This window comes from Emydura macquarii, unplaced genomic scaffold, assembly GCF_026122565.2.
Source record: "Emydura macquarii macquarii isolate MOO-44397 ecotype Brisbane River unplaced genomic scaffold, CSIRO-AGI_Emac_v2 contig_3348, whole genome shotgun sequence".
NCBI classification, from domain to species: Eukaryota; Metazoa; Chordata; order Testudines; family Chelidae; genus Emydura; species Emydura macquarii.
Window position 1 is genome coordinate 6,682,098 of NW_027133485.1, and position 64,520 is coordinate 6,746,617.

The 64,520-nt window shown below is 48.2% G+C and overlaps 3 protein-coding genes and 3 non-coding genes across 9 annotated transcripts; all 6 read right to left on the reverse strand.

The window, feature by feature from the left end:
- Positions 1-2,203: 2,203 nt before the first annotated feature.
- PPIE (peptidylprolyl isomerase E) lies at positions 2,204-12,257 on the reverse strand. The gene is made up of 10 exons (XM_067533761.1): positions 12,115-12,257; positions 9,690-9,788; positions 8,469-8,512; positions 7,879-7,905; positions 6,996-7,077; positions 4,967-5,067; positions 4,321-4,444; positions 4,008-4,193; positions 2,756-2,898; positions 2,204-2,658 (listed from the first exon to the last, which is right to left on the reverse strand). The coding sequence occupies exons 1-10, from the start codon at positions 12,143-12,145 to the stop codon at positions 2,590-2,592; spliced, it is 906 nt and encodes a 301-aa protein (XP_067389862.1). The 5' UTR covers positions 12,146-12,257; the 3' UTR covers positions 2,204-2,589.
- Positions 12,258-14,870: 2,613 nt separating this feature from the next.
- On the reverse strand, positions 14,871-33,865 carry PABPC4 (poly(A) binding protein cytoplasmic 4). 3 transcript variants are annotated; one of them, XM_067533988.1, is made up of 15 exons: positions 32,226-33,861; positions 24,959-25,152; positions 23,972-24,087; positions 23,434-23,573; positions 23,063-23,157; positions 22,299-22,436; positions 21,566-21,661; positions 20,575-20,847; positions 20,197-20,284; positions 19,518-19,637; positions 18,378-18,505; positions 17,521-17,614; positions 16,766-16,896; positions 16,577-16,676; positions 14,871-15,562 (listed from the first exon to the last, which is right to left on the reverse strand). In XM_067533988.1, exons 1-14 carry the CDS (start codon positions 32,416-32,418, stop codon positions 16,590-16,592), a joined length of 1,893 nt encoding a protein of 630 aa, XP_067390089.1. In that variant the 5' UTR covers positions 32,419-33,861; the 3' UTR covers positions 14,871-15,562; positions 16,577-16,589. The 3 variants fall into 3 exon arrangements, with proteins under 3 accessions (XP_067390089.1, XP_067390090.1, XP_067390091.1); XM_067533989.1 differs by lacking the exon at positions 24,959-25,152 and having other exon boundaries at positions 14,877-15,562; positions 32,226-32,344; XM_067533990.1 differs by lacking the exons at positions 14,871-15,562; positions 16,577-16,676; positions 16,766-16,896; ... (4 more) ...; positions 20,575-20,847; positions 23,063-23,157 and having other exon boundaries at positions 21,563-21,661; positions 32,226-33,865.
- Positions 19,224-19,357, reverse strand: LOC137143922 (small nucleolar RNA SNORA55). Its single transcript, XR_010917299.1, has one exon. It is a non-coding gene; the product is annotated as a small nucleolar RNA SNORA55 (small nucleolar RNA).
- On the reverse strand, positions 21,121-21,256 carry LOC137143923 (small nucleolar RNA SNORA55). Its single transcript, XR_010917300.1, has one exon. It is a non-coding gene; the product is annotated as a small nucleolar RNA SNORA55 (small nucleolar RNA).
- LOC137143924 (small nucleolar RNA SNORA55) lies at positions 21,789-21,923 on the reverse strand. The gene has a single exon (XR_010917301.1). It is a non-coding gene; the product is annotated as a small nucleolar RNA SNORA55 (small nucleolar RNA).
- Positions 33,866-37,812: 3,947 nt separating the features above from the next.
- HEYL (hes related family bHLH transcription factor with YRPW motif like) lies at positions 37,813-48,625 on the reverse strand. 2 transcript variants are annotated; one of them, XM_067533819.1, is made up of 5 exons: positions 48,521-48,625; positions 44,424-44,490; positions 43,509-43,592; positions 42,969-43,050; positions 37,813-41,439 (listed from the first exon to the last, which is right to left on the reverse strand). In XM_067533819.1, exons 1-5 carry the CDS (start codon positions 48,598-48,600, stop codon positions 40,763-40,765), a joined length of 990 nt encoding a protein of 329 aa, XP_067389920.1. In that variant the 5' UTR covers positions 48,601-48,625; the 3' UTR covers positions 37,813-40,762. The 2 variants fall into 2 exon arrangements, with proteins under 2 accessions (XP_067389920.1, XP_067389919.1); XM_067533818.1 differs by lacking the exon at positions 48,521-48,625 and having other exon boundaries at positions 44,424-44,653.
- Between the last annotated feature and the right edge of the window lie 15,895 nt (positions 48,626-64,520).

Consider the following 64,520-nt stretch of genomic DNA (forward strand, 5'->3'; position numbering starts at 1 on the left):
GTTACCTAGGGAGGTGGTGGAATCTCCATCCTTACAGGTTTTTAAGCTGAGGCTTGACAAAGCCCTGGTTGGGATGATATAGCTGAGGTTAGTCCTGCTTTGAGCAGGGGGTTGGACTAGATACCTCCTGAGGTCCCTTCCAACTCTAATATTCTAATATTCTATGATTCTATGAAACTAGGAATCCCCACAGCTGAAATTGACCACCATAGCTATATTGGAATAACTGTTCTGCATAACAAACTCCCACAGGTCGAGTTATTGTGGAAGAGTTATAGCAGACTAGTTATTCCAGAAAAACTACATTACTCTGTAGACAAGCCCTGAGACACAAATAAGAAACAATAAAGGATTCTTCAGTTGTTACTAGTAGCTCAGAGAAATCACCTGTAGAGAAATCTCACAGATGGCTGATGATCTAAAAAGTCATTCCCATGACAGACCGGGGAGACTTGCAGTGAAAAATAGCATGAGACATCACAGATGCATTCCAGAAGGATGTAACCCAGCCTTTGACAAACCAAACTCACCTTTCAGGCATGCAACTGGGAAAGTCCACAGCCAAGATCAACTGTGGCTTCCCATCTGCTGCCCCGGCCCAATTTCCTAAAATAATTCAGAATTAAACACCTGCAAACTCTTGAAACTAGCACATACTTGAATTGCAAACACAGCTCTGGGAAAAAGCAAGTGGGATCAACCTTCATTGTTCCTTTTCCATCTCCATTGGTGACTGAAGATGCCTGACTTTTACTAGCATTATTAATGTGAAACTGAACGAGCAAACTGCATGCCTGGATTATGAAAAGTAGTTTTCCTTCTGGGTAAATAGCTGTATTGTACCTGCTTTCATCACCTCTCCAGCAACCTGGGTTTAGACTTTCAATAAAACACTTTTCAATAAGGTTTTCCAACTGCAAATGCAATAACAGAGAGCAACCTGTTTTCTTTTCTACATGCAGCCACCATAAAACTGCCTTCTAAACTCCTGATCCTGCAAACACAACCGTGTAACTTTACATGTTGAAGTCAGTGGGACTAATCACATGAGAAGTTCCGTGTGCAGTTAGGGGTTGGACAGCAATGCTGCAGTTATGAGTCCAAGCTCTCAGAAGTGATGAAACAGAGAAGTAGTAGGGTAAGCGTGACGTGCTGATCTAGGGTTTAATCCTGCTCCCGGTCAGGTCAATGTGAACATTGACACTGGTTTCAATGGAGGCAGGATCAGGCCGCAAATGAAAAACTTGTACAGAGATAACGGGAGTATAAATATGGAAAACCCAGAAGTGATTTTTTTCCAGATCAGAACACTTCATCTTAAGTAGGCAAACATACGCGTATGCTAGGATAGCTAATGTTGATGCAAAGAAACATTTCACATAGTTAAAGTCTTGAACTGCCGCATTCACAGCTAGTGCTTCCTATTTTCCTTTCCACTCTTTTCTGTATTCCACGTGTCCATGTCAAGTTCATCAGAGCCTGGGTTAGCTTGTTTGCTGGGTCTCTTCAGCATCATATCCACTAAAAGTCACTTGAGACAGAAGTCTTCTTGCATGCACATCAGGAAACAGACAATCAGCTGTCCTGCAAGGATGGCAAGCTGCATGCATCTTCATCTTGGGTCAAGCAACAGAGTGGAAGCAGCAAGCCTCATGAGCTCCCACATTTCTGACGTCACAGTGCCACTCTAATGGGTGCTCTAGGTCAGAAAACAAGGTGGTTTATGGAGAAGAACTCTATGCTCCCACACCCAGTACCTGCACCTTCACATGCTTTCTGCACTGCAGATTAGACCCAATCACATTCACTTTTAGGAATGGTCCCTTTGCCCCTGAATTTATTTGACCCAAAACTAGTCTGGTTAAATTCCACTGAGACTGTAAGGGGTGGATGGGGCAAAATGTTCCCTCCAATCACTATCAAGGCTGTTAAACACATTCACTCACTGGTGCATAAAAGAGTAGATAAACCCCAAGCAGCTGGCTGACCTGTAGAGGGGCCGCATTTAACTCCATAAAAGGCAAGGCAGATTTCTGCTTCTTCAAACCTTACCCAGCAACCCTTTTTAAGACTGTAAGCTCTTTGGGGCAGTGACTGTTGTGTGCACAACACCCTGACTTTGTTGACCGCTAGATGTTCCCATGATGTGTGTGTGAAACAAACAACACTGTCAGAATTCCAAGACAAGGGAACACGTTCTGGGTATTTTATCAAAGCGATGATTTATTTTAAACAAATAAAAATTCTATACAGAAAACGCCTGCAGCACTGGCAATGTCCCGGAGAGGAGGCACACATGATCCACTCTGGATTGCACAAATATTTGTATGCTTTTTTAAAGGGAGCATCCTGTGGTCCCCCTCATGGGAAAGCACCCGCTGATGAGCCCCATGCTGTCTGCTAATCCGGCTGTCCATTCTAAGTCAGCATGGTAGTTTCTAAAGAAACTATAAAGCAACTGGGACTTGTGCAGTAACAAGGCAACTTTTCTCCCTGGCAGTCTCCAGTTCTTTTTTTCCACATCCAGAACAATTTCCAGCCTTCACAACACATCTGGTCACCCCATCCAGACTCCTCACCGACAGGGGCTCACACATACTCCCCGCAGTCCGAGATGATCACTTTCTCCTTGGGTTTCCCATCTTTGCTGCCTTGAGCCTTAAGAAAAATGAAACAAGTAGTAAAGACAAATCTCCAAGTCAGACCAAAGAAACAACTTAGAAAATATCCCCTTGTCTGCTCCCCGGGCTCCAACCTCAATCTGCCGCACCAAATCCATCCCGTCTATCACTTCTCCAAAGACCACGTGCTTCCCGTCCAGCCAGTCCGTTTTATCACAAGTGATGAAGAATTGGGAGCCGTTTGTGTTTGGGCCAGAGTTTGCCATCGATAACAACCCTGGGGACAAAATGTTATCGTTTACTGAGGGCCAGTCCTGAAGCAGGACCCCATTCGCTGGGTGCTGCACAGACAGAGACAAAAGGATGGTCCCCGCCTCAAACCGCTGACAATTACCATGAACGATCAGTGTGCCATTGATCATAGATCAGCTCAGAGCATCACTGCATCTGAACATCAGCTGCCTCAACGAACACTCCTTCGGCAGCCCCCTCATCACAGGACAGCCACCAGGCTCAAGAGAGAGACACTCTGTTTGCTGGTGGGTTTTCAGGTTCATAATAAAGTGCTGCCCGCTGCTTCCTTTGCTCGCCTGTCTCAGGCTTCATCAGGGCCATTCACAGAATCATAGAAGATTAGGACTGGAAGGGACCTCAGGAGGTCACCTAGTCCAACCCGCTGCTCAAAGCTTATTCATGATCAGCCCATTTACACGCTGCCCCACACAGGGGTCGCTACCATCATGTACCCTCCCACCGTGCGCCCCAAAACCACACGTGTTACAAGGAGAACAGCTAGGTCCAGTCTGGCTGCAAGCTTAGATTTTGTAAGACAGGTTTTGCTGAGTCAATCGAAACATTCCCATGGACTATTACCCCTCCCTTCCCGCCAAACAGAAATAAAAAACCCAAATCAACATTCCCGACAGTGTCAGTGGGGGGAGCGGTACTAAATTTGGAAGAGCTTTGCTCTTTGGCAATATCTATAGGACACACCGCTGGCAGTGGCGCATAGGGCATGCGTCCACCTTGCCGTGCACAGCTACACATGGCAGCAGGAGGCAACAGGACAGCACCCTGCTAAAAAGAGCAGTGCAGACGTGGGAGACATGGCGTGGGCATGTACAGCATATACCCGAAGGTTCGGGCATGTCTCGTCTCTACATGGCTAAACAGCAGCTCAGCACCTACGCTGCTATTTATCCCCGTGTGAAGGGGTGTGTCGCACACGTACACTACACGCCATTGTATGTCTACGCAGTGCAGACGCGCCTTAGCTGGCTGAGAATCCCACCCCGTTTACCAGCAATGAACTCACAGTCGCACCCCAAAAGTTCCAAGTTCCAGCAATCTGCCCCAGTAAGGCAGCCTGCTTCCACGTGGCCTTACCTGGCCCCGTGTGCTTCAGAATAAAGTTTTCATCGTCAAACTTCTTCCCGTAGATGGATTTGCCGCCAGTGCCGTTGTGGTTGGTGAAATCTCCAGCCTGACACATGAACTGGGGGATGACGCGGTGGAAGCTGCTTCCCTTGAAGCCAAAGCCCTTTTCGTGAGTGCATAAGCAGCGGAAATTCTCTGTTTTAGGAGGGTAAAGGGGCAGGGGAGGAAAGAAAGCAAAATCCAAGTTCAAAATGCCAGCAATGGAGCGATACGCAAAAGCTCATCTTCGAAAGTGCCTTTTAGAAGCGGAGATCCCTCTCACCCGCTGTCATGGGCACAACGTCCGAGCGCAGGAGAATCTGGAGTCGGCCAGCAGGCTTATTTCCAATCTTGATGTCCATGTAAACCTGAGGACTGACCCTGGACTTCTTCGCAGGAGGCTCACCCTGGAGAAGAAAAACAATGTGAGGTTCCCATACGTTCTTACAGAGACATGCAGCCCTGAGTTCTCAGCCTTCAGTGGCGCATTGCTCCAGGGGAGCAGACAGGACAGCAGGCTGTGACAATGCCAGCCCTCACACAGAGAGCGGCTGCACTGCCATCGCCGTGCTGGAGCTAGCTCCAACTAGCTGGAGTAACGGTAGCAGCGTCGGTGATCTGGGGGAGCTGCTTGTGAACATACGTCGGTCCCGGGCATACTCAGGAGTCTACCCCATGCCGCCGTACACGGTTATTGTTATTCAAGTTCGCTTTGAACTAGCCATTTTCAATGCCTCTCAAAGGAATTCCGGAAGCCGCCAGGGCTGCGGCGCTACCACCCGTCTGCCACGCTGCAACTCAGAGATGTTTAAATCGACGACCACCCAAACCCGGCCCGTTTTCAACTCATCCTTTTGATCGACGTAAGAGGGACAATTCAAATCCGCCACTTCCTTCCCCGTACAGAAGGCCTCAGTCCTGCCGCTTACCTCCTGCGTCTCCGCTTTGGAAGGCTCTGCTCCCTCTTCCTCTGCATTCTCCTCAAGCGTCTTCCCCGAGAATTTCTTCAGCCAGTCGTCATCCGACCAGACTGCGACAGAGAGAAGAAGGGCTCAGAACAGGGTTTAACCAAACAAGACCTTGTGTTCTTCTGCAGCGCTAGTGTGTTCTAGCCAGCTTTAAGGTATTGAAGGAGCAGAAGAACTCAGCCCACAGCAGGGGAACCCTAAGGACGCAGTCATCTGTGTAACGAGTTCGTAATTCTCTCTCATGTGTGCTCCAAGAAAATGCTCATCACCGAGCCTAGCTAGAGTTCTCTCTTAAAACCACCAGCAGGACCAGCTCGCCCCGTCTTCCCTAATGGCTACTCTGCATAGCTAACATTTCCCAAAGGGCCTACGTGACGCAGGAGCCTGCCTTCTATTTTCAGAAGTGATGGAGCAGCTTAGAAGCCAAAGTCTCACTGAAAAAAAAAATCCAGACTCAGAGCAGGTCTACACCCCCCCCAAACACTCCTGTGGCAGCGAGTGTCAGAGCCTAGGTCTACAGAGTCAGGCTTGTGGGGCTAGAAACAGCCATGTAGATGTTTCAGCCTGGGCTCTGAAGCATATCTCTGTCCTCAGAGCATCTGCACAGGTGTTTTTAAATGCCTGAGTCCCGCAAGCCTGAGTGTGTCGGCCAGGGCGCAGCCTTGCTGCTGCTGGGGTGTTTTGGGGTTACATTGGTTTTTTGTTATGCAGTGTAGACATACCTACCCATAGGCTCCTAAGTCACTTCAACGCTTTTGAAAATTCCCCTCCAGCTAACATCTCATTAGGTAACGTGGCACCGTGGGAGCCTCCTGGGAGAGCAGCTGATTTCTCACAAGCCCTCCACGCTTCCGTGGGTTACGTGTGGGAAAGTTCTGACAGCCCTTTCATTGAAATACAACCTTTTCGTCGGGGAGGGTTGGTTTCGACAACTTTTGTCAGGAAGGTCTCTCAGGTGCAGGATGGAATTTGTGGTCGAAAAGCAGGTACGTGTCTCCTGTAGAAGAGTCCCGGGGCTGGGGTACTCACCTTGGCTCTGGGACAGCCACACGTTCAAGTCCTTGGTCTGCCTGATTCTGAATCAACCACTTAAGCGGGCAACAGAATCAGTCTCTCTTTCCGGCCCAACGAATATTTAATCACTGATGCAAAGTGAAACTGCTCCCACAGGAGACACACAGAGATCCAGCCGATGCTAAGCAGTAGCCCAGTGCAGGTGGGAGACCCAGGTTCTGAAATCGCAGGGGAGTGCCCGAACCACTGGGCTACTGGATGTTCTGGCTGGATCTCTCCCCCTCTCGGCTTTGTTGCAAGACATTTCAACAGCTCTCAGCTTTGTCCAGATGCGGAACAAGAAAGCGTTTGAAATCTCAAAAACCTGCACAGGAGGCGAAAGCCATTTCCCACCCAGCTTCAGAGCGTGTGTGTGGAGCACGCAGCCGGGGAGGAAATATTTTCAAAATGCAAGAGGTGGCACCTTGTCTATTGTGATTCCTTCATCACGTGGGCTTGAGACCTGTGGAAGCATCCCCCATGGGTCACTGAGGGGGAACTGCTTTACTTCTGCTCTTGATTCGGTTATAACGCGTCGCTTCTCGTGGAACAACTCGATTCCCCCACCCCTTGGAGACCCGGCCCTTTGCACCCTCCACTGTATATCTCCAAAAGGACAGATGGGTTCAGCACATGCATGCTGCACCCGGGTGATGGCAGCGAACGCACAGGCAGCCGCTGGGAAAGGCAGGGCCACGAGGGTTTCCCTCACTCAGGAACTAGTGGACAGTGTCTGCTCCTAGGATCCTGGTCAAATCGCTAGTGGTGAGAATCGGTGAGTGATAGTGGTGAGCAACGAGAGCTGGGAGCAAGGGCCTCAGCAAAGCAACGGAGAAGGCAGAAACCCAGCGCGCAAACAAAACCCCCAACGCGCAGGATAGCCAAGAGGAATTGGCAGCGGGACATTAAGACGCTCCCCAGTCGATCACTGACTCACCGGGCCTGGAAGAGCCTTCCTTAATCCGCATTGGTTTGGCCAAATTGACACGAATCGTCCTGCCAAAAAGCTCAGATTCGTTCTAAGGAGAATGAAAGAGAAAAAGTGGAGAAATTCCCACTTTCTCCCAACCCCTGCAGGGCTGAGAGAGAGTCAAGAGACGCACAGAACTTCCTTCCTCCCCAACCCCCGGCTGTGATTACTGATTATTTGTATTACCATAGCACCTAGGAACCCCAGCCATGGACCTGGACCACACTGTGCTAGGCGATGGACAAAGCCGGAACAAAAAGACAGCCCTGCCCCAAAGAGCTTACAAAGCATAAGACGAGAGAAAAAGATGGAGACAGAGGGGGGAGTACAAGGAAACAAGGAGACACTGTTGGTAAGCGTGAGAGGCAGTGGGTCTCGGCACATCAGCAGCCTGGCTGTTGTCTGCGGTATGCAAACAAAGGCCCTTCTTCAAGCATAGGCCAAAGCAGCCACTGCCCCCGGTTTAGCTGGCAATCCCCTTGACGCTCTAAGAACCTGCAGCCCACACGAAAAATTGCTGGGATTCCTTTCTGCCTTGTGTCCGTTCCAGACAGCTGTTACCTGGGGACAGTTCAGGACCGAGTTACCAAACAAATACCCACCCGAATGGCAAAGGGATGGAGGATGTCAAATCCATCTTTCCCGTCCTTGGCCTAGGAGCTATGATCAGCTGTGAAGGGGACAGGGGTCATTAGATATCAGGGATTAACAGAAACCTCCAGACAGTGCAGACATTCTGCTGTGTCCCATGGTACCGGGTGCAGAGCAACGCCAAATGACGCACAGACTAGAGAAAGGGCCACACTTCCCCCAAGAACGTGTAGTGCGTGAAGAGGAATGAAATCCATACCATGTTGTCAATAGCAGCTGCAGCATCCTAAGGCAAGAGCAAAAGAAAAGATGTTATTGCTAAGTCAGCCATTACGCCTCTGTTCATGTAAAAAAAAAAAAAAAAACCACCACCCCCCACACTAGGTGCGTAGCCTGCTGTTAGGATTTCATATCATGGCAGAGCCTGGGCTTGGCACAATTTTCTATGCTGATTTTTATTTTTTAAGCCTGAGACAAGATCATTGGGCCAAAAACTAGTGACAGCCTGGGGTATCCAGGGAGCTAAAACAATCTCTGGCATCACGGACTGTTTGCCCTGGTCAAGATTTGGGACCGTGAAGAAGTTCCAAGTTGGATGCGTTTCTGCACAACCATCCAAAGACAGCAGAAAAAGCAGAGATGGCACAACTGGACCCAGAGAAGTGGGACAGTGATGCCAGTAGGGGGAGAATCATATGTAACCGTAACTGTTGATGCTGAAGGCGTCAGTAATATATGATGCGATCCTATTCCCCCTTAAGTCAACTGCAAAACTACCAATGACATCAGTGGGAACAGGACTGGGTCAAAAATGATTTCAAACTCTATTAAAATTTACTCCTTTCTCACCTCTGCCAATTCAAATTCAATGAAAGCAAATCCCCGGTGCTTTTCTGTGGAGAGACAATGAACAATTACAGCCGCTGGGAAAGGCAAAGAACAATTGATTTGACAACAAGTCACTTGTGCTTCTAAAGGAAATGAACTTCTCTGCTGCTGTCTCCCCAATTGAGAATTCAGACTGTTTCAGGCACACTTGTGTTTTTAGCAGCTGGTGCGAAGACCTGATAACATCAGGGGTTACAAAGTGGCCCTTTTAAAAATTACTTCAAGTTCTACAGAAACATTAAACGGTTCTTTATTGCTCTGATGTTAACAATGCTAAATCTCCATCAAGGTATTCTCAAGTAATGAATCTAAACAATTTGTTATACAGAAAGACGCTAACTCTAGGCCTTAATCCTGAAATACGCTCCTGGGCACCTGGATCCATGCAGAGCCTTACTGAAGTCAAGTCAAGTCTGCATGCACAGAAATCATTGCAGGATCGGAGTCTTAGTTTACACCCAGGATAGAGAAAAGGCATGCAGTACCATGTAATGATAGGGAAGCCCTTTTGCTAAGTACTGACGATGCTAATTAGGAAATAAATGAACAAACATGATTTAAAGAAAAGACATCGCAAAATGCACTTTGTTAATCTATTTTGAAAACTGTAGTTTAGCGTTAATTGTTCATGCAAATATTAGAGTCCTAGCAAATGCACTGGAGAACATGTGGTCAGATAATGGACTTTTAGTAGTAACAGCTCTGACTGCACCTGCTCCTGAATCTTTGCGAAGAAGCAGAGAGAGGACACCGCTTTGTAGGTGATTATAAAGGGTCGAGTATTTTAAATTTATTTCTGTGCTGCCATGGTTCAGATGCTGCTAAGAAACTTCTGAAACTGATCAAGTTCATTGGAAAACTCTAGCCGCTAAAGTTTTTCCCATTCCAAAGACAGCACGTTACCCAACGCATCCAGCAAATTCAGACTGCTATGAACCACAATGGCCCTGTGCATTAGGAAAACGCTGCACCCAGCTGATGTCACAGAAGCATAAACCTCTATAGTTACTATTATGCAGGGTTCTCTCTTCAGGCCATGGTTTCTTGGGAAGCAGCAAACCCCATGGACAGAGCCGCTGAAGAAGGCAACTTTATACTTCTCTCAAATTCTTGGACGTGATTCCTGACACAGAGATCCACACGTAGCAAGAAACAAACAAGCCAAAGCAACAACCGACTCACCAGTTTCATAGTCTAGGGGTATTTGAATATCCGTGATATCTCCAAAGGGAATAAAGGCAGCGTGAAGAACTTTCTCGTCCACCTCTTCTGCCAGTCCACCTGCAAGTCACACAAAGTGTTCTCTAGCCGTGCAGCCTGTTTGCCCACTAAGGCTTCCCACTACAGAAACACAGATGCCGAGTGGCATCAGTGCAGAGGAAATAATGCCCTGCTGACTAAAGGCAGCTTGTACACCACAACTAGTGCAGAATGCAGCAGCCTTTTTATTCAGCAGGGCTTCCCACGAGTAGCATATTAAATCCGTGCCCTAGAGACCACATGCTGCAGGTGCTATTCAGAATGTTGGTTTTGATCTACCCAGTGGTTTATGGCTTGAGTCCTATCTTTGTCCCTGGGGATAGCCACATACTTAAAATTAAGCATGTGGGGCTGTTATTGCAGGATGGGGAAAGATCTGAAGTTTCTCCAAGGCTTCCACACCGTTTTAAAACCCTTTAGTGGCCGCAGAGAAAGAAAACCCCTTTTGTATAAGACACCACCCTTCCCATCAGCAAATAAGGACCCTGCAAGGGGGGGGGAGAAATCGATTCCAACCCTCTAACTTTTTAAAAATCTATTTGGAAGAATGCAGGAACCCCCTGAATTCACAAGCAATTTCAGCTTCTTCTGTTTGCTAATCTAAAATCTGGTTTTCACCTAATACTCACACAACCCCCCCATAAATGGCTAATCCCATTTTAGTACCAGATTCTCTAGTACACAGTCAGCTCCCCAAATGACAACAGGCAGGCGCACGGGTAAGAACAGGCATTCTCAGACCTACTAGAAGAACTGAGCCAAAGGCGCTGAGCAAAGGGAAGGTTTCAGGCACTGCATAGCACAGTCTGATCAGCAAAACTTGAATCAGCCATGCTGCACCTCATCCCTGACCTTACGCACAGCAACACCATCTTGGCGTAAAATCCTAGGGGGCAGCGTGAACTCACCTATTAGCTCAGGAATAGATCCAGATATATTAATATGGAGACTTGGCTGGAAACTAAAATGTAGGCAGATTTCCACGGTAAAAGGGGAATCTCTGCACAAGCTGACAAGCCACATACGAGGCAGTGGAGCAGAACCATCGCATTGCCTGTATCGGCTGGCAGGTCAGACCTACTGACCGTCGCAAGCTGCATCTGCCTTGCCCTGCCCACAAACCAGCAGTTACACCAACACCCGTTGCCTGGCACAAACCAGCAGATCAGACATAAGTAAGTGGAGCAGAACCATCGCATTGCTCAAGTCTCAGTCCCCCAGCCTGTGAACAGGACCTACCCAGGGGCAGGGAACACAAGCGGTTTACAACCAGCACTCAGGCCAAAAGGTTTGAACGCAGGTGCCAGGAATCAGGGCACGGAAACAAAAGAGGCCCGATCGTCACACGTCAGAGCAGCTGCTCTCAGGACCCCGACAAACAGGCCACAGGGATTTAAGCACCTAATTTAGGCACCAGAGTTTAAACATTATGACCTAAGTGGCCATTTATTCCAGTCAGTTCACGCCTGGGCTGGGCACCCGCCTCACATTTCACCGGCTAACCTCAGCATCTTGCCCAGCAAGGAGAGGGAGGCGCTCTTTTAAAGTGCCTTTTTGTTTTCATCCCAGCTTAGCGCTACCAACCCTGGCAATGGGATTTGGCATCTCCCCTTTTCTGTGCTATGCCTGTCGCCCCAGCTCTGGGAGTCAAATGATTCTGAGAATCAGCCTCTTCAAAAATAATAATAAATAAAAATAATAATAATAATAATAATTTAAAAAACCGTGCGAAGTCAGGTTCTCGCCCTGCAGTGACACCCCTGGGAATATCTTCGGCCCTTTGCTGATCACCACAGTCCCAGCACGTTTCAGCCAATGCCATGACTTCGGCCAGGGATCTGCACTTCTCCCCAGGCGCTACCTAAACCAAACCAGTCCGGAGGCTGCGCCGCTAACTGGGCTGGGCCGGGCCGGGCCGGGCCGGGCCGGTTGGGGGGGGGGGGGGGGAATCAGAGCTGGGACAAGCCTACAGGAGACCCTGGAAAAATCCTTCCATCGCGAGAGGGGGAAGAAAGAAAACCAGCCCCAAATGCGGGCGGGCCCGGGGGATGCCAGTCCCCAGCGCCTCTTCGGAGGACTCCAGGGGATCAGCTGATTGCAAGGGGCCCACGTGGGGAGTCTGACCCCCAGCACAGCTGTGAAACCCCCCCGGGGATCAGCTGATTGCAAGGGGCCCACGTGGGGAGTCTGACCCCCAGCACAGGGAGCTGTGAAACCCCCCCCCCGGGGATCAGCTGATTGCAAGGGGCCCACGTGGGGAGTCTTACCCGCAGCCTAGGGAGCTGTGAGATTCCCCCCAGCCCCCCCACGGATGGACACCCCCTCCACCCCCCATGTCGCTACTCACCCACATACAGCACCCGCTTGGTGGCAGCCATCTTCCGGCCCCAAATCCTCCCCTCTCCCCGCCCCGGAACCGCCTGACCCTGGGGCGGGACTCAGCTCGGCTGGCCCCGTCCCCGCCCCGGCTGCTCTCAGACGCGCGTGGGCGGTGCAGCCGCTGGCCGCAGTCCGGACCCGGGAGCAGGCACTAGCCGGGCTGGCCACGCCGCTGCGTGATTCGTTGCGGGGCGTTGAAAATCGCTCCCCCCCTGCCCCCAGGCTCAGCCGGGTCATGTCACTCAGCCGCCCGGCCGGGCTGTCTCCGGCTCCGCCAGCCCCAAGCGAGTGGCGCTGCTTGCGGGGTCCAAGACCCTTTAAAATATAGCAGGGGACCCAGCGTGATGCACTGCGGGGTAGGGGCCCAGGGCTCCGTTAACAGCAGCCAGAGACCCCAGGGGTGTAACAAGCGGGGAGCTGCTGGCGCTATGTAAATACCTGCTGGGGGAGACACACACGGAATACCGGGCCCCTCAGGCTGGCAGAGAAAGGGGCTACGGTGAGCTAAGAGCTGGAAGGGAGCTCAGCAAATTCAAAGCGGAAATAAGGTGGCAGAGTAATTAACCATTGAAACAACATACCCAGGCTTATGGTCAATTCTCCACAACTGTCAAATCAAGAGATGTTGTTTTTCTAATAGATCCACTCTAGGAATGATTGTGCGGAGTTCTCAGGCCCGTGCTGGACAGTAGGTCAATCTGGATTATCAGAGTGGTCACTTCCAGCCTTACAATGAATTAGTAACACCAGGAAGAATGGAGTTTTTCTTAGGGAAGAGGGGGATTATACCTACGACCTAATGATTGAGGATTAGCAACTCCCCTCCACAGAACACATTTCTTAAACCTTCTCCATTAGAATGGGATTAGGGGGTCAAGATTATTAAAGCAACCTCTTCGTTTGGGGCTCTTTTCAACTATAGTATCAGCTAGTTGCTGTGGAGCCTGCGCATGCGGGAGACTGCGGAATCAGTCGGTACTACACCCAGCTCATGCGGCACCTCATGGTGTCAGTCACCATCAGATGGTCCAGGGACATCTACACGGAGCACATCACCGGACACCAGCAGTACCAAGAACAGGCCTGAGAGCCATCGTGAATCGGTGACGAGATGGGAATCGAAAGCCTTTCTCTGATACAGCATATGTACTGAAGGATTATCTATACCATAATTCTCACTCACTGAGGGTCAACCTGCTTTCATTACTGTATCTACTTCCTACAAACCACACTTAGACATAACTTTTGTATGAACAACGTACCCTCTTATTCGACCGCTTGTGTTTTAAACTGTCAAACCTATTACCCTCCATCTGGGATACCGCAGATTATGCTTTCCTTGTACTCTCCAAATTCCAACCAAACTCTGTACCCACTGATAATCTGTACATTATGCCCAGATGTCCAGAAACTCTCGTTTAAACTCCGTACCTGATCATTTCTTTAAACATTATCAGCTAGTTGCTATTGCAAACCAGGATGGTAATGTCAGGTTTGTGAGGATTTTCTGTGGCTCCAGCTAACATCACAGCCAATCATTCAACAGTTTATATACATATGATTTAGATGTAGGAGTTCATACAAACTGACAGAGGCTAGATTACTACAGTGAAGTCCTGATCCTGAATGGCAGCGTGTTCAATGATCACAACTTAAAGGTGCTTGTAAGAGCTGTTTGACTCTGAATGCAGTGCCAACTGACTGCACCTAATATGAGTTTCACAGGGCTCTGCCCTGACTGTCTGAGATGCTCAGTAAGGTACAGCTGCATTTCCAAATAATCAGTAAGTTATTAGGCTAAATGTCAGACCACAAGATTGCAAAATAACCATTTTCCTGCTTTATGAACTGTGGTACTGTGGCTGGGAAGCAGAAACTGAATTATTAAAGTGGTCAGCTATCTTTAACTATCTTTAAAGAGGTACCAGAATTTTCAGGATATCTATTACAATAAATATATTGTTCAATTCCCCATGCAAAGGATTCAGTATTAGTAGAATCCAAATTCTCAGCTTTCTGACTTCTCTCAGAGATGAAGGGCATTGCATTTCTTCACTTTTGCTCTGCCAGCTTCTATTCTTGGGTTTGGGTACAGAGTGTTATAGACCAGAGTCCAAATTTCAGAAGCAGGGTCTTGTATATTTTCAATAACTTGGCCTGCTCACAAAAATAGCAGACTGGCAAAGTGGAAAATCATGGTGGCATTTATATCTACAAACCAAGAAAGCACTTTGTACTTTCCTAGCACCTTTTTCCAAGGATCTAAAAATGTGTTTCAACTCTATTAAGCCCCGGTGAAGTAGGCATTATTTTCATTTTGCAGAGAAGCTCAAGTGTGCTTTCCAGTGAGGCGGTTTTCCTTTAGTAGAGATTCTCTTAAATCCTTTGATAGCGCTAACCCTATCTTGTTGTGCTCCCCCCCGTAGTCATTCATACAGTACCTTCCTTTTCAAAGAATGCTCCCAAACCCCTTTACGTAGCACACATCAATAGCACCGCCACTGAGATGCAGCCACCTCTAAGGTTCAGAATAGTTTTACTTGCACAACGCAACGCTATACACCTCTTAAAAGGAAGTGAAATGAAATATCCAATTGAAAATGCAGGAGGAACTGAGATACATAGTATGTAGTCACCCAGTGTGAAGAATGGCCAGGTCTTTTCCACTCTTGCAGAGTGCCTTGGAATTTTTAAATGGAAAGTGATCAGAACCCCTTCTCTATCCATCTGAAAACATGTCTCCCAACACCATTTCAGAGGACAGAGTCCCACCTATGAAATCAACACCACTTCCAATACCTTAGGCTTTCCTTACAAGTCTGCCATTCAAATACCAACCAGGCCCAACACTGCATAGTTTGAAGTCAAAATGCCAAGTGGTATTTTAGCATGACTGCTTGATAGCAGTGATTGTTATGTTGAGAGAGAGAGAGAGTGTCATTAAATCACAACTTTTAAGTTTTTAATCATGTGACAATTGCTTAACAGTTTACTTCTAACAAGTAAAATCAATTTGGTGTGGTCTGGCACAAGATGCTGGTCAAAAGACCCATTTAATGAAATGTTTTATTCCTTTATTGATAAACACTTTTCAGACTTTGCAAACTGGATTGTTCTGTTAAAAACCAAAATCACAAAAAACTTTCAATCAGAAATCCTCCATGTCCTGCTTAGAAAAGATGAAGGTTAGCTCTGTCCTGGCCACAAAGGAAAAGCTTGCAAACTTAATCCTGGTCTTGGAAACCTAAAGTTTCATGGAATTGACTTTTTAAATAATATTTTTTAAAAGATTAATTTACAAAATGCAGTATGAGTTGTGATACGTTGCATGGTGTTGAGATTTGCAGGACAGCGAAGAGTATCTACAAACATCTTGAGCTGATGTCTATGAAGGGGCTATTTGGCTTCTTTGCATCCTATAGAGGGGAGGGGAAAAAAGTTAAGAAAATACTAAATTCTCCAAAAGCAATTTAGTTCAATCCAGACCTGCTTGCCAATAGCCAAAATTACTAATCCATTAAAAAAACCCAAAATAGGGGGCAAATTTACTATCTAATCCACATACTATTACATTTGTCCTTTAAAATGAATTGCAAAATTGGCTGTTGTCATTTTCAAGCGACAGTGCCTCCCAGAATGGAAGACTTCCTATAATTCTTTAATGCCAGAAGTGGTGATACCCTGACATAACAGCCTCATAGAAAGTGCCTTTATGTTCAGTAGTATTGTAGCTGTGCTGGTCCTAAAATATGAGACACACAAGGTAGGCGAGGTAGTATCTTTTATTGGACCACAGTAATTCCAGACTAATCCACATTTGGGAATTTATGAGGGAAACTGCTATGGAAAGGAATGTGAAAATCTAGATGTAGTTTAAGACACCAGGGGTATTCAGAGAAATTGAAAGCCTTACTTAGCAGCTAATTGACAAGAATGACTGGTAACAGTCAGAACTAAAAACACAGTAGGTAATTTTAATTAAAGGTACTTGTCAACTTGAATAAACCTGGGCATTTAGGTGTGATCTACCCCAATTTTGCCTTGGCCAAAAATGACAAGTGTCTTGTGGCTTTGTTTTTATTTTGATGGATTCTATTTTTTTACATGGATTAATAATTTAATGGTCTTCAGAAATCTCATTTCAGTATATTTTTATCCTTCCTTGACATGCTAGCTGCTGGAGATACTTCAGGAACTCAAGGAACCTGTTTGAAGATTAAACGTGGAGGGATCTCTAAAAGAAAAGTTCTAAAGCTTCTATCCTCAGGAATTTCTGTATGCAAAACTGCACTGATCTGCAAGGAGTGGACTGAAATCTTCTGCCTGTGTGCTGGAGCACTTCTAGGCAGGCTGCACGCCCTACAAACAATATTCTAGTTACTCCAATACTGAAAGCTTCCGATTGAAGATGAGAGCAGGGATACACTCACCAGTCTTCCTGGTTTAAGAGGTAGCAGCAACCATGCCCACCTTCTGGGCAGCTTCTTTCTTAGCTTGGTGAGCCTGCAACACTGCAACAGCCTCCTCCACCTGGGGTAGACAAGTTATCAAATAAGATCCATTATTACTCTCCAGTCAAGTCTGTGAATTCAGCTGCCATGAAGGACATGGGAATTTACCTTTGACCGGAGGGATTCTGGAGACTCCAGCATGTGCAGAAGCTCTGAATTGTCAATCTCTAGCAACATTCCTGTGATCTTCCCCGCAAGGCTGGGGTGCATAGCTTGGATCAGGGGGAACAAACGTTCTCCTAGGAAAGCAAAGTTCAAACAGATTGTCTTTATAGAGTGCTCTGAGGTGCTTTGCAGCAATTATGACTAAGAGGGAAGGTAAATCACCAGCATCTTCTAGTTTTGAGTCAGAGCATTAACTTTCCATTTCTGTAGCACCTTGTCCCCCAAAGTTTACAAAGTATACACATGCAATGCCACTGTGGGATGCAGCCAAATTCAGGGTGAAGGGCAGCCACCAGGTAGAGAGCAGTGAAGGCAGTGGAAAATTTTGGCTCAGAAGTGCCATATGAACCTTTAATGTCCACGCAGAGCAGACAAGACACTGGAAAGATCTCCATGTAAATAAACTGAATGCAGTTCAACACAACTGAGCCAACACTACTGGAATTGGAAGCTATGGTTCCAATGAAACCTACACTCCCTACTTTAAACCATTATCCGTACACACACTACAGAAGGGATTTAAGCTACAAAAGTGTCCAGTGGCTTTCACAAAAGTGACTGGAGACTCCTGATTTGTGAAAGAATGATGCTTTCCAACTCCCGTGAAGTGCCCTGAATTAGAATATGATCACAGGAAATGTGTTTCTGCTTTATAGCACCGGAGGCACTTCTTCCCCAAGAACTATATGGTCACTTACCCAGCATCTGCTTCTGCTCCTGGGGAGGGGCAGCAGCTAGCATGGAAGCCGTTAAAGGCTCCTGTCCCTGTACGTGTACTGCAGGCTGAGGTGCCTGTAATAGAGCAACAGGAGAATTGAGTAGTGCAGTGTAGACGGGAAGGGTTGGGTTTTTTGTTTAGAGACAGCAAGAGAATACAAAGCTCCTCCCCGAGGACAGGTCTGAGTCTGTGGCAGAACCTATGCAGCTGGGAAGGCCTATGACAAGGACGGCTTCAATGCAGGACTGACAGGGTGCACATAGCTGACAATCAAGACTCAAAAAGGAATCCTGGAACTTGGAGGCACGGTGCTTGTGAACATCCTGCGTATGTATAGCTTTAAAGCGGTGAGGTACAGGACTGCTTGATGGGGTAAAGTAATGCTGGGACACCAGCAGCACTCAGATTTGCTGTTCACACAATGCAGCAATGTGCCTCATGACCTCTGTAGAGAGGTCTAGCTGCATCTTCAAGGATCCCTTGACAAAGGCTGTGTGTACCCAGCTTGGCTAAGAGAAGATGAGGTGCAGCTGAGGCCAGAAACAAAGCTGGGGGCAAGGACCCAAGAAGAGCATCCCTGCAAAAAAAGAAGGGGCAAATAAAGGGCCTGTCAGGCTATAAAGGATGACTGGATCGAGCTGCAACAAGCAGAGCTGAATAAGAGGAGTACAACAGCCAGCTTCCCAAATTCTGCCTTGTCTGTCTCTTATCAAAGCAATCTGGCCTTTCTATGAAACATCCACTTTACAGTCAAGTTTAGGAGCTGTAAAACCTGCTCCTGTAGCTACTCTGGTCTAACTTCATCACTGCTAGCTGCAACACAGACTCTTGTGTTACCTGTAAAGGCTGTACTGCTGGGTGTGGGCTGCGGACACTTGAGGCGTATTTATAAGGGGGAACTGCTCTGGGAGCCGGGGCAGTTACAGGCGGACGAGGAGCTAAATTCTGAGCTGCAGTGGCGACACCTGCAAAGGAAGAATAGGACACATATTACACCCATGCACAGATGTGGGTGACACACCAGTCTAAACCCCATTTTGCTTCTAGCTTGATGCTAACAGTGTGGAATTTGTGAACAACCCCCGCCTTCCAGCAGAAGAGTTTATTCAATTCTGAGCCACATATTGGTACCCAACCTGTCTCTTTCAGTGACGGGGAGGCAGTGGTACCAAGCTAGAGTTCAGTCCTGGACCAAGTTCTGTTTTGCACAATGCATCCTCTTAATCATAGACTTGGAACTAAAATTCTGTGAGGCGCTGCACTAGTGCAACACAACTGGCCGCTGAAGAGGCTCCTTACCTGCTGAATTATCCCGAGCTGTGTAATATTCAGTTTGTCGTGTCAGACAGAGTTGGAAAAGAGGTTAATTATCCTAACATCTCCACCTCTTCTCCCAAATCAGTTTTATGCCTTTCATCTTGGAGCTACTAACATGGGGTCCCAGTCACAGAGATGAGCTCCTTTTGCACGACAGTGGAAAAGAACCATTGTCACCTCTCTAAAGTTATACCCCAGAAAGCACTCGGCCACCTCACGAAGGGGCTTTTCTCCATAACCCTAAACCTAAACAGATGCTGCTTAAGAGACATTTTCTGCTTACATCCCCTCCAACAGAGTGAGCTGGACATTTAACTCTGGAGAAACATTCATAATCCTACAGAGCCGCTCGATACAGAGAGTAGTAAGTGTTGCAGAGTTGTAGAGACAAGTCCCAGTTAAAGTGCAAAGCAACCTGTCTGGATTTCCTCTGCTGTGTTATAGCACCAGCTGTCCCCAGACCGGCACTGCACCGCAAGGAATGGGAAAGATTTAGGTGCTCTTTACCCTAATTTATGCAACCCTAATGTGGGGCCCTAGTACAACTGTGCACTCCATGCCACCTCTTGCCATCCACATCTGGCATGAGTCTTCAGAATCACAAGATAGCCCCTGCTGCTCCGCTCAGACTTGAAGGAAAGTAAGAGCTGGACTGCTTACCAACTCTCTGGGCAGCAGCAGGGAGGCCACGAGAGACCTGAGTATTGCCAGCAGGAGTCAGATGGCGCAGTGCTGGGCGCGGTCCGGACTGGCGCATGGCATTCGGGATTCCTTGGAAGCCTGATGAGAGAGAGAGAAGGACAATGACAGGAAATTCTCAAAATACAAAATGATTAGCAATTCCCGGACCACCAGCTGGGAGAAGTGTGTGCGCCTGTGCCTGGAAGGGTGTTCAGTGGAGAAGTCTTCATTGTTGCTCTCAACCTTGCCCACTTTGCAGAGTGAGGGAATTCTGGCTCTAGACACCCCAGCAGGCTACACTAATATGAACACACTGGAAACTACAGAGCATGCCCTGGTAAGGCAGCTGGCAGTTCTCTCAGGGACTGGCATGGCAGAGCCCAGGTCAACAACAGATATGACCAGGTGTGTGGATATTGCCTAGCAGGGATTTCAATCACCAACAAAAGTGGGTGCACCTCACCACCTGGCATCCCAGTCAGAACCAAGAATGATGTCCAGTCTGTTCTTTGCAGGAGAACAGCAATTGCGTTTTTCTTCCCATATCCAGTGGCACAAAAGGGCGTCAGACACAGGATCAACAGGTAGAGTGGAGGATAATGGGCGAGTAAGACAAACAGGTGTCTTAAAGCCATGGCGCTGTTTCCAGCACACTCACCTTGAGGTCTCCCCCCTTGCTGCCAGCGTGGGTTAGGTCTCATCTGTGTCATCTGACTGGGTGCATAGTAAGTGGGTCTGTTCTGAGCCTGAGAGGAGGACAGAAAAAACACTGAAGGAGCCGTACCTAAGCCAGTGATAGAAAATGTTGTTTACAACAGGATTTGGCACCCTTCCTAAGTCCAGTGCGCTGTGCCCCAGAGTCACATGACAACAGCAGGCAGCTGGGATGAATCCCACTGACTTGGTATCTCACATTAGGAGCTGCAGCCTGGTGAAAGGCACAGCAGCATGACTCAGTGGAGTCCTTGTAGTGGCAGAGATGCAAGCCAGGCGATGCTGAGAATAAAGCCATGCTGACTGACTTAGCTGGGCTTACCTGGGGCATAGCAGGCATGAAGTACCCCCCAGCAGCTGGCTGAAACTGGTTAATGATTGTGTTGGCAGGCAGGGCTCTCATTCCAGCAATGCGCTGCATGTACTGATTAGTGAGGTGGGCCTTTCGCTCCTCTTTCCTCTGTGCTAGCGCAACATACAATGGCTTGGAGCCCACGATACGCCCATTCATCTCAGTCACAGCTTTGGTAGCTTCTTCTGGAGAGGAAAAGCAGACGAAGCCAAACCCTTTGCTTCGTCCATCCTCCAGCATCACCTAAAATGAAGATTGACAGAGTGGCAACGTTGTGAAGGCAGGTCCATGTCACGAGGGCTTGGCTGGAGTCATAGCAAGCTATTCACAAGTCAGGGGACTCAAGCGATCAGTGATTTTTCATATGTTTCACATGGGGCTGTCGTCTATAGGGAGCGGGTCTGCATCAATTGTTGCTACTTCCAGTGCAATCTCTACTTCCTTCCTATTGCCTGCCAATAAAGAGAAGCTGTATGTTTTACCCTAGGGAATCTCCATGACCTCCTGCCAGAGGATAACTGTTGCAGAGTTGTAGAGACAAGTCCTCAATGAAAGAGGAAAACCACCTGTCTGGATTTACTCTGCTTTGCTGTTAGCACCATGTGTCCCCAGGCCCACACTGCACTGCAAGGAATGGGAAAGATTCAGGTGCACCGTTTAAACTGCATGACTCAACACTGCATTCCTGGGGATCTCATATGTCAGGAGTCACTTGAAACATAAGTGAATTTGCCATTTCCCGCCTCCTCGCCTCATTAGAGATGAAGCAAGGTTTTCATGATAATTCTCAAGTAAAAACACATTCTATTCCCACTGAAAACCACATCTCAACTGGTCAAGATGTTTTCAGTGCTTAAGAGAACCCAGATATAAGAATCGCCCTCAACCCCAGGCCCAGATTAAATAATGGCTTCTCCCATTGAGGCCCTGAAATCTAAGAATCTATAAACCCCGACAATACCTTGGCACTTGTGATAGACCCAAAAGGCGAAAACTCCTTCCTCAGTTTTTCATCATCAATAGTGTCATCCAGGTTCTTAATGTACAGATTAACACCCTAAAAGAGAGAATACTAATACATGAGGCTAACAGCATGGAAGACATCCAGATCAATGAAGAAATTGCACATTTAGGGACTACTGAGCAACCACATCTATCTGCCACACCCATTAACTAAGGGCAGGAAATGTTGCAGAGTTGTAGAGACAAGTTCCAGTGCAAATGGAAAGGAGCCTGTCAGGATCTCCTCTGCTTTGCTCTAGCATCATGCGTCCCCAGTCCTGCACTGCACTGCAAGGGAGCAGGAAAGATTCAGATGCAAACTATATCCTGACCTAGCTTTACTATAACTAAAACCACAGAGGGTGGCATGGTCTCTGCTACCTTTTGTCATCCATGTAAGGTGTCAGTCTTCATAAATGCAGGGGAGACTACATGCTTGAGACTTTATGTTGACAGACCTTACAAAACCCAGACTTTATTCTTGCATGCTACTAAAAATTACTAAAAATCCAGCCATAGCTCTGATCCCTGGAATGCTCTCTGCTGATATTAGGAGATTGCCTTTAACTCTAGAGGTCAGTATTGCAAGAGGACAATTAAATAAGACTAGGCGTGTTCCCTTTAAATCCACCTGTACACTTCTGCCTGAAGATAGGTGCCCACATCCAGAACAGGCACACACATTGTCTTACCTGGTACCGGCTGATTCTCTCTTGCTTCAGCTGCTCAAACTTCCGTTTCAGCTCTGCCTGGCGCTCTACTTTCTTCTGTGCCCGGCCTACAAATACCATTTTTCCATTGATATCCTTTCCATTCATTTCTTCCACTGCCTGGACAGGGGCGCAAACAGAAAATTCCTGTCGAATGGTGAAGCAAAGCAGCAGCTGCTCCTATTGCTACCAGCTTGAGTGCCAGCAATCCATCCCCCTCTCCTGTAACATTACATTTGTGTTGCATCTAAATAATGGCCTGATAAAATACAAACTGTAGTTATCAGCAGGAATCATCCTGACACAGCTCAGTCTAAATTCCTGACTAACAGCAGAAATATGTGGACTTACAGACATTATTCAACCCCGACTACAGGGCCAAATCTTGTCAGACTTACTCTGAGGGAAGAGTCTCTCTCAGTATCATACCAGCTCCAGGGACTCCTCTCCCCTCCCCCCACCCCCCAAAGTCCTCTCACATTGTCTCCCGGTGTAATATTCCCTGATCAGATAAAATTCCTGCTATTTATCCAACAGGATACAATGCAGATCTAGTATCTTGGAGGAATATGGGCTTTAATCTTGAATAACCACCTTGGTGAAGTGCAGAAGCCATTCAAACCAACTCTAGACACCCTCAACTCTAAGCTTTCCTGAGGATCAGTGTTCCCCATCCCTACACTAGACAACGCTTCCCACGCTTATTTCCGTATAAACACTTGACTAGAACGAAAGGGGTTTCGTACCTTGTTGGCATCTTCATGTTTTTCGAAGCTCACAAAGCCAAAGCCTTTGGACTTCCCAGTGGGATCTGTCATCACCTTAACGCTCAGAGTCTTGCCTGTTGCCAAGCGACAGAGTTAGCAGGGCATTAGCTACACTACGGTTTCCAGGAGACGCTTTCAGAATCAAAACTAAAGCCTCACATGACACCTGGCCGTCTTTCATTCACTTTGTGTCCCAGCCTCTGCCTCCTGTCTGACATAATTGCCCCCTCTCAGGATTTATCCTACTTCTCTGTCCTCAGAGTGACTCAGGAGTAGCAACACTGTTGGTAGCACTCATGTGAATTACTAGGGGGTTACAAGGTTTGCAGCTGCAGAGAGAGTGTATTTACCATATTTGCTGAAGAGTTCCTTTAGTCTCTCGTCATCCATGTCATCCCCAAAATTTTTAATATAAACATTGGTGAACTCCTTTGCTTTGGCTCCCAGCTCAGCCTCCCGCTCTTTACGGGACTTGAATCTCCCAACAAATCTGAAAGGAAAGAGCGAGAGTCACTATGAGAAAAACTCCTTTTCAAGGATGGAAGTATGATTTGCAGTGGGATAATAATGAGTGTCTAGTAGGAGCTGGGGGAAAATGTTGCAGGCCAGAAACTAAGCAGAAGAATCAACTGTCCTATGGTGGAGAGGTAGCAGGCCAAAGATGCCCACCCAGCTCTGCAGTGGAGAGTAGGGCAAGAATACCCACCCAGCCCATTAGTGGAGAGGGAGCAGGCCATGGCTTGGGCAGGGAAACTCACCAGCCCTGTAGTGGAGAGGTAGCAGGCCAAGGCTTGGGCCAGGAGAACCAGCAGCCTTGTGTGTTCCCTGTTAATACTGAGATGCATCACAGTTCATGCGATCGTTGCTGCTTCTGGCTGTGACACTCACACTTTGCGGTCGTTTAGCAGCATGCCGTTCATCTTCTCGATGGCTCTGTCTGCAGCATCCTGGGTCTCAAAGTGCACAAATGCGTAGCCCTTAGAGCCATTCTCATCACACACCACCTACAAGTGACAGAATAAATCAGATCATCAGCTCTGCATTAAGACAGACAAAACTGGCTACATGGATAACAACAGCAGAGACGTCCTATTTTCTTGATTTACACAGAAGGTGTGAATAAGATGTAAATGGGGTCCTGTTTTTTGACTAAGACTCCTAGGAGTTATACAAATAAATAACAAAAACTAAACACTGGAGAGCAGCATGGTCCTGTGGATAGGGAATTAGGCTGGGAGTCAAGACACCTAGGTTCTGGTCCACAATGCGCCACCTACCTGTTGTATGACAGCTTTCTGTTCCATGAAAAGTGGCTGATACTTACCCCCCTTTGTGAAGCACTCAGATCTGTGAATGAAGCGCTCTACAGAACTATAAGCCTGACTTAGTACTGCTAAGGTACTACATACAAAAGCCAGACTTAAAAGCACGACAGCTACAACCCAAACATTAACCCCCTCCCCCTTTCATAACCTGAAACTTGTATTCTTGCTAGTATCTTCCACTGCAGAGAACAGAAGCTTTTCCATTTGTTGTAATCGCACAAGTGGCGTTTTAAGAAGAGGAAGCAAGCCTTGCCCAGGGACAGAGTCAACAAGGCATTACCTACTCTGCATTTTAAGGAGAGGCTCTCAAAGCTGTGCACAGCTCTGTGCCTTGATTACTAAGATCAGGTCTAACTTGAATGATCCTCCCTCTTTTGCTCAGCTGTGTTCTTTTCTGTTCTGCTTTTGGAGATTCCCTTGCCCAGGCACGGTGGACACCCGTTTTCCCTCCCTTGTTATGTGTGTTTGGTTAGGTCAAATCAGCACTATGGAAGGTGGATTCTTACACAAAGGTGGGGTTTCAGGGTTTAGGGAAGATACCAAGTCTCACCTTGCAGGACAAGATATTTCCAAATGCTGAGAATGTGTCATAAAGTGCCTTGTTGTCTATGGATTTGTCCAGATTCTTGATGAAGACATTCCCAACCCCCGACTTCCTCAGAGAGGGGTCCCGCTGAGACCACATAATGCGGATGGGTTTGCCTTTGATAACATCAAAGTTCATGGTGTCTAGAGCACGCTCAGCTGTGAAGAGAAGAAAGTCAGGAAGACCAAGCTTCTGTTTCTTTGAATCGCTTTCAGTTTATGCAGTCTCCTTCTAAACAAGTAAAGGCCAAGGCCTAGCTGATATCCTTGGCCAGCAATTTCATTGGCTAAGTGACCTTTATTGTAAGATTAGACAGTAAGTATATATAAAAAGAGACTCCATTGCCTATTTTAAATTGATGTCTTTGCGGCAAGATCACTAGATGTGTTTTTACAAGACTACATTACAATGGGCTTAGTGTATATTATTTTTCATAAGAGTGATAGCATGGTTTAGCGATCAAAAGACAGAACCGGAAATCAAGACACCTAGGTCTTGTCTCACTTAGGGAAAAAAAAAAATTCTTTTTTTCCATCAAGTTTGAGCTAATTTGGTTGAAAATAAGGGCTTATTTTCTCAGTCTAGACATGGCCCTCAGTGGTTCTGCCCCCAGTTCTACCACTAACTCACTGAATGACCCGGAGCCATAGCATGCCCCTATACAGGTATTCACACCCACTTCTGTAAAGTTCTTTGAGATTTGGCATGAAACATGCCAGGAATACAAGGAGGGGTGATAACGAAGTGAACCACGGAGGTCTTTCTCTTCTACATGGAGACATATGGGAGAAGCTGGTTCCCTGGGGGAGAAGGAAGACATTGTGGTAGGGGCCAAGGGGACAGACTGGATGATGCATCTTTAATATTTATGCATATTCAGTACTCTGCATAAAATCATCATAACACCTTGTAAGGCAAATCTTTTCTAGTGTAGACCACTAGGCTAGCATAGCTATACCAGTAAACCCTTCTAGTGGAGGCACACCGTACACCACTGGTCCCCATACTTTTCCTCTCATGCCCCCCCTTTACCAGTAATAGAACGTGTCCATGCCCTCTACCCTGACTGGGAGCAGGGGGCAATGGCCGAGCCACAACTGGGAGCAGGGCCACGACTGGGTGCTGGAGTGGGGCTGGGGGGCGCTTCTCACCCCATCATAGGGGCTGGCCCGTGCCCTGCCATAACCCTTCAGACATTCCTCTGCACACACCCCCAGGGGGGGCGTGTCCCACAGTTTGGGCACCACTTACACCATGAAGAATGCTTCTGCTCGTATGGCTTATGCCAGTTCCACCAAAGAAATAAGCTGTATCAACAGAAGCATTTTGCCAGTGTAACAGCTGAAACTCCCCTCTCACTTGTCCCTGAACTACACACTTGCGAAGGAAAGGGAATACGTAAAGTTGTATAAGAGAGAAAATATCATTGTCGTAGGGGCTCGGCTAACTTTGTTTAGTCAAAAGGGTTAAATTCAACCAACTGGCATACTCAATGTATTCCTCAACTGCTGCAGTCTGAATCAACGCCATTCTTTCAGCAATGTGCAGTTTACCACAGTCAATTTCCAGTAGGCACTTCCAAAAGGCAACTCAGCCCAGCTTGTTGAATTTGGCAGCATTTATTTATAGCAGGGAGAGGTCCTCCAGAGGCATGTGTTGGCAAGGACACAAACTACTAGTATATACCATTTGCAGCTGAAACAGGGCTCCTGTTCAAAGGTGACAAGCAATTTGAAGCAAAGGAATGCAATCAGAATGAATTCTGAAACTTTATGCCAATTATTGAGCCACAGACTAGTTAGGATCCTACTCCTGCTTTCTTTCAGCCATTCTACTGTTTCTAGCTAGAAGCAGAACTTAATTGTGTGCTGTCTCTGTTAACACATTAGGCCACAGTGTACTGTCTGCGGCTTGAAGTTGGCTTAAGACCCTTTGTGAGCATTACAGTGAGCTGTCCAAAATAGAGATTCTCCCAGTGCATTAGGGAACTTTACATCTGTCTCCATCTATGGATACGACAAAGCACAAACACACCAGTACCTGACAGAAATTTGAGTGAATGGGCATGAGTGGTTCGAATCAGCCCAAAACCCATCTCTGATTCGTTTCCATGTTCTAGAAAAACACCTCCACAATTTACTTCTATTTAGGCCAAAGCTTCAGCCATTTTAATGCCTGTGTCTGTTTCTCTCCTACTGATTCCTGTCATCCTTCCAGCAGATCCATTTGTAGCTCACACAGTGCTACAGCATACTCACTTTTCTAACTACTTAACCCCTGTTTGGATTTCTGTTTCATGCCCGCTCCTAATGAAAACTACTGAGATACTCCCTGCATTCTGTCTGAGACTCCACAGTAATGCCCTGTTCCCTCTCTCTGATCAAGTGGTGAAACAATGCTGGAGTTAACCACTGTTGTTGAGGTCCATAAAGGCGGATAACTACACATGCAAAGGTTCAGCCATCAGAAAGCCAGTAGTAGACTTTTACTCTGTAAGGATGGTTGCCCCATAAACCTTTGTGTCTCTGTTTATTACCACTATGTCTTTAAAAAAGAGCCTGGAGTTTAGCCACTCTGATTTATTTATTTTTGGTGAGTTTAAGTACAACAGTTAAATACTTAAAAACCAATTTAAATGGTTTAGCCTCATTCTCTCTGCTTTTCTGTATGTTACTTGACCACAGCTCTTCATTTAACGTCCTTGAAGAAAGATTTAAAATACAGTTTGGTTAGTCCTAATAGGAGAGGTTTGCAAAAGAATTTCTTTGCAGACAAAATGTTTTAAGTCTTGGGTATTGTCAGGGACACTAAAAGAAGATAGAAGTAACTGGGCATGAATGATTCTTGGGCCCATGACAAGTGGTAGTGGGGCAGTTAGAGGGGAACACGATATGAGGTAAAAAGTCCTTTGCATACAAACATCCCCATGCTTTCTCAGCCCTGGTCTACATTACAAATTTACACTGGTATAACTATATTGCTCAGAGGCATGGAAAATCTACACCCCTGGGTGACGCAGTTATACCAACCTACCTCCTGGTGTAGACAGCCTCTCAGGGAGGTGGAGTACCTACATTCTTATTAGAAATACAAGGTGGGTGAGGTGACATCTTTTATTGGACCAACTTCCTATACAAGATATTACCTTACCCACCTTGTCTCTCTGATATCCTGGGACCGACACAGCTACAACAACCTTACGTTCTTAGGACAAACTTTGAAGCAAATTACCACAAAAGCAAGCTCTTCCAGTCTAGTAGCAAAGGAAGTACGTAATTAGAATTAACAAACTAGCTTTTTGCAAGCTGATCACATTGTACAGCTCTGAAAAAGCCTCACTTCGGAGATTTCTGGAAATTACACTCATTGTCTCAGCAATAAGAACCAAAACGGATTGGCCACGATGCATTCAATCTGTTGACTTTTTGTTAAGATTCTTTGGTGGAAAGATTGCTCTTCCCACGGGCTTTTGTAACAGCTTATCTATACATACAAGTCCATATGAAAGTTTGTCTGTTGAATTATTAGTGTGGTTTCAAAACAAAAAGTGCACCTGACCATGCCAGGGTATAAAAGTTAAACTACAACTCATCACACATGAAATGTGAAGTACTAAATTCAATTCCTCTTCTAATTATGAAGCTGAAAGAATTTTCTTCAGTGTTTTACTAGAAAAAGAAGCAAGGTAAAGGCCATGGTTATCAACCTAAACATCAACCAGAATATGGAGCATTCTTTTGGTCAGTCTGCCTACCATAGTATGATGTGCTCAGGATTCAACAGTCACTGGTAACTATACCAAAGAGAATTGCAATCTCAGGCAGTATCACTCTCTCCCCGCAAAATAACCCTTCTCCGACAGGCAGTACTGTTGATGTTACCCAGCCAAGACAGTGCCCACCCAGATGATCACTATTCCAATGCCTGGGACTACTTAATTAGCTAACAAAAGAGTATGGGGGGGAGGGAGGAGGAGAGGAAAGCAGGAGGTTTGAACTACTTTAGAAGCAAGTGTCCCAGATACAGGAAGTGTGAGCTAGTGATTACCACACAGGTCTGCAAGCAAATTCTGACACCTATTGCTTGTTCTGACAAAGACTTGCCACATGACCTCAGGTAAGTCAACTTCTGAGCCACAGCCTCACTACCTGCAAAATGAGAATACTTTCCTCACAGAGAAGTAGAGGCATGATTTATCTGTATCTGTAAAGCACTTTGATCCTTGAATGGAAAATGCTGTGGACTATTACAGATTCTTTGCTCAATTATTTTTTACTATTTCATATCCATTGAAAAAACATCTGTAAGCATTTTGAATATAACTTCTAAAGAAGCAGTCTGTTCTCTCTGTAATTTTTGCAAATACTTTTATCTTGTACTGAAATGCTATTTTTTAACATCTTACAATAATCAAACCATAACAGAAATCCCTTATAGCAACAGTGTGGCAAATAGCAATATGGCAAAATGCAGTGCAACATGAGCATCCTTCCCTTTCTATGCTGACACCCATGTGTCCTTTCCTTTAAGGACAAATATACATGCAGTGTAAGGTGGGTGCCATCTTTTTAAAAGGGAAGACAAGAATTGTTTTGAAGTTGAAAAAAATTCTGTTCTTCCACAACAAGTCTTGGTTATAAAGAGATCATGCCACCAATGACCTTGTCTTTCCAAAATGTTTGACCATATATTGTTTAGTGCTCATGCAGCAAAATAGCATGTGTAGCAGAGATCACCACTTAGGAGAAATTCAAAACTCTTCAGAAGAGATTCTTTTCATGAAAACAATGGGAATCTGGCAGTTTCTCCTTCCCACACATTTCTCAGTGACTAGGCTTCCCATGTGTAAGTCATTTGGCCTCCTTAACCTACAAGTAACTCGACATCTGCTACTGCGCCAGAGTATTACTTCAGCAGAGACTTTCTAGAATGCCTCACTGGGAGCCAAGTATGAAGCAACCCCTCCCTCAAATACCTGCCTATTTATTGCAATGAAAGGTGATCTTGGAAGTATATTGGAAAGCCACCTGTCTTCTACTTTTTATGCATGACAGGGCATTTTTAATAGATCAAGGAGAACACGTAACCACTCATCTAATCTCTAAAAAGGCAACACTCTCTGCCCCTTCTAGTTTCATGTCTACTTTTACAGTACTCGAGGGCCCTCTGCACTACCACCTTTTCAGTTTTAGGGAAGCTACAGTGAGTAAAAGTTTACATAGCTACATTTTCCTGCATCTTTCTTTCACCTTCTCTCTCTCTCTCTCCAGATGGGTACTCAGGCTAAGTCCCTGTGTTCATCTAGTCCCAGGTCTGACTACGACTAGGCCTTGTTTCCACTGCCTGTTTTTACCACCCCTGGTCCTTTCCCAACAAAGAGGAGGTAATACCTACCTCTCTCCCAACCTATGAGGATCAATTAATGTTTAGAAGATGCTGTGAATACAGTAGTTTTCTATAAGTGGTAACACCACAGGAAGTTACAGGACCAAGAAGAATACCATGTGTAAAACCTCAGCTTCTCTCAAATTCATCTCTTCCTGCTGTTAAGTCTTAACCCACATACATACATTGCTTGGCCTGTGTATGAAGCAACTCCAAGGTCTCCATGAATGAAAAAAATTAATTGGGATATGAGGCAGTTTATTACTAATACTGTACATCAACAGGTAGAAATGGAAGAGCCATTCAAAGCAATAAGCACTACTGGGGAAGAAAGGGGAGATGCTACCCTGGTCTCCTGTATCAGGAGACAGGATGGAAATCTAGGGTAGCATATAATCAGGGCTACACTATTCCAGACAAGAACTCATCCCAGTAGATTCTGCTTCTCAATAGGTTTAGAGGAATACATCAGTTATGTATTAACTATTATATTTACTACAGATTATAAGGCTCATGATTAAAGGACCATGTATTCCTTTATGCAGCGAATAGATTACGATCTGTATTCTTAAACCTGAATCTAAAAGATACAGTAGAGTTCGCATGTAGCTGAAGTTTGTGCTGTTGCAAATTAATTCTGGATTACAGTTAAAAATTTACTCCTTTTTACAGTGAACATGCCCAGTCTAGAGGTTTACATCATGTAAAGATGCTGCTTAGTCACAGCACAGGACAACACTTAGCCCTCAATTGTCTGTAATGCAAGACTGTGGGAACTAGGGCAGAAAATGCTGACCTAGTTTTCCTCTAGATAAGGACATATTAAAAATTGATCACCTCTGCCCCATCCTTCTCAAACTCTGCTGCTGTGGGCTAGGAGTTCCTATAGTGTGAGAATACTACTGTTTATCTGTTCAAAGTTCACAGACCTCAAGGCTTACATTAGCTTCAGCAGGTTAGCATCTTACAGGATATAGGCCTGTAGGTTCCTTGAATTACTGCTGAATATAATAAAAGCAAGCTAGCCCAACGAGCTACCACCTGAAAGAGCCTAGGCCAAGCAAGGAACCATGAATTTTGTACATCAGCCATTATGGCTTCATGTGAGCTGGGGGTATATTTCTTTTTTAAATGGTAGAAAAAGCTGCAGTAAATACTACATTTCAACTTCGCAACCGCAAACTAGATCAGCCAACAGGCTGTTTACCCAGGGTATGTTTACACTGCATTTTAAAACCTGTGACAATGAGTCTCAGAGTCTGGGTCTACAGAGACTTGTGCTACGGCGCTAAAAACAGCAGTCTGTGGATCCATATACCAAGTCTCGGTGCCATGGGTTTTAGATGTACCCCCAGAAATTACAATCCTCAGCCCACTGGACCTCCCAAGTCTCACTTAGAGGGTGGGGGTGGGAAGCCTCCTTTACAATTATTCAGACTGAAGGTTTGACCAGATGCTGACTAGCCTTCAGCTTCCTTCAAGGTCACTGATTGGATAAAGACCCAGGCACACAGCTTAAAGCAAGACAATTTGGGGTGGGAAGATTTCATCCTCAAATGAGTCAGAGAAAGCCAGAGTCCAAGAAAGATGAGCTTTGGCAAACCAGAATACTACTTATCTGCTTCACAAAGGTGTTGTGATGATTAGCTAATGTTTGCAAAGGACTCTGAAGATGTGAAGTGGCTACTTTTATTCCCACTTCATAACCAGTAGCAAATTAGAGCTGCCATGAAGTTGCTTACCCCTGCCATTGTAATTCACAGCTAGGTGACAGTATGGAGACTTATACAAATAGCAGAACAATTCAGGGAAAAGGAAGAGTGATGTGCATGTGTCCCTGACTTACCATCAGCCGGCTGCTGGAAGTTGACATAGGCATATCCCAGGGATCGACGGGTGATCATATCCCTGCAGACTCGGATAGAGAGCACAGGCCCAGCAGGGCTGAACTTCTCATATAACATGGCCTCGGTGACATCAGAGTGCAGGTCGCCCACATACAATGACGCCATCGGGTAGCTACTAGCAGCCGTATTCATCTTCCACCCAGCACACGCTCTCACCAGAAACTCTTATTTTGTTACTTTTTTTTTTTTAAAAACAAATAGACTTTTAGAAACTAAATTAAAACAGGAAAGGCTTAAAGTTATTTTTTTAAATCACTAATTTGGGGCTAACAGAAGCTGAAGTGGGAAAAAGGGCAGGAGAAGAGATGAAGAGTCACAGGAGGAAGTAAGAGGCTAATGGGAAGTCAGCATAAGAGCAGAGGACTTGAAAGTCAGAGCAGCAGATGAGGGGTTTAGTGCAAGAGAAACTCGTGGGGATCTGGAGGTGGAGACAGAATTGTGTGGAAGACTGGACCCGTGTTTGATTATCTCAGGCCCTGGGAGAGGAAGAGACGAAGACGGGAAAAAGCAGGATGGAGAAAAGGCCTAGATGTAGGCAAAAAAAGTTAAGACTTCCCACAAGCAAGGAGTCCAAACCCACTACTTCCCAAACAAAAAGACAACTCCAAAGCCTCCTCCACGCTCTGGAGTTTTCCCACCTTGCCTTAGTTTCCAAAAGCAAAATATGTCAATTTTTAAAAATACAACAAAGTGTTTCTCTCTTTTTTCAAATATATTACTTATTCCAAAGCCTTCAGACCCAAAGCCGCTGCATTCCCTTATTTCCTAAGGTAAAAAACTTGGAAAAAAATAAAATAAACTCTGCAATATATAGTTATAGGGGTTTTTTTTCTTGTCTTTAAAAGGGAAAAGATATTTTTATGTATTTATATAAAATATACCCCGGTTCCTCTGACTAGAATAAATACGTGTCCGGAGGAGCCAGGCAGGGAGGCATCAGCTGTTACTTTCCCGAGGGGACAGACACGCGGTGCAATGGGTGGCGCAGACAGACACCGGCCGATGATGGGGGGAGAACAGGGACAGAGACCCAGCGGAGAGCAAAGAGATCGCAGACAGACAGACAGCCGGGGGGGCAGAGGGACAGACAGCCGGACCCGGGCGGGGAGACTGACACACCCGTTGGGGGAGGGGAGAGAAACGTGGGACTCGGACAGACCCACGGACCGGGGGCGGTGAAGGGCCGGACGGACACGCGGGCCCGGACAGAGCCACGGACCAGAGACGGTTGAGGGGCCAGACGGACAGACGGGGGGTTGGGGGACCGGACGAACGAACGGACAGACACACGGGCCGCGGGCGGTTGGGGGGCCGGACAGACACGCGGGCGGTTGGGGGACCGGACGGACGGACGGGCCGGGGGGGGAGCCGGACGGACAGACAGACGGGCCGGGGGGGAGCCGCTCTCGCCCCCGGCGCTGGCTCGTTTCTTAGGAATTTTTTGGGTTTTTTGCGATTTTTTTGGGGTTTTTTTCCTGGGGGGCGGCGGGAGCGCGGCTGGGCCCGACACCGACTCACGCGCTGCGGCCAGGCGAGCAGAGAGGCAGGCCGGGGGCAGGGGAGCCCCCTTTATACCCGCTCCCCGGGGTGAAAGGGCCGCCGTGCCGCGGAGAGCAGACACGGGCCGGCGGGGAGCGACCCACCCGCCCACCGCAGGCATGGGCCGCCCGCTGCAGCGACCCCTGCCGGGGGAGGATCGCCTGCCAGCCGCCCGGAATGCCGCCCCGGCCCCTCAGGGAGTGACGGCGACTTCCCCCCGACACTTCTGGGCGGCCCTCCCAGTCGTGTGCCCCCCTCCAGTAATCCGGGGGTTACCTCACACCCAACCCCCACACATCTGGGCAGTCCCCCCCAAATCAGGACCCTATCTCCACTAATCCAGAGCAACCCCCTCCATTCAAACCGCACACACACACAGGACAGACCCCGAAATCAAGTCCTCCTTGCCAACAATCCAGGGTGATTCCCCCACCCCCAAACATCACACACACACATCAGGGTAGCTCCCCCAAACCCTGACCCCCTCCAATAATCTGGGGTAACCTCAAACCCAAACCCTCATGCACACGTCAGCCCCCACCCTCCAAATCTTGGATTCTTCCTCCCCAACAATCCTGGGTAACCTATTTAGGCAGCCCCCCAAAAAACCTGACCCTCTTCAACAAACCAGGGCAAGGCATAATTCAAATCTGTCTCGCTCTCTCTCACTCACACACCCCAATCCAGTAGCAACATCTACACTCAACTCCTGAGCATCCCTGAGAATCCAGGGACAAGACCCCACTCAAATTATGAGACCTGCTCACCAACAATCCAGAGGGTAAAATCTCCCCCCTCCCCAATTCTGACATCTCCCCCTTTCTTCAGCAGTCCAGGGGCAAAATCCCAAATCTTGACACCTCCTCTCAAACAACGGGGATCAATTTCCCCTTCCCTTCCCCCTCCCCCGAAAAATCCTGCTAATCTACCTGCTCCTAAATTGTGCCTTAGGAATCTGGGGACAATTCCCCACCAAAATCCGAACAATCCCAGAACAACCTTCCTTCACCCCATGTACACAGTCTGTAATTCCCACTTCTTCAAAAATCCCTTCATTCATTTCCTGACAATCCCTCCCCCGGCCCCACCAAAGTGGGGCAAATTCCCTGACCAATTCTGACACCCTTCCCCTTTGCCCCATAAAACACACACTCCATGAGCAAAAAAAAAAGCCTGACGTTCACTTTTCCCCTACAAAACCCCATCCAAATCCTGGCAACTCCCTTTAACCTGACACTTCTTGCCCTCCTTCCAACTAGCTAAGGCCATCACCCACCCAAATCCTGTCAAACTACCCCCTAGGCCAATTCTGGGGCAAACGCCTACCAATATCCTCTCCACCTCTCCACTAGGCTAAGGACAAGCCACCACCCACGTCCTGACAGTCTTTCCCAACAAAACACCCACATACTAATCCCCTCTCCGCTCAAGTTATACCAAAAGCTTGTTGCCTCTGCCTGGGGAGAGCGGATCTGAATATTCAAATGGGCCAAAGGCACTGTGATAAATTCGTAGCCAGGAGGCAATGCCGTCCCTTTAGCCAGTGAAGAGATGGAAATATTGGAAACAGAAGATTCCACGGCAGTTGGGGTTGGGCCATTGGAAGAGCCAGTTTGGAATGGGTAGTAAGGACATGGGTATGGGCTGACTATTTTTATGGCACTTGAGAGAGATTTTTATCCCCTCCCCTGCAAACAGTGCATAGGAGAACTGGAGTGAGGGTGTCTCTTGAGTTCATGAAGGGGCTGGAACCAGGAAGTTCTGTGGTACTGTGACAATCGGAACGGGGTGACTAGGAAGTTGGTGAAACACATGAGAGGAACAGGGTCCTGGGACTGAAACTGGGGTGAAAAACGGAAAAGGGAGAGAATAAAGGAGAAAACCATCTGAACTGGGAAGAAAGAGGGAGCAGAGAAGAAAAGCAGATGGTGAAAACCTCCTGAAGACAGGGTGTGCTCCTGACTATTCTCTGTCACTGGCGTGAGGCTGCTTGGCTCTTAGCTATGGTTTTGGAGATGCCCCAAGCACTGAGATCAGGAGTGACTGTAGCTGGAGTTGTTCCCATAGCAATCCGCCTCCTTGCATTTAGAACATCGTTTTTCCTTGAACAAGGGCTAGTTCCTGAAGAAAACGCTAGTTCTCATCATGCATTGCCTTAGAGCAGCACCAACGCTTTTTGACATCTCCCTTTGGAAGCCAGTCATCATTCTCCATTCCCAGGGGGAGTAAAAGAGGGAGGGTTGAACAACAATGAATGGAGAAGAAAACTGCTGGAACATGCCCTGACTCCAGCCTCACTAGAATCAATGCTATGGAGATCCATAATTATCCATTCCCAGCTTCTTTAGTATACTAGTAAGGATATGTCAGGGCAGAACTCAGTGGTTCATTAATGATGTGCAATTGCCAGAAGCATCTAGTTAACAGAACCTAAAATATTCTTCAGGGTCTTGTTGCGATTATAATAAGGCTTTTCAGTTATAAATTTACTTTTCTTTAATCCTAGATAAAAGCAATGGTTATTTCTATTTTTGGTAGCCCTATCCTTCCAGTATGGTAAATAATTGATAGTGGAAGAATAAGAGGAAACAATGGAAGTAATGAAACATCTTGTTTACAATATTTTTCAGTTGTAACCCCTTTCCAGCCCCCTGGCTCTTCCTGCTTCTGAGCTCATGTCCTCCCAGCTGAGCAGCCATGTGTCCCACACCTCACAAGCTCATTGGATTCTGGTGACATCTGGGAATAGGTAGGAAAGCCTAACACGGTGTTGTTATTGTTTGTGTCCTTTCTGCTGGCACTATGTTCACTCCGTGGTCTGTGCACTGCCCACCTGCCAACTCTGGATCAGAACACGGCCATCCTGCAATTTCTATTTGAAATACTCAGCCCAGAGTGCTTTATGGGTTTAGTGCTCCTGATTAAACTTTCTTGAAACGCTGAAGTTTTAAATGGCCCAGACATCCTCAAAGCACTAGTGCCTCTGTGCAGCACTGGTGTTGGCAGGTGGGAAACCATTCTGAAAGCCAGCTCCCTGTGCTTGAGTGGATTAAGATTATTCTAGACCTATCTTAATTAAAACTTTGTGCCCCCTTCCACGGAGTTGGAGTCACGTGAATCCCACATGCTGATTCCTTACACCTGCAGGTTAGATCACAAAGTGCATTGACACTTGGGAGTGGGAGGGGGCACCCAACGCCCATCTTCTGCTTTCAGTGCCAAAAACAGTCAGTCAAATGGATCGCACTGCTCTGGCTGCTTCCAGACACTTGGCTGCATCTGGGTCCCCTCTCACTATGGGGCCTGAATCCCAGAAAGCTTTCTCTGTCTGCACTTCTTCAGGCCGTCAGAGGTGGCCGGAGCATAGGTTTCTGATTATGTTCTTTTAATATTCTTTATTCTCTGAGTATGTGCCTAATGATGGCAGGTCAGTGCAAGACCCTTCGCCCTGTGCTCTTCCAAAGTCACTCATTTGTCATGATTCTGAAAAGTAATTCATTATGTACTAGCACTGCACACTATGGTAAGTGGCAGGCTATTGTTTAATACCAGTTTTCAGTTGGATGCTGAACAAGGAGGGTCACATTTCATCAGTGGTGGTCGTAGATTCCTGCACCACTGAGCCTGGGATAGGATTTCTCATTAATTTTACCATTTACCATGGCTTTACCATTAGGGGGCAGACCTGGATCATATTGCTTAACTTCAGAATGAGCTTTACTAATTATCCCATTGACCGGTTTAGTCTGGTGAAGGGTTTTATGGAGCAGAGAACTCTGGATGCCTTGGTCGGGCAAGAATCATCAGCAATGGCAGCTATAAAGTATCAGTTTGTACACTTGTTTGGAAGTCTCATAGGCTTATTGCTCATAAACCGTTTTGAAAACAAGAGTCTAAACGTGTCCAATATTAAAAATGCTGCATGCTGACAGGATTGGGGCACCCCTGGCAAAACAGACTATGACACAACTGCACATTTCACAACTGTGGGGTTTAGAAGACTTTATTTGACACCTTTTGCTGGATGCCTGACAGCTCGTGAGGTTAACAGCTCTGCACCATGCAAAGTGAGGTGAGGCTGCTTACCACAAGTACTACGCACAGACTAGCTCCAGGAACAAGCAATCCACGGGGAACTTCTCTGAACAGGAATATTTCATCTCTGATTGACTCTGCCACCTCAGGAAATGAGTGAGGACAAAGTAGCGGGGGGCATTTCTGTGTATTAAGAGCAATCCGGAGGGACTCACTTCCAAAAAAAAGTCTGTCTAACCCATACACATTTAACACATGTATGTCAGATACACAGCTGTTTGGGTACTGCTACAATACACAGCTGGCCACTTGCTTAACCTGTGGGGTGGCGAGGGTCTGTTACATTAAAAAGTCTGTTACACTACTCACTGTTCCTCCTTTCAGTCCTTTGCCCTTCTTCCATGGCACAGCACCGCTGACCCAGGCAAGGGGCACATTGATGTCATTAGAGGGTATTCGACTGGACCAATGCCAGCTTCTGCATGTATCCAAGAAAATAAAAGCACACTTCAGGGAAGAGGGGTCTTGCTTCGATTTGAGGGGGGCAGTTTACTGACTTCTCTTATGTAATATGGTATAATCTCCCCTACATATCACGTTATATAAAATAATAATGCCAAGAGAAGTGCAGTATGGCTGATAGACAGCCTGTGGCTAGGGTGACCAGATGTCGATTGGGGAGGAACAGTTCTAGTCTCCCAACCCCTTCTATGGAAACAGGTCCTGGTTTTCATAGACACCATGGCCATCTGGTCACCAGATCATACCAGCTGCCCTTCTTATGCTTCTGTTTTGTATAAGCAGCACTTCCTGCACCCATTCAGGCAGCTTCTGAGTACCTTCTTACTACTGCCACTTCTCATCTGATTGCAGCAGGAATAGAATAATAATAATATCTAGCTCTAATATAGTGCTTTTCATCTGTCCCTATTTCACAGGTGGTGAAACTGAGGCAAAGAGAAGTTAAATGACTTGCCCAAGGTCATATAGCAGGCCAGTGGAAGAGCTGGGAATAGAACTCATACCGAGTGAGTTTAAGTTCACTCCCCTAGCCTCTGAACCACACTGTCTCAAAACTGCTACACTTAAGAAGAATTGAAGCGGGAGCTGAGTAGCTTGAGAACACCAAATAGCTGTTCCTCACTGCCCTAGAGAGGTAGGGCTTGAAAGGCGAGTCAGAGGTACAGAGTGAGTAGAGGACAAAGAATAATCCTCATCCTCGGCGGTTATACAGGAACACCATGAGAGAAGACAAAGGCAGAGAAAGCTTTCAGGAGACAGAGGACAAGAATACAGGGGCTGATCAAAAGCCCATTGAAGTCAGTGGAAAGATGCCATTGACTTCAATGGGTTTGGGATCCGGTCCACGAAAAGAACACTGTGATAAAGAAACAAGTGGAACTGGGCCTGGAGGAATAGGCTAGAACATTTCATTAAGGGTCTGGGAGTAGGTGAAAACAAAGGAGGGCCTTGGGAAAATGAAGTTTTCTCCCACTCCTCTCTTTACGGTAACGGCTTTTCATGTGGGGAGGGAGGATTGATGGCTGAAGAAGGGAAGAGAGAAGGAAGAGATCCTTCTACCTCTTATTTCAGCTGCTGAGCCCTCCCCTCCATGACAAGTGTCACTTTGGAAATCTGCTCCCTTACCTGTAACGCTTCCCTGGATGAGCAAGGTCTGTCTCTCTCCTATACATCAGAATTCTCTGCATAGGGAATCCCAGACAGAAGCTGGCTAAAGTGTCTGATACTCATCCTGAAATCATACTGATAACAGCACTGATCTAAGCACAGCATCAGGCAAGTGTTTACATGAATCAAGTACACTAGTGACACTGGGAAAGGCCCTGGTTTTGGGTAAAGGACGAGCCATGGGAAATGAAAATGTGGACTGCACATAGTACTGGGGTCTTAAGTGCAGGAAGTCCTGTGTTGGGATAATTCCATGCAGCCCGAATTCATATTGGATGTCACAGTATGTCAGTTCAGACAGAGATTGGGAACTGACTGTTGAGTTTTCATCCAAGTCAACCCTCAGGGTGATGTGTTTTGAATGAGCTTGTTATGCACAATGTCAAACTCTCCCTTTTTAGAGATCAACAAAACAGGTTTGGCAAACAGAGAGAAGCCCCCCCACTGTACTGACCGTTCATGGCAACCCTGACGTGGTTGGGTTCAGTTGTCGAAGGACAGTTTGTGTGTGTGTGTGTGTGTGTGGTGGGTTGTCTCTGCTACTCCCCGACACTTCTCACCTCATTTATACCATGACAAACAACATACTGAAGCTGGGAGCCGGGAAGTCAGTGTTAGAAAATCAAGGTGGGGGAGGGAATATTTTTTTATTGGACCAACTTCTGTTGGTGTGAGAGACACGCTTTTGAGCTATCCAGAGCTCTTCTGAAGAGAAGAAGTTGGTCCAATAAAAGATAATACCTCATCTGCCCAGTCTTGCTAATCCCCTGGGACCTACATGACTATGACAACACTGCATACAAGAGTTAGACAGCATCATGGCTTGGGAGCTCTGAAAATCAGTGCCAGGTTTACATTTTCCAAACTGCAACATTCAGCTCTACCAGGGGCCCGTGCTGGAGAAGGGAAAGGTCTGAATTCGGATTTGTGTATAAACCTCATCCATAACCTTTAGTGGAGCTGTACACAGACAAATACATTCAATGCAATACAAAATCTGCAAACCTGAAATGGAAAAGAGAGACAGTGTGATGGGGAAGGAGGGAAGATGATGTGAGGAATAAAAAGGATGACAAGGTGAGGAGAGGGTCCTTTGTCGATCCTTTATTTCGGCAAAGCAGGAAATAAGCCTGTTCATCTGAGCATGCTTTCTGAACTCTGAACTGTGGTTGCTGCTGATTTTTGTCTCCATGAAGATTTCATCAGGGAAGGATCAGAAAGCCCCAATTTCAGTAGCCCAGGAGTGGCAGAGTCTGGAAGTCGCACCCCTGATACCTGGTCCCTGGGGAGAAGCATTCAAAGCAGGAGGAGTTGTGTAAGCAGGTGGTACGGGAACTCCAGCAGAGGTGGAAGAGAGCAGGAATGTTGCAATCTGGCTGCTCCTGGATGTTGCATCTCTCAAGGCATCGCTTGGTGATGGCACACTGGATGTGGCGCCTGGGGTTGCTGATGTCACTGTGGGTCTAACCCTGCGGGACGAAGAGGCCATTCTACTGGACAGGAAGTTTCGGCGGGCTGGCATGATGGCATTAGGAATTCGGCGAACAGGCGCTCTTCTCATGGTGGGCCTTGGATAGGCCAGGGAGGAAGCAGCCAAGACAGCTAGGCCAGGGACAGCCTCCCTCCTGGGAATTAGTACTTGGTTGGCAGGTACTGTGGAGTTGTAGAGGAATGACCAGGGCCACATCTGAAAGGGCAGAAGGGAAGTGGCCATGGGCGAAGGCTCCATTTCAGCAACGTAATTATTCAGGTGGGAGATGAGTCGTAGCCGGATAGGATCAGCACCGTTTTGTCCCTCAAGGATACCAAGGTATCTGACAACTTCAGTGAGGCATTCACGGAAGCCGATACTCCTGTAATCCACAGCCAGGGCTCGGGCATCTAAGAACCCTGTGAAAAAAAGACGTGTGGCATCATGTCTACCAAAAGCACAGGCACGTGCTCTGATTTCACTACTCACTTTAATATAATAGTGTATTTAACCTCAGGAATTTGCTGCCTTTTGATATTATTGAAGCAAATAGCCAAGTAAGCTTCAAAAAAGAATCTGACATTTATATGAATAAAACTAGCACTTGCAGGCACTCTAGCTAGGATTAAATTATCAGAGCCTTCAATGTTCTTAGATCAGGGCATAAGCTGATCACCAGCTGGGGTCCGGAAGAAATTTCCCTTGGAATCTGTCACTGGCCACTACTGCAGGCAATATTCTGGACTAGATGGGTCTCTTCTTGTATGGCCATATGTGCAGGAGTGGATCATCCATTGTTCTAACAGGACAGCAGGTTGTGTGGTTTCTCCTTCTCAAAGGACAGCTTAATGGCCCCTCCCAGTGTTTAGCGACAACTGTTTGACTCGGTTCCTCATATTTTATTTTAACAGACATCCAACTGAAGGATATGAGACAGCCTCAGAACCAAGACTATTGGATCTAGAAGGTCCAAAGCCTTGGATTGCGGAGATGATCAATGAGGCACAATAAACCTACCAATTGTTCCTCAGATCTCTTTCCTTCTGGAGCTTCCCAAGAGAGTGGGGATACGCCAGAGAATGCAACCAGCTCGGATAAAATATTGTACCGCTGCATGTTTTGGGGAACCTGTTGACCACCTGTTTCAGCGTTGTAGTGTAGCCAAGGTGAGTATTTAAACAATGTTCCTAGACAATGAAGCAGCTCTGCTAACGTCCACGGTCTGGTCTCATCTACACAGTGAGACAGAATTTTGTTTTAACCGAGTCAGAGGGTTATTGTGTTGAAACTGGGATGCCTACCAAGGTCACTGGGCCAGTGGAGAATGGGACCTTTGCTGTTTTCTAAGTGTTGTGGAGGACGGGTAGCCTCTTATGTTTTAGGAACCACTAGACAAAAAGAAAGTTTGTATGCAGAGTCACTAACCAGACTCCAGACAGTGCCAGGAAACATATCCCGATTTGCTGTGGAGGAGGCAGACTTTTTTGGGAAGCAAGGTTCATTTGCGAGCATGACCAAGTGTGTACTCTTGCCTGGGCAGATTTCAGTGGCAATAGCAATGCTGCCGCTGTTCGGGGAGTTGGCTGCCTTTTCTGTGGTTACACAAGGCAGACCATATGACATACCTCAGACTGCCAAGGCCTAAATGTGAGACCCTGACCCATATGCCGGACCACAAATAGTAGCACAAGACGTGTAAAGCCACCCCATGGGAGAGCCACTCCCATTCAAAAGCAAACACCGATATTTTCTGTAACCTTGGTTTTAATGATTTCTGGAGTAAATAATGGACAATAACAGTGGGATGCTGCTCCCTGAGTCAAGGGAGAATTTTCCTCCCCTCAAAGCGAAATATTGTCTCCCTTAGGGCCAGTGGGAGTTTCACTGTTGCTTTCAATGCAGCCGGGATTTCACCCTCAGTACACACATTTATAGAAGAAGTTCTCACCTGTTCCTCCAGTGGCATGAAGCATTTTTAAATGGTCCACTGTCATTTGCAGGATCTCTGCCTTCTCCAGCTTGGAGGAGCCCTGTGTATTGAAAGCAAGGAGGAGCAGAGAAAGACAGACCATCAAACCACCATTTTAAAATCTAGGATCCCGTCTCATTAAAAGAGTCTTCATCAAGTGGGCCCAAACTTTCCTGAGATTCAGAAGTGATCAGATGAACAGATTCAGAGTTTGGATTTACACTCATCTCGAATCAAGTGATTACGGGTTTTCTATCCAAGCACTGCCCAAGCCAAACTCTACTCAGCTAATGAGAGCTAATTAAATTAATGCCTAATGTGGAATGGCTGAAAAAGCAAGATGCCTCCCAACCATTGAACCACAACTTAGCTTTGGGCTGCCTGGAGATAATTTACTCTGCTGATACTAGTCCTCTGTGTATGTTTGTTCATAAGCACCATAAGATCTTTCCTTTCATTGCCTTTCTGAAAATGATAAACCCCTGGGGAAAATGGTCACGTCTAACATTCTGCACGTACCTGTTTCTCAAAGGCAGTGGGGACTAAGCGCCTCAGTTCAGACAGGCTGCTGTTAATACGGTCACGGCGCCGCTTCTCAATGATCTACAAAAGAATTCCACTTAGAGGAGCGTAGCTGGGCCCCATAGGCCATAATCAGTTTTACATTTACACCTTCCGTCTAGGAATCTCAAATTCTTTAACGAGCATTCGTTAATGGAGTCTCAATATCCCCATTACTATCTACAATTTTAGATAGGTACTTTTAATCAAATGAAATAAATCAGTGTTACGGATGGAGAAACTGAGGCAGAGAGAGATTAAATGACTTGCCCGACAGTACTTGTGGTGGGATCCCAACCCCTATAAGCCAGATAAAAGGACCAGAGCAGCATTAATAAGCCTATAAGCTCCAGTTGCAATTGAGGAGGATTTCCCCAGTGAAGGCAGGGTGGAGGACAGCTGTAGGGTTGCCTTCAGAGGACCCAATTACAAGGGACATGCTAGAGATAGGGCAGCATCATGCAGCCCTATGGAGATTCCAGCCAGTGCTGTGGTCCACAGGGCCGCTCAGGGAGGATGTTGTGATTTAGACAGGCCACCAAAGCTCTCTAAGTTATGCCTGGGGCCTCTCCAGGTCCCAGAACAGCCCATCCCTGGTGCTGGAGAGCCCAGGATCCTCTTTCCTAATCAATTCTAATACTACTTCTCCCTTGGGATATTGGAGCTCACCCTCATTATCAACAACAGAGATCCATGAGACAGAAGGGTTGCTTCACAGCTTAAAACAGCACATTTCTTTGGCGAAATATAGCTTACTCGGTAATGAGCATTGAAAACCTTACAGCATTCACATGTCCTCAATCTGTGCATGCCGCCACCACCACTGATGGGCACCATATGGCTGTTAGATTTTGAAACATAACTGCTACTCACCCCTCTCCGCTTCTTCCTGGCTTGTATCTGAGATGTTGTGGTGGGAGAAATGGCCCTGGATACTTGACTGTATAGAGAAAAAAAAGGGGGGAGTTGGGATACTGTGTATTTGTAACCACGCACACAGACACACACTTTACACCCACTCACCACATGCGATTTCCCACAGGAAATGGAGTTTAGAGAGTCTAGTACCATTTTAAGCACAGTCTACTTAGAGCTAAGTAAAGGGGGAACTGGGCAGGACTTACGTCTCCCCTCCCCAAAATGCCCATCAGATTGTGAGAGATTTCCGGCAGGCTGTTCTGCGAATGGGCACATCTTGTCTTTTGGTATCAAAATAGACAGCATCTTCCGGAGGTGTTGAAAAAGTCAAGATTTGCGCTTTAGATCCCTGGGTTTTCTCCGTTGATGGGAATTTCAGATCTCTCGTATGAACCTGCAGCCCTTTATACAGTCATTGTGATAATACATCCCAGCACCCACAATTCCCACTGAAGGAAAGAGGAGTTAGCGCATTCATGCCTCAGGATCAGGCCTGGTGACAGCATTATGTGGTCTAACAGGGCTCTCCTGGATCATGTAATTATTTCCCTGAGAAAAACATTTCTTGCAGCTGCATGTTTGCTTCTCCTCTGACAGACAAAAGGTTATCCCTGATTCTATAGGACAGTATCTGGTTACACAGAACAGAGCTGAAAGGTAAATTTTTAAACCAGACAAAACCAGTTGCTCCCCAGAATGAGAGGGACTGGAGCACCAAAGTGGTGCTGGTGCCATGCTCAGCTGTGAGGGAAGAGGTGGGTGGGAAATGCCATATGTTACATGACTCATCAGTGATCACTGCCTGCCAACAGACAGTCAGTCCCTGAAGGTGCTGTTGTTCTGTCCTCCTCAACCGGATGTCACCGGCTGCAGTGTGGAGGCTCAGGAAAAAGAGGGCTACAATGGGAAAAACTGGGGGAGAATTCTCTTCAAACCCTTCAGCTGCTGAGACCCAAAGGTGAGACAAAAGACCCAAAGTAATGGGGCAGGAAGCACAATACGAGGGGAGGTCAAATCTTTAGTATAACCAACATTTTCGTCATCTCAGTGTCTCAGTTCTGCTTTTCGGATGTTTAATGCAGGATAATAAAAGCAGAAGAACAGCAGCTTTGCATGGGACATAAATACGTGTAGATTTCAAAGGAAGGCTATCCTTATAGTAACAGACAATTGGCAGATGGGGGACGTCACCTCATGGGTGCGGACCCCATGTTTATGTTTGACCGAGCAGCTACAAATGTCCTCTGCTTGGATGACCTCTCGTGGTCCTTGGGAGCTAGGGCTGACTTTTCTCTCAAGTGCAGCTCCTCCAGCTCCTGAAACTGACCAACTGGCTGGCCTGTTTCTGCCTCTTGAGAAATTTGAAGCAAAGCTAAAAACTAAACACAGTTTATAACATTCTCCAGTCCAGGTGTCCCGAGGGACCTGAAGAACAAATAAGAAATATAAATCTGGAAAGGGGTTTGTGTTCACTCCATCAAAGCGCAATATTTTTCAGTTTGACAGAGCATTTTAATAGCAGAGCTTATTAAATGCGTCTCTGTAGGCAGAGTGTATTCTACACAGCAGGCCAGACCCTAGAATAAACAGGTCCATTAAAAGTACATTTTGTGAGGCACAAGGTGAGGGGTTTCCTGAAGTTGTTTCATATTATAAGTCTTATTCTTCTTCCTCTTCCATATGGCAAGAGAGGTGATCAGCAATGTTCAGATAACCAAGTCCAGATTAGTGAGCCGGGGGCAAGACGACAACCTTCATGTGTTGCTCCGGTTATGTGTTATTGATTAACACAATGAATGTCATAATTGATTTGTTGATCTCCCTGTATGATTAGCAATGTTTCACATAAATCACACACAATGACAAACTCTTACACTGAGTACCCTCCCATATACCCCGTGTACTTGTAGTCTTTCCATGTCTGCTGTGTTTGTTTTCTCTGTGTGTATACTGTGTGTGCATGCATGGTGTGAGGATGTACCTGGAGAGTATGTGCATGTTCTCACAGCAGGGAGTATTTATTACTATTATTTGTATTGTTGCACGTGGTGTTGTATATGGTATAGGGATGTGATTTGATGTGCCGTATGGGGTGTGGTGTATGTACCCAACAGAACTCACGAACAGAGAGTTTGAATACAAGGAAACTCCATATGTAGACAAGTAGAAAGCCCCATATTGTTTGAATGCATTGTACTTTGCAAATTGCAATTCCAGACACTGGATTGATAGATCTGGCTTACTTCAAAAGGGTTTTCCATTTGTCTGATAAATATGAAGAATTTAAGGAGATTTGGTCTAAGTTTGTGGAGGATTATGATTCAGATGTTTCTTGTTGCCTGGCTTTGTCATTGGTAATATTGTTCCGTTGGCTGTTCAATAAAGAAAAATATTTGTTTTCACGTCTCTACCAACTTTCACCCGAGGATCTCTGCACTTTACCAACATTAGTTCATTAAGTTTCACAACACCTGCAGCTTATCCCCAAAATCACCCAGCAAATCAGCGATGGAGTTGGGAATCATATTTACTGTCCCATATTCCAAGCTCTAGACAACACTCCCTATTTGGAAGTGTCTCTCTTTGCCTGTTATGTTTCTTACATTAGTACATGACTTAGGTTGTGAACTCTTCAGGGCAGGGACTGTCTTTTCATTATGGGTTCCACTACACACTGTTATGTCCGTCAGTGTGTTGTAAACTAGAATGTGGTATTGTGCCGTATAGATCTGTGATGTGTTATATGACGTGTGTTGGGAGGGTGGATTATATACAGATACTCTCACAAGTTATGCGACTGGTGTATGTGTGTGTGCTCTGTATTTGTAGAATAGTGTATTGCGTGTTGGGTAAATTGTACTTCGTTGCCTGTAAGGTGCAATATAACACTGATTGCTAATATCAGCAAGTACTAATGTTGTAGGGCCTAATTCTGTGAGCTCCTGGGCATATAGCATGCAGAAGCACCTAGCAAGAGATGCTCACAGAGTGAGCCCACTAGTTATTTCTATATCAAGTAGCAAAGGGATAATTTCTATGGGTGCCCTGGGGAGATATTAGGCTGTATAAATGAGTGTTCAAAAGCAGCCAATGTAGAGTAGAGAGAAGAAAACAAGAGTTTTTCACACATTCCTACTCTGTCTGCATCGGCACTGCCTGTGCATGTTGGCAAATGGATGACACAGCATGGGAACACAGTCCTTTGAGGAACAGCAGCAAGACTCCTTTAAAGTAGAGAACTGCAGTCCTCAGGGACCTTGCAAAGAATTAAAATGCACTGTAGAGGGGGAAATTGCCCCTGGCCAGCTCCTTTCCTTCCAGTCTTACTAATCGGCACAATCCTCAAGCCTGACGGTGGTTTGCAATGAGGAGCCCAGAAGCTGAGACTCGGCTAACTAAACGGGTAATGTCCATGGCGAAAGTTATTTTTTAGTTTGTACAGTGTACAAAAAATTGTACTCGGGGAACCCGCATAACCTTCCCCATTTAATAAAGGGCAAATGAACCTTGGCCTACCAGGACAGTGGGTGCATTCTGACCCCACCCGCAACGTTGCTAGCACTAAACAAACGGGCTCATCCAAATTGCTGTGGGAGGTTTCAGATAAACAGCGTGGCAGGTGATCAAGGCAGCTGCCAGGTAGTGCACAGCTCTCTCTTGGGGACATGGACGCTCCAGTTAAAGAAGGTGAGATTACTCCCTTCCTTAGCTAAGGTGTGGGGGGCGGGGGGGGAAGCCAGTTGCATAAGCCTTAGTTTGGCATTTCCTCCCAGGCTGGCAGTGTAAGAGCCCTGGGGGTGAGCGTCTGTCCCTGGCTTGAGATGATTAACCCTTGTCCGTAGCATTTTCCAGCCCCAGGGCACGGGGCAGGCAGCGATCCGCACAGTCCCCACCCTGGCAGCTCTGGGACCAGCCCCGAGGGGTGCTGCCGGTGCCTGGCTCTGAGTTCCCGTCTCTGGAGCCGCTGGCTCCTAAACCCCCTTCCCCAGCGAGCCCCGAACCCCAGGCACTGCCCCGCCCAGGCGCTGCCCCGCCGGCGGGCGCCTCCTCACCTGTATTCCTCCTCTCTGCCCACGTCGATGGGCCCGTCCGACTCGGAGCCCGACGAGCTGTCCTCGCACAGTCTCTTCATCCTGGGGGGGGGGGGGGGGACGGACGGACAAACAGCCTCCTCCGCACGTGGGGCGATCGGGGTAGAGTCTGTCCCGCACCCTCCCAGTCCCCGCACGTGTCTGGGTGCTAGGCGCTGTCCCACCCCGGCCGGGCGCGGAGCGTGGCTCGGTCAATCCTGCTCCGGTGCCCCGCTCCCCTTCCCTCTGCAGGAAGAGACGGGCCGAGGGGCTGGGCAGGGCAGGGCAGCTCGCCCCCCGGTGCCTGCGGCCAAGGGCAGCTCCTCCGCCCGCTCCCTCCGGCAAGCCGCGCCTCTAGCTTCCCAGCAGGTCCGTAAGCTCCCGGCGCGGCGCGGCGCGGCCCGGCGGGGTAGGCAGTGACCGAGCCCCGCTCCCTGGAGTGACGGATTAAGGCGGCTGCTCCGGCTTTCCCAGGTTCCCACTCCCCGCCCCTCCGTCCCCCCCGCTCCGGCTGGGTGAGATCCCAAGTCTTCCTGTAAAAGGAACCGTCTGTGTGAACGCTCTCCAATTCCGCCCCCCTCCCCGCCTCGGGGATTGGTCTCCGCGGCGGTTTCAAGGGACCAGTGACCTCACTGGCAACAGAAAACCGTGGGAACGAGATGGGCTTGATAAAGCCCTGAGTTGTTACAGGGAAAAATCAACAGCCAGCCCCACACGCACAGCCGTCGGCGGGGCTCCCCAGCCGCATGATTCAGATGAAAACCAGCTTCAGCCTAAGCCCCTCTGCTGCTTGAGAAAGCTTTTCAAAGGGCTGCTGACGGGGATCAATCACTGGGCCAAGGGGAAGAAGGGCACAGGCTGAGCCAGTGCTTTCAGGCCTAATCAGGTCTGGAGCCCCAGCAGGGCCTGGGGGTGAAACACCCCCAGCCCCATCTAGCCGCAGTTCAGAGCTGGGATCCTTCCCAGCCAGCTCTCCTGTGCCACCTGCCCCTTGGCTGGCGGCTCTTCCTTCCTGATACCCAGAGCCTCAAAAGTATTTACCTTCCTAATTTCCATTGCAATCCGTGGAAGATAGGAGCCTAACTACACAGCCTTTTGTTTTCTCTCTTATGAGAAATCACAGCCCCCTTTGACAAATTGCTTTTTCCATCTCTTCTTAGCCCACCCCCAGTGTCGGGCCTACTCCTAACCTTGCAGATCCCTGAGCAGTTTCCAAGCAGCTGCTATTAAAACAAAACAAGGGGCCAACTCATCTCTACTTTCTTTCCTGCAAACGGGGCATTTTCTTCAGAATTACCCAGCCTACCTTTTGGATCAGCATCATGTTTAGCAGAGCAAGGTGGGGAATTATTGGAATCATGGAAGTTTTTGATATTTTTAATTTTTTTCCCATCCTGAATGGGGACATGAAGTCAAAATCTGAAAACATTTTGTCAACTGGAAAAAACAAACAAACCAAACACAACCTAGTTTGGGATCAATAAAAATGTTTTATTTCGATAATTTTGAACTGGTGTGTTTCAATGCTGATGTTTGTAAACTATGTTTTAGCTTAGATTTGAAAACAAAAAGTTGTTTCAAACTGGAAAAACAGACTTTTTCATTCTAAAAATGTCAAAACGAAACATTTCAGCTATTTGGAAACCTTTTTTTTCAAACTTTTTTCGAGTAGAACATTTCATTGAAACTGACCTGCAAACAGCGTCGCTTTTAATGATTTGGCATTTTTTGATGAAAAAAAATTTTATCAAAAAATTCCCAGCCTGTTCAGATTTAAGGTCCTGTGCACCATTCGGATAAGGAACCAGGGAGAGGAGATGACATTCCCCCACTATCCAAAGGGATATAATCTATGTTTCTAGTTTTGATAGATTGTGAGGTATTGGATCTTAAAAGCATGGCATGATTTACAGGAAAGCTCCTTTGCTCAGATTTCTAATTAGACATTTTGTCTCTCTCTGTGGCTCATGCACTTAGACCCAGGATATGAAAGCACTTGGCTTTATATGCAGAAGGATATGAAAAATAGTGCGCCAACTTTTTTTAAAACTCTATAAAGCAGGCTGTATATAAAAGGCATGTAATAAACAGAATAAAGGAGGGTGTGCTGTCATCTAAAGGCTCCCTTGCCACTTCTTTGGGTCCAGCTACATAACTGACTCCTGATATACCCCCTCACAAGTAATGATCTATGATCAAAAGAAAATGTTAGCCACCAGTGGTTGGAACAATCTGCAGTTCACTCACTGCTGGGAGTATCATCCCTAAAATGGAGATCGTGTTACTGTCATCTACATGGCGGTCCCATATCTAATTAGATTAGCCCCAGGATATACATGGGAATCTATCTCAAGCCCTGCTTTCTATTTCAATGGGCTATAGAGACAGGCTGGGCTATTTCAGCACCCTTGTTCATTTAGTCTGGCATCCATCCGCTCCCTGTTACACAAGCAGTGTCCCCACCTGCCCTGGAGGGCCCCCCTTTTTCTGGGGAAGAAGGGAATTTACCCTCCCCACACATTCGTTCCCAGGCCTTCTATAAGCATCTTATCTGGGTTCAATTGGATTGTAATTGGCAACATGTTTTTCTAGGGTGACTCTTCATTACGGACGGAGCAGAGGCCATGCAACTCACTTCTTCTGTCATCAGTTCCATAGCCTAGCATGTGCTCCTGGAGACTAATTTATAATCACTCCTGCTAAATCACTGGGGATTGTTAGAGTGATTGGAGCCTCCCTAGGCAGCAGAAATAGATCCTGTGCCGAGCCCACTCATGGTTCAGTTCAGCCGAGGCTACAGGGAAAGATCAAGGGGAATTAGCTGCAGGAGAGGGGGGCGCAAGTGTATGCAACTGGTGTTCCTTGGTCTGGCTACGGAGGGCGTGTAAATGTACACACCTGACACCTGGAGAAATCGCACAGGAGTCTGAGGTGAAACACTCATTTTGCTGCCACAGCCGGATGCTGTCTTCTGTGCTGTTTTGAGCTGGGCTGGGTAAGATTCCCCTGAAGGCGAAATGAACAGAAATCTGGGCTGTCCTACTTCCTGGTAACTAAGGATCTATTGGCTCAGAACATCTTTTCCTGCTATTAAGTGGCTAGCCCTGGTCCCAAAATCATGAAAAATGTCTCTGATCAGTAGCGACTTGCTTTGATTCATCACTCTCCGGGCCTGCCATCTATTTGCCTGCGATAGGGTGTATTTGAGGAAATAGAGCTCTTGGAGTTCCCAGTTTCTCCCCAAAAGAAGTGGATTTGTGAGAAGCTCATTCCCACGTTCAACAGGAAGAGCGTAGACAAAAGGAGATCAGCGCAGCCTTGGCTAGCTGAGGGGATCCCTGTAAGTAAGAAACTTTTAGGACATGAGGCTATTGCCTGGGACTCCATGTGCCAGCAGAATGGAAGATCAGTCAGAGCTTCCTGCCAGACAAGAAACTCAGCCACCAAGGCAATGAGTTTTCCCTGCTCATTCCCACTTCCAGACAGATCTCTAGTCAAACGTTTCAACTTTCAGGTATTGGAGCAGCTTCCCCTGATGTCTGGAGGAACTTCTCCGTCCTGCACGCTCTTCCACCTCCAGCGACAGTCCTCCTTCCACACCCTGTCCATCCCAGGTGTTTCTAGAGTGCCCAGCACCATAGTATCACTGGCCCCACCTTGCGCCTCTCCTGCCCCCAGCTGTGTGCGGAGCTGGCCATTTCCCATTTGTATTGGCTCACCGACAGGTAAAGGGAGACCGGAGTTAGAATAGCTCATGAAAAACCCACATCTTTCACCGCTATCTCTAGCGCAAATCCAGCTTAGGTGGGCAGCCGCGGTCATTGCCATCCAACGATTGTTTGTTGCAAATTCAGCTTCCAGGGAATGGGTGTCACCAGCACAAAACCTACCCATCAATCACAACTGACTCTAAATGGACAGCCCATTTCCAAGGCCAAAATGCCAAGGAATGAATAAGCCACCGAGACCGAGGACCCCACTTCCTGTAGAAGTAGCCCGCTCCAGCTCACAGCTGAGGGTGGAACACTGTCAGGGACTCTGTGGATAAATGAGTCCAGTCGCTAGGACTTTTCAAGCTGGCACCTTTCACTGGTACTACAAACAAACCAGCCATAGCTATGGGATTCCTGCCTCACCTCTCTCCCCGCCTCCCTCCTATTCAGCTCTGGGAAATGTCCCCAGAGAACTGCCAGCTGTGAAAAGCTGCAGCAGCTGGAATGTGGGAGTGAGGGCAGAGCTGATGGAAATAAAGAGGTGGTAGGCAGAGCGTATCTGTTACCTTCTGGTGAACCGATACCTCCGGTTTAACCCCGTACATGCCTGGAATACCCTGTCCACACATCTGCTGTCAACATCAACTCCTAACCTCACGTTCCACCACGGACTGCCAGATCGACTGCTGTAATTTCAAGTGTGGAGGCCTCGCAGGGATATTTGGGACAGGATTCCTGGTGGCAAGCATGGCACCATGGCGGGGAAACTTTCTTATTCCGTGCTATTCTTGTTCTGTGGATAAACAGAGGCCTTCATGATAGCCGGGAGAAGCATATAGTGTATCAGATGATTTTGGATGAAAATTTGCTTGAATGGACAAAATTTAATCTCTGTTTGGTCAAGACTGGAGCACTGCCAGAGGAAGACTGCTTACTGTGACACAGATCCAATGCCTGGGGGGTGCTAAACATGTTAAACTCCCTTACCCACACACTTACACAATATGGAGAAGGCCCGATAAACTGTCAGTGACAGACAAGGGAGAAAATTAAATCTCCGAAGACATCCATCCATGCCCAATATCACCGGTGGCTGCACAGCGCACAGCTGAAATGATGGTCACCGTTCGGCACACCTCTGTTGTCACTTTGTGTGCGTGTGTCGCTGTACGTAGTGCCCTTGTTTGGGTCTGGCTTCTGAGCACATCCCTCCTGCTAGTATCACCGGAAAGGCAATTGGGCCGAGGGCAAAGAGCTGATCAGCTCTAAGACCACTGGAGCAGCCAGCGTGAAGCTGCACCTGTCAGGCTGTCACCTCTTGGAGTGCTGGCTCAGTGTGGAAGGCTCTGTTATCACGGTACAGAGGAGAGGAATTCTGCCAGATAAGATCGTGCTTCCCCTTCATAGCCAGTGCCCAGGGCCTGTGGAGAGCCCACTTCAAAGTTTCTGTCACCAGCACTTGCCCAAAATGCCTGACCTGGAGCTGCTGGCAGCTGTCACTGCGCCTCTCAGATGAGGTGTCGTAGAAGACAGAACAGTGGATGAGCCCAAAGCTACACAGTAGCCTGTCTATAGAGGCAGCGTTGTCTAGTGGATAGCTCACTGGATTGGGACTCAAGAGAACCTCGTTTCTAGTCCCAGTTCAGCCACTGGCCTGCTGGGTGACCTTAGGTAAATCACTTCCTGTCTCAGTTTCCCCATCTGTAAGATCGGGGTAATGATACTGGCCTCCTCTGTAAAGTGCTCTGAGATCTGATGAAACATGCTAGGTATTCTCATCCTAGGAAAGGTCCTGGCTATTAGCATTCAAGTAGCATCCAGAGGCCCCAGAAAAGATGGGTGCCCTTATCCTGCTGAACATTGAGCAAACATAAAACAAAAGACAATCCCTGCCCCCAGGAACTTACTCAGTGGAAATGGGGCTGCTGCGCCCCTGCTTGTGACACATGCCAAGTAGTGATGATGGGGTCTCAGGGGCATGCTGAAGGGCAGTGGGATAAGGATTTTCCAGGTGAATACTGTACACTCTGTGAAGCTGAGTCCTCCAACTAGCAGGATGGGCTCAGCTGCCTGGCTCCTGGGAAGCTGTCCTGGAGATCACCAGCAGGCCTAGGAGACGGTGGTTAGCATGCCAGCAGGGTCTATTAGTGCCATGCCAGTGTTACTGCAATAATACCGATACTGGATCCCTTCTCTATCTCAGCCCCACCATACCAATCATGATTGATGGGCTGTGGGAGAGCTCAGCCTGGTAGACAGCTTCACTGCTTGTTAACTTTGAGTCCATAGATCTTGTGAGGAGACACACACAAACAATCGAGGCCAGAAGATATCCCGCACCCTCCCCTCCCCCCGGCCATGGAATGCATCAATCCCAGAGCCTTTCTTCTCCGACCACTTCAAACTTTCGTTTCTTCTCCAGCCACAAGAAGGCACCCTTTGTAAAGCACATTAGTAAACATCAACTTAGCTTGAACGGAAAACAAAGGGGAAAGGCCTGCTTTTAATTACTGGATTTTTTAAAAGGGCTTCATTCGGTTAATTACTTTCAGTTGTAAAATGTTCTTCTGTATGCAACCCTGCTCCGAGCTGCGTTGCTGCTGGCCAGATGGCGTTGGAAAGGTAACGAGGGCATGTGCGTTTACTGGGCGTGCACGTGAGCATCCATGTATTTTATCGACCACGTTCCCCCCCCTGCAAAATACAGCTACAGCCCAAAATCTTTGCAAGGGACTCGTGATTTGGGGCATCTCAGTTCACTTGAGATATCAAGATGGGTGCGCGGCAAGAGACGTGTCAGCTGCGAGCACCCAAGATGGCTAGAGACTTTTGAAATTCTTGGTCACAGCATTAGACTATAGGCTCCTCGGGTCAGGGACTATCTTTTTGGTCCACCTGGCCCTAGCGGGGCCTGGCCAGGACTGGGGCTCCTCCGTGCTATGGAATACAAATAAATAATAATATAATAGACATTCCTGGTCCAGAGGCCACAACACGCTTGGCACAGTCAGTGCTAGGATCAATGCTACCCAGCACGGTAGGAACTCTATTACCACAGCACTAGGGAAGGAATTAAGGGTGAGTTTGTGCATTAATAAGTGTGTCTACAGCACAGATTCGAATTGTGTCACTGATGTGTCAAAGCCAGCTTGGAAGACAAGCCTGTGCGACTCTCTAGGGCAAGAGGATGATGAAAGACAGCGAGCCAGCTTAGAGCCATTAAAGGAGTCTTTAACAGAAACACAGCAGCACAGAGCTGCTGAATGACCATGTTTAACGCTGTAGCGTTGTCACGGCACCTGGGTCCCACGGTACGGAGTAAGAGAATGGGAGGAAAAAGTCCCAGGAGCAGAGCTAGCTCCCATTGAAATTATGGGGAATCTTTCCATTGACTTTAATAGGAACTGGATTGGCTGGAAGGGGTGAAAGGAAGGAGAGAGAGATGGGGAGAAAAGAGAAGGAGTTAGTGCTTTAGGTACCCCAAGCAATGAAGGTACCGGAGGATCTTCAAAACCCTGGGGGTCTCCCTGCTGCAGTGAGGGGGTGGGGAAAACAAGCTGGGAGCAGTGGAGGTTTCTGGGGGGGCCCCCACCAAGCAGGGTCCAAAGCAAGCACTTGTGTGGGCTCACAGCCACGGCTGGGAGAGGTGGCGATGGGTTTCACCAGCAGAGATCGCTGTGTGTCAAGAGGAAGAGCTGGTGCCCGAGTTGACGCGGGTTCTTTCTGGAGCTGTCGACCAGCGGGTTTTACCCCGAAGCAGGGAGAGCTTCCATTTCCTCAGGCCGCGAACCTGCAGCCTCGGCCCGGTCAGTGACTCAAGCTCTCTGGAAGGAGTGAGGGGACAGGGCCTCGCTCACTGCCCCCCGCTTTTAATTAATACTTTCCAGACAGCCTCCTCCCGCCCTCCCGCATTTGCTTCCCGTCAGTGGCCCAAAACCACCAGCTTCTCTCAGGCTTAACGAGAAACCTCAGCGGCGTCTGTTGTGGGACCAACGCGGCGTGATTTCAAAAGGCAAACATTTGGAAGCTGTCTAAAGCAGCTGTGGGATTGAGAAAGGGAGCCTGGGGGCAGGGCAGCTCTGGGCTCCCTGTGTCGTAAAGGGAGCCTGGGGGCAGGGCAGCTCTGGGCTCCCTGTGTCGTAAAGGGAGCCTGGGGGCAGGTAGGAGGAGGATGAGGAGGATGAAGGTTCCCCAGGGGCCACATCCTTTCCCTGCAAAGCCCCGCCCGCCGCAGGCAGGAGGAGGCTGTGCAAAGTTTCATCATTAAACCCAAACCGGAGCCGGGGGCCCAGCCACACCAGCCTCCCGAAGGCACCGAAGCCGGGCAGAAGAAGCAAGGTTGGCAAAAAAAAGGCCAGGCCGGTGGAGAATGGAGAAGCAGGTGCAGGATATGCTGCCCCCAGTGGGGCAAGGGGGGAGGAGGGGTTTCCGTAGCCACAGCTTCTTGCCAAAGAGGTCAGGATTCAGCATGAGTGTGGGGTACAGACTCAAGTCAGGGCTTGTTTGGTCTGAAACCGTTCAGCTGGCCCCGTTAGCCTCCACCACGCCCCGGGTCCCCAGTGTGCGTTGGGACTGTCTCAGAGCTTCTAACCCCACTGGCTCAATGAGGGCCACTGGCCACTGCTAAGATGGCCACTCCCCTCCCAGCCACGGCTACTGTCTACCAGGCTGTCGCTGTAAAGCCCGGTGGCCCGTGGCTGCTTTAAGCAGGATGATTTAAAAAAGGACCTATACGATCTACGGTCACAGTGGCAGCTCTACAGAGCTCTGTTAGGAGTAAGAACAGGAGGAGCTTCTGGCTTACCTAGCAAGCTTCCTCCCCACAGTACCCTGCCAGTGCCAGCTGGGACCCCAGGGCTGTGAGCTTCCTCCCCACAGTGCCCTGCCAGTGCAACTGGGATCTGAGCATGGTGAGCTTCAGTGCCAGCTAGGAGTCAAGCTGCTCCAGAGCAGGGTTTCTCCAGAGCTAAGCAAGGCGGCTGGGTCTCTTTTCTGCCAGCAGCCAGTGGCTGCTGATGAATGGCGACTTTCTCTAACTGAATTGCAGGAAGTTAAATCTTGTTCCTTTGCATTTTCGTCCGTCAGCTGGAACAATCGCCCACCTATAGCACCGTCCCTGGGTATAAATAAGGGATGAATACAGCACTGGCAGAGGAACGGCCCGAATGCCCAGACGATCTCCAGACATCGTACGTCCTCAGGAGAGAGAGAGAGAGCGGGGTACTGTAGATACAGACGCATGAAAGCGTGGGTTGGTGAGCAACAGCATAGGCATGTCAGCGTGGGCCTGCATTTCAGCCCTCCGAGGTGACAGAATGAGTGTGCGTCTGTGTGGAGGGCTGCACGTTGACAAGGGTGTGCGTGTTTGTGCCGTTATACTCATGTGGAGCATGCAGCTATACGCCCATGTGGCCGCATGTGCAAGTGTGTCCTTGGATGCAAGGGTATGTACGTGTGCGGCTTGTACACACAACTGTGTGCTCATGTGCAAGCGATTGGTCTCTGCATGGGCAGGTACACACACTTGGGGGCGTATCAGAAGCTGCAGTTGTGCTCTGGCGTGGGACAGGTATACACAACCGCGTGCCAATGTGAGAGTACATGCCGGTGTCTGCTGGTGTGTGGTAGGCATGCACACCTGTGTGCTTGCGTGTGCAAGCATGTCAGGCTCTGGAAGGCTGCACTGGTCTGCAGCCTGTATGCACAACTGTGTGGTTGCCTGTTAACGTCTATAATTCTCCAGCTTCAGATTTTGGCCACCTTCTCTCTTCAATCCATTGGAAAAGTGAAAGCGCTGCCCTGGAATCCCACGTTCGCTCCCAGCCCCCTCCCCGCGCTGCACTCGTACCGTTGGCTCAGCCCCTTCTGGGAATCTCTCGAGGTGCCAGGCAACAGCCCTCCCAGCTGGGCTGAGTTTGATGGTCGGGCGCAGCTGGCGGCCCAGCTGAGGAAGAGACAGAGAGGAAGCTCCTTGTGAAAGGAGCAGGCCCCTGTGTGTGTGTGTGTGTGTCGCGGGGAGCGGGTGGGAGACCCCAAGACACACACACACTGACGGACGTTGTTTCTGCAAGAGGAAATCATTAATTTGCTGGGATAAAGTCGGCAGCGAGTCAAAAACCCGTCGTTCCGACAGGCCAAAGAAAAGACTCCCCCCCCGTCCCCCCATCCCTTCGAGCGACCCTGTCGCCTTTGTGCTGCTAGACAGGCCTGACACAAGGGCGTCTGTCCAGGCACAATGTCCCCACACAAGGATGAAACAGCCCTGGCTTCATCCAGACGCCAGGCCTTTCATTCCTCCTCAGAACCTGGGGATGTCATGACACTAGCATCCCTCCTGCCCAGCCCCGCACTGTCGGGGATTCTTCTCCTTCCAGACAGCTCTCCAGCGAGGCAGCCCTTTGTCAGTCACTGTGGTAACAGAGCCGCGGCCGCCGATGCCGTTTCCCTGTTTGTTTTCTCTGCGTCTCCGCACAGGGCCTGGCGCTGGCCTCCTCCCCTCCCTTCTCCTGGAGCTGGAAGTCACGGGGATTCAAGGCCCAGCAGTTTGAATGAAGCCAGATCCCTGGACGCATTCTTGTGGGTTTTTTTTTTTTTTTCCCTCTCTCCCTCGTTTGGCACAAACTAAAGGATTCGAAAGGAAACCAGGCCGGGCAGATGCGGGGGGGAAGGGGGCGGGAGGAGGAGGGAGTGGGGAGATGAAAGAGGGACTCACTCCAGCTTTCCCTTCCAGTTCCCACACTCAGCAGCCACTGCAAATCTGGTAATCGTTCCCAGCCGCACCTGGAGGAGGCAGCCCCGGCTGACAGGGCTGGGGAGGAAACATGGGCTATTTATAAACGGGTGGGAAAAAGCTCCTGGTGCAGGCCCCCCGGCTCAGCCAGCGACAGAGTCACCCCCCACCTCAAATGCCCGACACGCTGGAGCCAGTTGGCGAGACAGCCCCCCTGCCCCAGTGACGACAGGCTCTGGTGCCCAGCCAGTTACCGCCTCCCGTCCGCAGCACCCGGGGGAAGCCATTGCCAAGATGGCTGCCCCTTCTTCAAAGTACCACACGCCAAAGCCCAGGGCCGAGGCAGGACACCCCCACACCCGCCCCACGCTCCAGCCAGCCGCCGGGCGGCAAATGCCGCCCGGGCGGGAGCTTGCCGCCGTGCCACCCTGAGTGCACCGTGCCACAGCGCCCAGCAGGGAGAAGGCTGCCCCGTCCCACGTGTACCCCGCCAGGACGGCCGCCTCGTCCCCAGCTGCCCCGCACCCGGGTGAATCATGGGAACGGCGGAATTTTCCACTGGGATCAGAGGCCACAACAGGCCAACTTCAGCTCTCCTCCTCGTCCCCCGGCAGAGCAGCGGCTTTCAAGCGCTGTACTGGGGGCGCTGCCATTCTCAGGGGCGGGGGATAAGAACCCCCCCGGCCTGAGTGAAAGAAACGAAGTTGAGCTTTTCCCACTGGTCTCCCATTTTCCTCTCCCAGCCGGCCCCTTGAGTGACAGCAGACAGCCTCTGTAGGAGGAAGGCTCAGCGCTCTGCAATGACTCATGCCCCCTGGTGGACGTCTCATGACACAACTCTCCCCAGCCACACACCCGGAGGACACACACAAACATCCTGGTGGCCACAACAACAGAGATCAGCTTGGTGTATAGAGTCCAGGTAGAGGGAAACTCTCTATACAGCAAAATCAACGAGGGTCCTGTAGCACTTTAAAGACCAACACATTTAATTTCTGCAGGCATAAGCTTTCGTGGGCTGCAGCCCACTTCGTCAGATGCAAGAAATAAAAATCAGATCAGGGGTATATATACACACCCAAGGGTAAGGAACGACAATGGGGAGGGTAGGTGTTAGCAAAGTCCATTCAGTTAGAGTAGATGAGGCCTATTCGCAACCATTGATTAGGAGGTGAGAATGTGTGAACAGTGACAATTACTTCTTGTAATGGGAGAACCATTCCAAGTCCCTGTTCAGACCCAATCTGATTGTGTCAAGTTTGCATATGAGTTCCAGCTCTGCAGTTTCTCGCTGAAGTCTGTTTCTGAAGTTTTTTTTGTAGAACTATGGCAACTTTCAAGTCAGCTACAGAGTGTCCTGGGAGATTGAAGTGATCTCCGACTGGTTTATGGGTGTTACCATTTTTTATGGCTGATTTGTGTTCATTTATTCTTTTGCATAGTGACATAGAGGGAAAGTCCCATGTTAATTTCAGTCATCGCAGTCTGCAAATAGTAATTCTGATTATAATGAACTTCTGCTGAGAGTGATCTGCTACCTCGTCAATTTTAATTTTCGAGTGCCCATCCCTATAAACCTTATATAGGGCTTTCGCTGTATGTATGTGTGCATGTGTGTTATATATGTGTATGAATCATATACACAGATGCATACATTAGACACACGTGCTCTTTAATAAATGAAGCCACATTATACTTGTGAAGCAGTCAGTTTAAATTCTCCCTCATTTATAGTTCATTTACAATTATTCACCAACTAATTTCTCTGGCTGTTTCTTGATCTACAGATTGATCGTGCTTCCCAGACTGCTTGTGACTCGAGCATTGTTTTAAAACTGACCTGATTGGTAAGTTTTGATTGGGAACAAGTCACACGGGATCTTTCCAAACCCTGATTGGATGAGTGTAATTTAGAATCAGACTTTTTGAGGTTCACACTTCCACTAATAAGGGCAGAATTTAATGTCCCTGAACATTCTGTAACCATCACTTAATATTTGCCGTTCCCATGACCATTCCTGCCAGTAAACCTGTTGAGGAGATTACACTGATGGGACGTGACCGCCAAAGGGGCGCAAACAGAGCTGAGACAAATTCCAGGTTTATTTGTGTGGCTGATCACAGGCACACCCCAAATGGCCCAGTGCACTGTGCTACTCACAACTGGAGGTAAAGATAAGTGTAGCTAGCACAGCTCAGCTCTCAGGGCTGCCCCAGAACTGTAAAAATGGAACCCGCAGGTGCCGAGTTCCTTTTGTAGAAAAGTAAGTAGAAGAATGCACTGGGCTGGGGGAGGGAAAGCATCGTTGGGGGGCAAGATTGTTCCAAGCACTTCAGTGAGTTTCTTTTTGAACTTACTGCGCGCCCGTCATTCAGGAATCTGAACATTGTGCCATTCCCCCAGCAATCTGGGGGCTCACTAGGTCCCCATAGTGGCCACTGTTGTAATTTCCCCCGATTTCCAAAAATCAGCCGAAAACATCCCTTAGAAATGTCAGTGATTTTAAAGAAAGCTGCAAACCCCAGATCGAAGCCTGGCACCGAGTGATAAACCTTGCACTGGGTAATGAATCAAACGCCCACAAACAGAAATCTCTGATCAGGTCCCTCATTGGCTTAAACATACAAATAAACTTTTAAAAAGGCAAAACTCCAGTGGCCTGGAGGAAGTGGGTTAGGTTTGCTCTGTGCCAGATTATCTGAGCCCTGCAGAGTCTGGGACACGGGTGTCTCTCTGTTTCTGACCAAAGGAGAATGAGGATCATGCCTCCTGTCCTATCCTTTAGTTCTCCATGTTACCCCTTATCTCAGACAAACAGTGGTCTGTACCATCAGCAGCCCTTACTTTGGACAGGCAGATATCTCAGGCTGACTTTAGGGTAGGGGCTGGTGTAAGACATAAACCGATGCTAGGGCATTATAGACCCGTGCCTAGGGCCCCAGCTTGTCTTAATTCAGCACTGCTTTAGGGACACTCACTGCTGCGCTGTCTCCTATCTTCAGCTCCATATAAGAGCAGCACGCCTGGGCTGTGGTCGTGGCATAGATTCAGACAGCATGCTGGCACTGTGCCCGGCTTCCAAGCAGCGACCTGCAGCAAAGGGGGGAGGACAGAAAAAGACATGTTTGATTTCAGTCCACTAAGGAAAGAGTTATTTATCTAATGGTGTGTACACCAGGCCCTACACAATCGGCCCCCGTCTACACCGATGGCTAAGTCATGGTCAGCTTCGTGCCACAGCTAAACCGATCGTTCACGAACGTGATCACCGGGCCCACTGGATGGGACTGAGCCAGGCAGACGCGTCATGGCTTTGTCCACCCCCCGGCTTTCCCCCGCGGGCAGGCTGGGGCACTCAGGAGGAAGCTGGTTATGTGATGGCGGCAAATCCTCCTTTAATCCGAGCTGGGCTCGCCCCTGAGCCGACTCCTGGCAGGGCGGCGGGAGAAACCATTTTCCGGTGTCAGCTGCCCTGAGATCCGTTCCACACGTGCCCGGTTGTGTCTTTACTCTACAGGTGGCCCCTCCCACGGCCCACCCAGCCCCCCACAGCTGGGGCCGAGGAACCATTTTAGGGCTCCAGTGACAGAGGCCTCAGCAAGCCTGGCTATAAATAGCCGTGTCGACGAACGAGATGGCCCGCCTGTCTGGATATGTGCAGCAGCCCGGCTGGTGCCCAAGGCCTGTTCTCTCACCACAGAGCCACTCTGCATCTTTCTTCAGGGACTGGCCTTTCTCGCAGGCTGCGGCACTGCACCTCTTTGCCGGCCCGGAGGTCAGCGCGACAAAGTGGGTTTGGGGACATGCACCTGTCATGTGACAGCACACCACACCTGCTGTCACCCCCACTCCCAGCAGGGCTCTCTGCCCCCTCAGTGGCAGGGTTAGGCCTCTGCTCCTGGCAATGAGCTAATGAAGGTGGACTCTTTAGTGAAGGCAGGAGCGGGCCAGACACCCTACAGTCGACAGCTCCCCTCGGGGTGTTTCGTTACACCGGCAAGCAGCTGTAGGACAGAAGCAGAGGGCACTGGGCGGTTGTGAAGACAGGTTTCATTACGTACAGGGTGAGCTCTGTGGCGGGGCCCACCTTGGTGTTCGGTGTTTGTACAGCACCTAGCACCAGAGGGTCTTGGGCCGTGTCTGGGGTTCCAAGGTGTTACCGTGATGCCAATAACAAACAATAGGTTACATTTCACTCCCCCTTTGTTTTACGCCCCACCTCTCCTGGGAGGATTGTGAAGTGCTTTACAAGCATCACATCTATTCCCCCGACCCACCTGGGGGCAGGGAAATATTCCTCCCAGTTTACATACTGGCAAACGGAGATGCCCAAAATAAAACAAGCCAGCGGCAGGGCCGGGACTAGAACTAGGAGTCCAGGCCCAGTCCTGTACCCTGACACACATTACCTCCTGGACTGCTGGACAGCGGGGATGCTCTTCTCTTGCGGCTGAGCCTCACCAGAACCCGGACATTCAATTCCAGTCTCATCACCAGAGGCTACTTGTCATTTATCCTATTAAGTTGTTAAGAACTGATCACCTTGCGATCGTCTGTTCTGACAACGTATGGCTGGCAGAATAATCATTGATCGGCTTCACCCCCACCTCCTTTTCTTCCCCCGAGTCCCTTTTTAAAATAGGTTTGTTGCAAACCCCCTCCCTCCCCCGAATGCTGCTGTTCTAAAGAAACATGAGCAAAACAGGCCGTGAAATCATGATTAATCCTCTCCACACCAAATTCAGAGATCTAATGGCAGCTAACGTCACTGCTCAGTCACACGCCTGCCGTTGCACCCCATTCACTCCCCAGCCTTCCTCAGTCTGTCGTCTAGGTGGGCCCCCAACCTGCATGCAAAGCCATATGGGGGCAGGCCATTGATATCAGGGGGACCCCACTTTCTACGAGTCAGTGTCCCCCTGCACAATTCAGGTTCCAGGGCTGGAGATTTTGGCTGTGAGATCTTGAACGCAGGCCAGGACCCCAGCTGTATCTTTGCTAGCGCGGTGAGCACCCCCAGCGGCGGAGTGCAGTTGTCTTCAGACGGCTGGTGTGAGAATATGCAGCGCTGGGGACGGATACTTGAAAGGAATCACGCTAAAAACAAACACACCTAAGAATGCTTTCCGTTCATCTCCCGTTCGCTTTAGGCTGACCAAGGTCACCCGTGCGGTACTTGGAGCTTGGGACATTCTTTCTCTACATTTGGCCATGCCTGTACAATGTGCATTTTCTTAACCCATCTGTTCAGTTTCGTGTGTGTGTGTGTGTAGTGCGGGGGGAATTGCAAGGTGATGCTCACATCTGCTACAACCCGACAATGCTGCTATTTAGATCACTCTGGTGCTTCTAACACAAATCTCCTCCCAAAAAGCCTTCTCTCTCCCTGCCCCGCCCCCGCTGACTGCTGGAGGCTCTGCTTGACTGAAGTCTTCTGCCAAGTGGTATTTTTATCCAGGGCTTTAGTCACGAGTCCAAATTACAACAGGAGATTGCTGCTCAAACAGAGACAGCCACCTTGGGTTACACACCACCTCT

Excerpts from the sequence above, each read along its gene's own strand:
- PPIE (XM_067533761.1), bottom strand. The coding sequence starts at position 12,145 with ATGGCTGCCACCAAGCGGGTGCTGTATGTGG. Across the intron at positions 8,513-9,689 it reads ACCCCTAGACTATGAAACTG|AAAAGCACCGGGGATTTGCT; the intron begins GTGAGTCGGTTG and ends GTCTCTCCACAG. Across the intron at positions 4,194-4,320 it reads CGTTGTGCCCATGACAGCGG|AGAATTTCCGCTGCTTATGC; the intron begins GTGAGAGGGATC and ends CTCCTAAAACAG.
- PABPC4 (XM_067533988.1), bottom strand. The coding sequence starts at position 32,418 with ATGAATACGGCTGCTAGTAGCTACCCGATGGCGTCATTGTATGTGGGC. Across the intron at positions 16,897-17,520 it reads GGAGCAGAAGCAGATGCTGG|GAGAACGTTTGTTCCCCCTG; the intron begins GTAAGTGACCAT and ends TTGCTTTCCTAG. Across the intron at positions 16,677-16,765 it reads CAGAATCCCTCCGGTCAAAG|GTGGAGGAGGCTGTTGCAGT; the intron begins GTAAATTCCCAT and ends TGTCTACCCCAG.
- HEYL (XM_067533818.1), bottom strand. The coding sequence starts at position 44,621 with ATGGTACTAGACTCTCTAAACTCCATTTCCTGTGGGAAATCGCATGTG. Across the intron at positions 43,593-44,423 it reads CCAGGAAGAAGCGGAGAGGG|ATCATTGAGAAGCGGCGCCG; the intron begins GTGAGTAGCAGT and ends ATTCTTTTGTAG. Across the intron at positions 41,440-42,968 it reads TCATGCCACTGGAGGAACAG|GGTTCTTAGATGCCCGAGCC; the intron begins GTGAGAACTTCT and ends TTTTTTTCACAG.